We start from the raw sequence: 72,089 nt of genomic DNA on the forward strand, positions 1-72,089 counted from the left end.
TTACCCCACACCCCCTCCCCTCCGTACTTGTGGATGGTACAGAGATCCCCTATTAACCCACACCCCCTCCCCTCCGTACTTGTGGATGGTACAGAAGTGATCTCACTAACTCTGAATCATCCTACTTTGTTGATCACCCTGTCCATCGCTTCAGGCCTGTGCTGAGTTTGAACGCTGTGCAAATTCCCCTGGAACTTTGAATAACGTTCAGGCCATGGCTGCTGACCAAGTCTCCCTGAGGGGGAGAGAGAGAGAGATGTCATGGGGAGAGTTTGAAGATAGACACACGACACAGGGCGGCACGGTGGTGCAGCGGTAGAGTTGCTGCCTCACAGCGCCAGGGACCCGGCTTCCATCCTCAATACAGGTGCTGCCTGTACGGAGTTTGTCCGCTCTCCCCGTGACCAAAGTGTGTTTTCTCCGGGTGCTCCGGTTTCCTCCCACACTCCAAAGACATGTGTGTCTGTAGGTTAATTGGCTTTGGTAAAATTGTAAATTGCCCCTAGTGTGTTTATGATAGTATCAGTGTACGGGGTGATCGCTGGTTGTCGTGGTGGGCCGAAGGGCCTGTTTCGAAGCTGTATCTCTAAACTAAACTAAATCCATTGGTGTATGTACCTGCTACATAGGTGTATGATAGGCTGCTAAAGTAGATGAGAGCCCACGGTGTCAAAGGGCAGATACTAGCATGGATAGCAGGTTGGCTGGATGGCAGAAGACAAAGAGTGGCTATAAAGGGGGCTTTTTCTGCTTGGCTGCCAGTGACTAGTGGAGTTCCGCAAGGGTCGATGCTGGGGCCGCTACTCTTCACGTTGTATATGAATGATTTGGACGAGGGGATTGAAGGCTTTGTGGCCAAGTTTGTGGATGATACGAAACTAGGTGGAGGGGCAGGTTGGGAGATTGTTTGTGTCCTCCTTAGTGAAGACAGAACCAAAGTACCTGTTCAAGGGACCCACAAGGGACCCACAATTTTCTTAACTATATTTTTCCTCTTCATATACCTATAGAAGCTTTATATTCTTGGCTAGCTTACCTTCGTACTTCTTCTATTCTCCAATTTCTCCAAGTACCTCCTGGTACCCCACACTTCAACTACAGGGCGGCACGGTGGTGCAGCGGTAGAGTTGCTGCCTCACAGCGCCAGGGACCAGGGTTCCATCCTGACTACGGGTGCTGTCTGTATGGAGTTTGTACGTTTTCCCCGTGACCTGCGTGGATTGTCTCAGAGATCTTAGGTTTCCTCCAACACTCCAAAGGCATACAGGTTTGTAGGTTAATTGGCTTGGCTCAAATATAAATTGTCCCTAGTGCGTGCAGGATAGTGTTAATGTGCGGGGATCGCTGGTCGGCGTGGACTGGGTGGGGCAAAGGGCTTATTTCCGCGCTGTATCTCTAATTTAAACGAAACTGCTGTTCCCACTCCCATAGAGTTATAGAATCATAATCATAGAGTGATACAGCGTGGAAACAGGCCCTTCAGCCCAACTTGCCCACACCGGCCAACATGTCCCATGTACATTAGTCCCACCTGCCCGCATTTGGTCCATATCCCTCCAAACCTGTCCTATCCATGTACCCGTCCAAATGTTTCTTAAATGTTGCGACAGTTCCTGCCTCAACTACCTCCCTCCCTCCCTCCTCCCTCCCTGCCTCTACAACACTCCCTGTCTACCTGTGACCCCACATTCAGGGAACCATGTCCCTGCGCTCCTAGATCCCTCTGCTCCACTGTCAGGGAGCTGTGGACTTGGACCCCAAGATCCCTCTGTACATCGATGCTGTTCAGGGTCTTGCCGTTCACTGTAGACTTTCCCCTTACATTCCACCTCACAAAGTGCAACACCTCACACTTGCCCGGTTACTCACAAACTCTCCCAGTGGCCACTCCCTCTCTCCCTGTCAGCGAGACTTGCTCAGCAGCCCTGTCCTGAACGTTATTCAAAGTTCCAGGGAAATTTGCCCAGCGCTCAAACTCAGCAAATGCCTGGAGGGATTGACTGGGGGATAAACAAAGTCATCGATGAGTCATGGGAGAGAGAGAGAGAGAGCAGGGGGCGTGGAGAGGGAGGGAGGGGGTGGGGACTGGGACGGACATAAAAGCGACTCCCGTCCCGTCCCCAGACACAGAACTGTCCCCACCCCGCTGGCCACAGACGGAAGGATCCAGAAACTGAGCAGAGACTGGACAAGATGTGGGGAGCGCTGCTACTGGTGGTGGTGGGAGCGACACTGCTGACCCAGGGAACTGTCCATGCAGGACCCGACCCAGGACCCGACCCAGGACCCGACCCAGGACCCGACCTAGGACCCGACCTAGGACCCGACCCAAGAACTGACCCAGGACCCCGACCCTGGAACCAACCCAGGACTGGAACCAAAATAATTTAGTAAGTCTCTCTCTCCCTCATCATCTCTCTCTTGCCCTTTCACCCTCCTTCTCTCCCTCCCGCTCTCCCCCTCTCTCTTGCCTTTTTTCTCTCTCTCAATCTCCCCTCTCTCTCTCTCTCCTCTTTCCTGCCTCCCCCCCTCTCTCTCTCTCCCTCTCTCTCCTCCTCTCTCTCTCTCCTCTCTCCTCTCTCCTCTCTCCTCTCTCCTCTCTCGCTCTTTCCCCCTCTCTCCTCTCTCCTCTCTCGCTCTTTCCCCCTCTCTCCTCTCTCCTCTCTCGCTCTTTCCCCCTCTCTCCCCCCTGGGTAGGAAGGCAGGGTTGCCAACATTGGGTGAGAGTTGAGAGTGAGAAATTGCGAGGGAGCGTAGCGACCGAGGGGGGTATGGTGTGGGGAGGGGGGGAGGGGAGGGCGTGTTCCCCCTCCCATTGTAGACACCGGAGGCGGCACTCACCCGGTCCGCTCCTGGCTCCGGCCCGGGGTTAAAACTCCATGGGGTGTGGACAGAGCGGTCGACAGACATAGAGCCGCCGGAGGTGAGAGTGGGAGGTGTGTGCCGTGCCTCAGGGAGGAAGGGGGAGGGGGGTTGGTGCTGGTAGTTCGACAGCCCTGCTTTAAACCAACCCTAGTGCTTGAAACACATATCCTGGGAAAAAGACTATGCATTCACCTGATATTCCCCTCGTGGTTTTTACTCACCCCTAAAACAATTTTTGCTTTATTTTGAACTTTCAGCACCCGCAGATATTTGAGCGTGAGAAATTTTGTGATCAGCGTGAGAGCGTGAGAATTTTGTGAAATGCGTGAGTCTCACGCTCAATGCGTGAGAGTTGGCAGTCCTGCTAATAATGCAAACATTTTATGCAAGTTCCAATTGTTTGGACAAAAATCACTTATTACTGCTTTCTAACAGTTAAGTTACTTTAAGACCATTTCAGAAATGATGGCACTCAACAAACCATCAACTAACAAATTAAAGCAAACTAAAAATAAATAACATGTTCCCTTTCCTGACTCGACCTCATAAGTACTTTAACGCTGTTAACAGAGCAAAGGGATTCCCCATCTCAAGAATCAAAATGGGGAAAGTGGGGACAATTTTGCTTAAATGGTCATTCTAAGCCCATTCAGACCTTCATAGAGTCAGAGTTATATAACATGTACGTGGCTGGCCCAATTTGTCCATAATGATCAAGTTGGCATTCTGCGTGCCCAGGGACTGGCTGCCGTTCCCAGATCAGCTCGCGTCTCAGGGACTGGCTGCAGTTCTCAGGTCGGCTTGCCTGCCCCGACCCTGCGAAAACGAATTGAAAAAAACGTGGTTTTTCGGGTTACGGGCCGGATTCAGCCCGTGTGCCGTAGGTTGCCGAACCCTGTCCTATATGTTTGGCCTCATTGTGGTCCTCCCCGTGTTTTACAACCGATTCACCTGGTTAGTTTTATCTCATAGAAACATAGAAACATAGAAATTAGGTGCAGGAGTAGGCCATTCGGCCCTTCGAGCCTGCACCGCCATTCAATATGATCATGGCTGATCATCCAACTCAGTATCCCGTACCTGCCTTCTCTCCATACCCTCTGATCCCCTTAGCCACAAGGGCCACATCTAACTCCCTCTTAAATATAGCCAATGAACTGGCCTCGACTACCCTCTGTGGCAGGGAGTTCCAGTGATTCACCACTCTCTGTGTGAAAAAAGTTCTTCTCATCTCGGTTTTAAAGGATTTCCCCCTTATCCTTAAGCTGTGACCCCTTGTCCTGGACTTCCCCAACATCGGGAGCAATCTTCCTGCATCTAGCCTGTCCAACCCCTTAAGAATTTTGTAAGTTTCTATAAGATCCCCTCTCAATCTCCTAAATTCTAGAGAATCTCTGGCTGCTTCATGTTGTCGGCGGCTGCACATCTAACCAAGAAAGAAGAGAAGAGACGAGATGCGACGTCACTCACAGCTGCCAACTGACGCGCTTCCCCAGACTGCACAGATCGTTGTGATATGGCGCAAAAAGACAAACTGTGCAGGGACTGAAGACAGCGTGAGAATTCTGTCCTCAGCGTGAGAATTGGCTGAAATGCGTGACTCTCACGCTCAAAGCGTGAGAGTTGGCAGCCCTGTCTAAGGCCAGGATGTGACAACAGACGCACAGGGAGACACATACACAAAGGAAGACACACACACACACACACACACACACACACACACACACACACAGGGAGACAGACACACACACACACACACACACACACAGGGAGACAGACACACACACACACACACACAGGGAGACAGACACACACACACACAGGGAGACAGACACACACACACACAGGGAGACAGACACACACACACACAGGGAGACAGACACACACACACACACAGGGAGACAGACACACACACACACACACACAGGGAGACAGACACACACACACACACAGGGAGACAGACACACACACACACAGGGAGACAGACACACACACACACACACACACACACACACAGGGAGACACACACATACAGGGAGACAGACAGACAGACACACACACACACACACACACAGGGAGACAGACAGACACACACACACACACACACACACACACACACACACAGGGAGACACACACACATACAGGGAGACAGACAGACAGACACACACACACACACAGGGAGACACATACACATACAGGGAGACAGACAGACACACACACACACACAGGGAGACAGACAGACAGACACACACACACACACAGGGAGACAGACACACACACACACACACACACACACAGGGAGACAGACACACACACACACAGGGAGACAGACACACACACACACACACACACACACACACACACACACACACACAGGGAGACAGACACACACACACACACAGGGAGACAGACACACACACACACACAGGGAGACAGACACACACACACACACAGGGAGACAGACACACACAGGGAGACAGACAGACACATACAGGGAGACAGACACACACACACACAGGGAGACAGACAGACAGACACACACACACACACAGGGAGACAGACACACACACACACACACACACAGGGAGACAGACACACACACACACACACAGGGAGACAGACACACACACACAGGGAGACAGACACACACACATACACACACACACACACACAGGGAGACAGACACACACATACAGGGAGACAGACACACACACAGGGAGACAGACAGACAGACACACACACACACACAGGGAGACAGACACACACACACACACAGGGAGACACACACACACACACAGGGAGACAGACACACACACAGGGAGACAGACAGACACACACACACACACACACACAGAGACAGACACACACACACACACAGGGAGACACACACACACACACAGGGAGACAGACACACACACACAGGGAGACAGACACACACATAACAGTAGACGACACACACATACAGTAGACAGACACACACACATGAACAGACAGACACAAACTACAGGGAGGCACCACACACACACCCAGGGAGACACACACAACACACACACCACAAGGAGACACACACACCACACAAGGAGACACACCAGTGGAAACATACACACACACAACTTTTCTTCCCCCCCTACAAAAAATCCTCACCCCTCCCTCCCCTTTTCCTCCCCCCCTCCCTCCCATCCCTCGTTCCTCCCCCTCCCTCTCTTTCCTCCCCTCCTTCTCTTTCCTCACCCCCCCCCCCTCTTTTTCCCCATCTTCCTCTTTCTTCCCTTTCTCCTTCCCTTCCTTCATCCCCATTACTACATTCCCTCCCCCTGTCTCTCTTTGCCTCCATCCCTCCCTTTTTTTCCCTTTCTCTCTCTCTCTTTCTCCCCTCCCTCTCTTTCCCCGGCCGTCCAATGGGGAGTCTGGCGGGCACGGTGTAGCGTGGGTTGGCGGCGTTGGCGCTGCCGTGTGAGTTGAAGGGCAGGAGGGAGGGAGGTAGCGAGGTTACCGCGGCAGCTGGAAGCGCAGCGCTCGCAGACGGCGCACAAAAGCGCTGACACCCGCTACCCGGGACCGACGCGCTTCCCCAATCCGTGCAGATCGCCGTCATGTGGCGCAAAGAGAAAAGCTGTGCAGCAAAGATCCTATAGCTATAGCTCCGCTATATAGCTCCGCTATAGGATCTTTGCTGTGCAGGGACTGAAGACAGCGTGAGAATTCTGTCTTCAGCGTGAGGGCGTGAGAATTGGCTGAAATGCGTGAGTGTCACGCTCAATGCGTGAGAGTTGGCAGCCCTGCTAGTAGGAAGGAGAGGGGAGACACGGAAACTTTTGTCTTGCGAGGGAGCGAGGGAGCGAGAGAGAGAGGGAGGGAGAGGGAGGGAGGGAGAGATGTAGTTATTTACAATATACATCAATGATTTAGATGAGGAGAGAGATAGAGAGAAGGAAACAGAATGAGAGGAAACAAAAAGAGAGAGAGAGAGCGAAGAGAGAGAGAGAGAGAGAAAGAGAGAGAGGGGGATAAAGGGGAGGGTAGAGGGAGGAAGGAAGGGGAGCACGAGAGAGAGAGTGAGGAGGGGTGGAATGAGTGGGTTGGGGAGGAGGGTGGGCGGGGGAGGGGAAGGGCAGAGTGCCTTTTTCCCCACCCTCAGGCTGGACTGACCATCTTGTCTCTCCCCCACAGGATCCGGTGTATCCAGTCCATTGGGACGTGCCGCATGATGGCTGTCGAACGGCAAGAGTCCAATTGATTTCTTGGCATGTGATGAGCCTGGCTTTAAATGCTGCCTCATCGGTGGCTGATCCACCCTCTCCACCTTCTCTCCGTCTCTCCCTCCCTCCCTCTCTCCCTCCCTCCCTCCCTCTCTCCCTCCCTCCCTCCCTCCCTCCCTCCCCCACCCACCTCCAATATGAGACGGGACGTCCTGAGAACGGATATGAAATAAAAACCTCCCCAGCATTGTGAAAATAACGTCTGGTGTCTGTCTGTGCGGGCGAGGGAGGGAGGGAGGGAGGGAGGGTGCTATGTACTATGCTAATTGGCTTTGGTGAAATTGTAAATTGTTCCTAGTGTGTTTATGATAGTATCAGTGTACGGGTTAATCGCTGGTCATCGCGGTGGGCCGAAGAGCCTGTTTCGAAGCTGTATCTCTAAACTAAACTAAATCCATTGGTGTATGTACCTGCTGCATAGGTGTATGATAGGCTGCTAAGGAAGATGAGAGCCCACGGTGTCAAAGGGCAGATACTAGCATGGATAGCAGGTTGGCTGGATGGCAGAATACAAGGAGTGGCAATAAAGGGGGCTTTTTCTGCTTGGCTGCCAGTGACTAGTGGAGTTCCGCAAGGGTCGGTGCTGGGGCCGCTACTCTTCACGTTGTATATTAATGATTTGGACGAGGGGATTGAAGGCTTTGTGGCCAAGTTTGCAGATGATACGAAGCTAGATGGAGGGGCAGGTAGTGTAGAGAAAGCAGGGACTCCGTAGAAGGACTTGGACAGGTTGGGAGAGTGGGCAGAGAAGTGGCAGATGGAATAAATGGCAGATGAAAATAAAAAACTAAATAAATAGAAATAAAAGAGAAGTAAGATGAGTAAAGATGAGTGGGAAGCCAAAGGATTGGGGAACTTTTAAAAAGCAAAAGATAACTAAAAAGACAATACGGGGAGAAAAGATGAGGTACGATGGTAAGCTAGCCAAGAATATAAAGGAGGATAGTAAAAGCTTCTTTAGGTATGTGAAGAGGAAAACATTAGTTAAGATCAAAGTTGGGCCCTTGAAGACTGAAACAGGTGAATTTATTATGGGGATTACGATAATGGCAGATGAGTTGAACAGGTACTTGGATCCGTCTTCACTAAGGAAGACACAAACAATCTTCCTGCTGTACTAGTGGCCAGAAGATCTGGGGCGACGGAGGAACTGAAGGAAATCCACATTAGGCAGGATATGGTGTTGGGTAGACTGATGGGACTGAAGGCTGATAAATCCCCAGGGCCTGATGGTCTGCATCCCAGGGTACTTAAGGAAGTGGTCTAGAAATCGTGGATGCTTTGGTGATCATTTTCCAATGTTCTATAGATTCAGGATCAATTCCTGTGGATTGCAATGTAGCTTTTGTTGTACCTCTTTTTGAGAAAGGCAGGAGAGAGAAAACAGGGAATTATAGGCTGACATCGGTGGTGGGGAAGATGCTGGAGTCAATTATAAAAGATGAAACAGCAGCACATTTGGATAGTAGTAACAGGATCGGTCCAAGTCAGCATGGAGTTACGAAGGGGAAATCATGCTTGACTAATCTTCTAGAATTTTTTGAGGATGTAACTAGGAAAATGGACAAAGGAGAACCAGTGGATGTAGTGTACCCAGACTTTCAGAAAGACATTTAATAAGGTCCCACATTGAAGATTAGTGGGCAAAATTGGAGCACATGGTATTGGGGGTAGGGTACTGACATGCAAAGAAAAATTGTTCAAGAAGGAACTGCAGATGCTGGAAAAATCGAAAGTAGGCAGAAAATGCAGGAGAAATTCAGCAGGTGAGGCAACATCTATGGATAGAAGGAATAGATGACGTTTCCGAGAGAAGGAATAGGAAACGTCGCCTATTCCTTCTCTCCATAGATACTGCCTCATCCGCTGAGTTCCTTCGGCATTTTTTTGTCTACTTTGGATTGAAAATTGGTTGGCAGACAGGAAATAAAGAGTAGGGATTAACGGGTTCCTTTCAGAATGGCAGGCAGCGACTAGTCAGGTGCCACAAGGCTCGGTGCTGGGACCGCAGCTATTCACAATATATATTAATGATTTAGATGAAGGAATTAAAAGTAACATTAGCAAATTTGCAGATGACACAAAGCTGGGTGGCAGTGTGAACTGTGAATGGGATGCTATGAGGATGCAGGGTGACTTGGACAGGTTGGGCGAGTGGGCAGATGCATGGAAGATGCAGTATAATGTGGACAATTGTGAGGTTATCCACTTTTGTGACAAGAACAAGAAGGCAGATTATTATCTGAATGGTGACTGATTAGGAAAAGGGGAAGTGCAACGAGATCTGGGTGTACTTGTACATTAGTCACTGAAAGTAAGCATGCAGGTTCAGCAGGCAGTGAAGAAAGGTCCTTCAGAGCATCCTCCTGCAGTTGTATAGTGCCCTAGTGAGGCTACACCTGGAGTTTTGTGCGCAGTTTTGGTCTCCAAACTTGAGGAAGGCCTTTCTTGCTATTGAGCGCGTGCAGCGTAGGTTTACAAATTTATTCCCGGGATGGCGGGACTGCCATATGCTGAGAGAATGGAACAGCTGGGCTTGTACACTCTGGAGTTGTACCAGTGAGTCAGGGAAGAGGAAGTCTACAATTTCTACAATTTTACATTTCCTTATCATCTTATGCTTATATGGCATAGAGGAAGGTGGGCACCGTCCTGGGGGCGGAGTTGGAGTTGGATTCACGGGAGGTTGGTCTTGGAGGGGAGGATGCTCCTCATACTGCGGAGCATCCTGGACAATACAGCTCACCCCCTCCATGACACACTGGTCAACCTGAGGAGCACCTTCAGCAACAGACTGGTTCCACCAAGATGCAGCACAGAACGCCACAGGAGATCCTTCTTCCCTGTGGCTATCAAACTGTACAACTCCTCCCCCTTCTGTCGTGGGGTAGACTGAGACTGACTCCCCTCCTCCCCACCTCACCCCCCAATCTTTGCACATCCCCAAAGACAAATGTGGGTCCCTCAAAGACAGAAACCGGTGAATTTATTATGGGGAACAAGGAAATGGCAGAAGAGTTGAACAGGTACTTTGGTTCTGTCTTCACTAATGAAGACACAAACAATCTCCCAGATGTACTAGTGGCCAGAGGGTGATGGAGGAACTGAAGGAAATTCACATTAGTCAGGAAATGGTGTTGGGTGGACTGATGGGACTGAAGGCAGATAAATTCCCAGGGCCTGATGGTCTGCATCCCAGGATACATAAGAAAGTGGCTCTAGAAATTGTGGATGCATTGGTGATAATTTTCCAATGTTCTATAAATTCTGGATAAGTTCCTGTGGATCGGAGGGTGGCTAATGTTATCCCACATTTTATGAAAGGGTGGAGTGAGAAAACAAGGAATTATAGACCAGTTAACCTGACATAGATGGTAGGGAAGTTGCTGGAGTTTATTATTAAAACTACAATAGTGTCGCATTTGGATAGAAGTAACGCTCCAAGTCCGCATGGATTTACAAAGGGGAAATCATGCTTGACTATTCTTCTGGAATTTTTTGAGGATGGATAAGGGAGAGCCTGTGGATGTATTGTATCTGGACTTTCAGAAAGCCTTTGATATGGTCCCACACCGGAGATTAGTTGGCAAAATTAGTGCACATGGTATTGGGGGTAGGGTCTTGACATGGAAAGAAAATTGGTTGGCAGACAGGAAACCAAGTGTAGGAATTAACGGTTCCCTTTCAGAATGACAGGTAGTGACTAGTGGAGTGCCGCAAGGCTCGCTGCTGGAACCGCAGCTATTCACAATATATATTAATGATTTAGATGAAGGAATTAAAAGTAACATTAGCAAATTCCATAAGGGTCGATGCTGGGGCCGCTACTCTTCACGTTGTATATTAATGATTTGGACTAGGGGATTGAAGGCTTTGTGGCCAAGTTTGCGGATGATGCGAAACTAGGTGGAGGGGCAGGTGGCGTAGAGAAAGTAGGGACTCTGCAGAAGGACTTGGACAGGTTGGGAGAGTGGGTAGAGAAATGGCAGATGGAATATAGTGTAGCAAAATATGGAGCCATGCATTTTGGTAATAGGAAGAAAGGCGTAGACTATTTTCTAAATGTGGTGCAATTCCAGAAATCGGAGGTGCAAAGGGACTTGGGAGTGCTGGTGCAGGATTCCCAAAAAGTTAATCTGCAAGTCGAATTGGTAGTAAAGAAAGCAAACTTAATGCTAGCATTTATTTCAAGAGAGCTTGTATACAAAAACATGGATATAATGTTCCAGTATTGCATCCCTGTTCTTGGGTTCAAGTCCTCTCGAAATAAATGCTCTCATTTATGACTTTATGACCTCCTCCAATTTCTCCAAGTACCTCCTGGTACCACACACTTCAACTACAGGGCGGCACGGTGATGCAGCGATAGAGTTGCTGCCTCACAGCGCCAGGGACCCGGGTTCCATCCTGACTACGGGTGATGTCTGTACGGAGTTTGTACCTTCTCCCCGTGAAGGTTTTGTCCGAGATCTTCAATTTCCTCCCACACTCCAAAGGCGTACAGGTTTGTTGGTTAATTGGCTTGTTTCAAGTATAAATTGTCCCTAGTGTGTGTAGGATGGATTTATTGTGCAGGGATCGCTGATCAGCGCAGGCTGGGTGGGCCGAAGGGCCTGTTTCTGCGCTGTATCTCTAATCTAAACTAAACCACTGTTCCCACTCCCATAGAGTTATAGAGTCATAATCATAGAGTGATACAGTGTGGAAACAGGCCCTTCGGCCCAACTTGCCCACACCGGCCAACATGTCCCATCTGCACTAGTCCCACCTGCCTGCCTTTGCTCCATATCCCTCCAAACCTGTCCTATCCATGTACCCTTAAACGTTGCGATAGTCCCTGCCTCAACTACCTACCCCCCTCTCTCCCTCCCTCCTTCCTGCCTCCCTCCCTCTCTCCCTTGCTCTCCATCTCCCCCTTCCTCCCTCTCCTTCCCTCTCACTGTCTCTCCCCCCCTTTCCCTCCCACACAGACAGACACCAGACATTATTTTCACAATGCTAGGGAGGTTTTTATTTCATAGAAACTTAGAACATAGAAAATAGGTGCAGGAGTAGGCCATTCGGCCCTTCGAGCCTGCACCGCCATTCAATATGATCATGGCTGATCATCCAACTCAGTATCCTGTACCTGCCTTCTCTCCATACCCCCTGATCCCCTTAGCCACAAGGGCCACATCTAACTCCCTCTTAAATATAGCCAATGAACTGGTCTCAACTACCTTCTGTGGCAGAGAATTCCAGAGATTCACCACTCTCTGTGTGAAAAAATGTTTTTCTCATCTCGGTCCTAAAAGACTTCCCCCTTATCCTTAAACTGTGACCCCTAGTTCTGGATTTCCCCAACATCGGGAACAATCTTCCTGCATCTAGCCTGTCCAACCCCTTAAGAATTTTGTAAGTTTCTATAAGATCCCCCCTCAATCTTCTAAATTCTAGCGAGTACAAGCCGAGTCTATCCAGTCTTTCTTCATATGAAAGTCCTGACATCCCAGGAATCAGTCTGGTGAACCTTCACTGTACTCCCTCTATGGCAAGAATGTATTTCCTCAGATTTGGAGACCAAAACTGTACACAATACACCAGATGTGGTCTCACCAAGACCCTGTACAACTGCAGTAGAACCTCCCTGCTCCTATACTCAAATCCTTTTGCTATGAATGCTAACATACCATTTGCTTTCTTCACTGCCTGCTGCGCCTGCATGCCTACTTTCAATGACTGGTGTACCATGACACCCAGGTCTCGTAGCATCTCCCATTTTCCTAATCGGCCACCATTCAGATAATAATCTACTTTCCTGTTTTTGCCACCAAAGTGGATAACCTCACATTTAACCACATTATACTGCATCTTCCATGCACTCACCCAGCCTATCCGTCATCTTGCAGCCTCCTAGCATCCTCCTCCCAGCTAACACTGCCCCCCAGCTTCGTGTCATCCGCAAACTTGGAGATGTTGCATTCAATTCCCTAGTCCAAATCATTAATATATATTGTAAATAGCTGGGGTCCCAACACTGAGCCTTGCGGTACCCCACTAGTCACTGCTTGCCAATGTGAAAAGGACCCGTTTACTCCTACTCTTTGCTTCCTGTCTGCCAGCCAGTTCTCTATCCACATCAATACTGAACCCCCAATACTGTGTGCTTTAGGTTTGCATACTAATCTCTTATGTGGGACCTTGTCGAAAGCCTTCGGAAAGTCCACATCCACTGGTTCTCCCTTATCCACTCTACTAGTTACATCCTCGAAAAATTCTATAAGATACCTCAGATATGATTTACCTTTCATAAATCCATGCTGACTTTGTCCAATGATTTCACCACTTTCCAAATGTGCTGCTATCCCATCTTTAATAACTGACTCTAGCAGTTTCCCCACTACCGATGTTAGACTCTGTAGTTTTCTCTCTCCCTCCCTTTTTAAAAAGTGGGGTTACATTAGCTACCCTCCAATCCTAAAAATGTTAATAGTTTAATTTGATAACTTTGTTTGTAAAATGCCAATATATGCATTCTCTGATCATATTACTACTTTGTATATTTGTTTGTTCTGAATAAAAGCATTTTGTATTAAAAAAAAGGGGTCATACATAAAGCCAGGAATCTGATCACCTTCAGCCAGGGCACTGCTCCACAGGGCAAGGGCGAGGGGGCGTGTTGTAACTGCGAGAGTGACTGGTCCTCAACCTGTTACGGTGTGAATCGAGGAGAGGCGCGCGTGTGGAGCAATTCTGACCGAGCTTACCCTCGCTCCGTCAAAATTGCCCATGGGACCCATGGCCCGGGTCACTTCCCGAGAGCCGGCCCCGCGCAACATGAGCCGCCTTTCCGAGATGCCCAGCGTTCCGTTCCGTGACGCGGAGAGGCGCGTACTTTACGGGCTGCTCATGCACACTCTCCATTTCCATGTTTGCAAAATAGTTTTTCTTGCTGTTACAATGTATGTAGAAAATATATTAGAAACATAGAAAATAGGTGCAGGAGTAGGCCATTCGGCCCTTCAAGCCTGCACCTCCATTCAATATGATCATGGCTGATCATCCAACTCAGTATCCTGTACCTGCCTTCTCTCCATACCCCCTGATCCCTTTAGCCACAATGTTTTCCTCATCTCGGTCCTAAAAGATTTCCCCCTTATCCTTAAACTGTGACCCCTTGTTCTGGACTTCCCCAACATCGGGAACAATCTTCCTGCATCTAGCCTGTCCAACCCCTTAAGAATTTTGTACGTTTCTACAGGAGGCTTTAAACATTTGAATCATTCGGTTTACTCAATGAATGTTTACCATATTCTGAAGTTACTTGGCATTTTAGTATTGGTTGTGTGTACATGTGTGTGAGTCTGTGTGAGAGAGTCTGTGTGTGAGAGAGTCTGTGTGTGTATATGTGTGTGTGTGTGAGAGAGTCTCTGTGTGTAGGTGTGTGTGTGTATGTGTGTCTGTGTGTGTGAGTCTGTGTGTGAGTCTGTGTGTGAGAGTGTGTGTGTGTATTTACAATGTTTGCAGAAAACGTATTGGTTGTAAAATGTTTGCAAAATTGTTTTTGACGTAATTTCCAATTAGTGGTGAGCTGCCGCTGAGTGCGTCATTTCCGATTCGTGGCAAGATGGCGCTGAGTGCAAAGGCCCAGAGTGAAGATGCCGTTGAATAATTCAAGAGAGCCTACTGCTCTGTCTATGGTGAGTGTGTTTGTTGGACTTTTTTAAAGCACGTTTTTGCTTCAGCAGCAGCCTCTCCATGCTTCAAACATTTAAATCATTCGGTTTACACAATGTATGTTTACCACGTTCTGAAGTTACTTGGCATTTTAGTATTGGTTGTATGTGTGTGTGAGAGAGAGAGTGTGTGGGTTGAAGGTGGGTAAGGGTAAGGGCTTTGAGGGCCGCTTACATACTGTTGCACAATTATGCCTTGAGTGTCACTGTCTGTTGTGATTGTATGTATGCAAATGGATGTGAAATTCAAATAATAAGATTTCAAATTAATAAAAAAAAAGAAAAATCTTATATGTTTCAATGTGTGTGTGTGTGTGTGTGTATGTGTATGTGTATGTGTATGTGTGTGTGTGTGTGTGTGTATATGTGTGTGAGAGTCATAGAAACATAGAAACATAGAAATTAGGTGCAGGAGTAGGCCATTCGGCCCTTCGAGCCTGCACCGCCATTCAATATGATCATGGCTGATCATCCAACTCAGTATCCCGTACCTGCCTTCTCTCCATACCCTCTGATCCCCTTAGCCACAAGGGCCACATCTAACTCCCTCTTAAATATAGCCAATGAACTGGCCTCGACTACCCTCTGTGGCAGAGAGTTCCAGAGATTCACCACTCTCTGTGTGAAAAAAGTTCTTCTCATCTCGGTTTTAAAGGATTTCCCCCTTATCCTTAAGCTGTGACCCCTTGTCCTGGACTTCCCCAACATCGGGAGCAATCTTCCTGCATCTAGCCTGTTCAACCCCTTAAGAATTTTATAAGTTTCTATAAGATCCCCTCTCAATCTCCTAAATTCTAGAGAGTATAAACCAAGTCTATCCAGTCTTTCTTCATAAGACAGTCCTGACATCCCAGGAATCAGTCTGGTGAACCTTCTCTGCACTCCCTCTAGGGCAATAATGTCCTTCCTCAGATTTGGAGACCAAAACTGTACGCAATACTCCAGGTGTGGTCTCACCAAGACCCTGTACAACTGCAGTAGAACCTCCCTGCTCCTATATTCAAATCCTTTTGCTATGAATGCTAACATACCATTCGCTTTCTTCACTGCCTGCTGCACCTGCATGCCTACTTTCAATGACTGGTGTACCATGACACCCAGGTCTCGCTGCATCTCCCCTTTTCCTAGTCGGCCACCATTTAGATAATAGTCTGCTTTCCTGTTTTTGCCACCAAAATGGATAACCTCACATTTATCCACATTATACTGCATCTGCCAAACATTTGCCCACTCACCCAGCCTATCCAAGTCACCTTGCAGTCTCCTAGCATCCTCCTCACAGCTAACACTGCCCCCCAGCTTAGTGTCATCCGCAAACTTGGAGATATTGCCTTCAATTCCCTGATCCAGATCATTAATATATATTGTAAATAGCTGGGGTCCCAGCACTGAGCCTTGCGGTACCCCAGAGGTGGAATATTGCGTTGGGTAACCAGCCCTCCCGTGTGATGCTGGGACCCAACAGGTCCCACTTAGTCTAGTTTACAATCGAAAATAGAAACATAGAAAATAGGTGCAGGAGTAGGCCATTCGGCCCTTCGAGCCTGCACCGCCATTCAATATGATCATGGCTGATCATCCAACTCAGTATCCTGTACCTGCCTTCTCTCCATATCCCTTTAGCCACAATGGCCACATCTAACTCCGTCTTAAATATAGCTAATGAACTGGCCTCAACTACCTTCTGTGGCAGAGAGTTCCAGAGATTCACCACTCTCTGTGTGAAAAATGTTTTTCTCATCTCAGTCCTAAAGGATTTCCCCTTTATCCTTAAACTGTGACCCCTTGTCCTGGACTTCCCCAACATCGGGAACAATCTTCCTGCATCTAGCCTGTCCAACAACTTAAGAATGTTGTAAGTTTCTTTATTTTTTTTATTTATTTTTTTATTATTAGAAGTACAGTAAATTACAATAATACACATCAGATATATCTTATTACATTTGTTGTACCACTTCGTTTTTCGAGCTTTAAAAAATATAGAAATAAAAGAAGTAAGGAAAGTGAGCAAGAATCGTGAAGGTGCAGGAAAGTGTTGGGGAAAGAAAGCCCCTTAGGGAAGAAGTTAGAGAAGGAAGTAAAGAAAGGAAATAAGACCCTAGAAAGAAAAGAAAAAAAAAGGAAAAACAATCGCTCTATTGTAACACAAAACTCCGCTAAAAAGGATATACCAACCGTTTATTTTTTTTATTTTTTTTAATTTATTTTATACCCCCCGTTACCAGATCCTGGTACCATTTATATTTTAAATTACTATTGCACCTTATGCTTGTAATAGTTCCATAAATGCAGACCACGTCTTTTGGAAGTGGTCTGCTTTGCCTGCTAGGAGGAGTCTCATCTCTTCCAAGTGTAGTGTTTCGAACATGTTTGAAATCCACATTTTTATTGTTGGTATTGGAGCATTTTTCCAAAATTTGAGTATAAGCTTTTTTCCCATTATTAGCCCGTAATTAAGTAAGTTCTTTTGAAACACGTTTAATTCGGGGTTACCTTCCGATATTCCAAAAATGATCCATTCTGCTTTTGGTACAAGTTTTATTTTAAATAATTTTGTGAAGATTTCAAATATTTCGTTCCAAAATGTTTAGATTTTTATACAAAAAACAAAAGAGTGCGCTATGGTAGCTTCTTGTGACTGACATTTATCACAGATGGGTGAGACATTGGGGAAAAGTTCATTTATTTTAGTTTTTGAATAATATAGTCTATGTAATGTTTTATATTGAATTAGAGTATGTCGTACATTGATCGAGCATTTATGCACATATAGTAAGTGTTTATCCCAGCTCTCTTTTGAAATTTTTATAGCTAGTTCTTGTTCCCAGTCTCTTCTAATACCATCGGTTGTAGGTATTTCTATATTTAAAATAATGTTGTATAAGTATGATATTAGATTTGCTGATTCAGCCTTTGTCTTCATGGCTTCATCCAATAAGTCTGGGGACATGTTATGATAGTCTTTTGTGTATTTTTTCAGATAGTCACGGATTTGAAGATATTTAAAATATTGATTATTTTTCAAATTATATTTCAGTTGTAATTGTTGAAATGATAATAATTTTCCTAATTCATACAAGTCTCCGAGCGTTTTGATTCCCATTCTTTCCCATTGTGTAAATGATTTATCTATAATTGAAGGTTTAAACGACGGGTTATTGACTATTGGCATTAAAAGAGATAGATTTCTTAATTTTAGATTCTGTTTTATTTGTTTCCAAGTTCTAATTGTGCTATGTATCATTGGATTTTTATTATAATTTTTGTTATTCAGATTCATTGGTGAGAGGAGAGTCGCTCCTGTATTACACGGAGAGCAGTCCTCTCTCTCCATTACAATCCAGTCCACCTGCTGGGCAGAGTTGTCCAGCAGGTGAATCATATTTTTAATATTTACTGCGCAATTATAGTACATAAAATTAGGGAGCGCTAGACCACCCATCTCTTTTGGTTTACTAAGGTGTGCTCTTTGTATTCTGTGGGATTTATAATCCCATATAAAATTTGTAATGTCTGAGTCTAGTTTTTGAAAAACTTTTTTGGAAGATATATTGGAATTGATTGAAATAAATATAGGATTTGTGGTAAAAAGATCATTTTTATAGCATTTATTCGACCTATTAAAGACATCGGGAGCGTTTCCAGAATTTGATTAGATTATTTAGTTTCTTAAGTAAGGGGCTATAATTGGCGTTAAACATAGCTTGATAGTTTCTAGTGATTTCAATTCTTAAATATTTAAATTTTTCTGTGGCTATTTTAAAGGGGAATTTCAAGAGATGTGTTGAGTCTTTCGGTTTTATCGACATAATTTCACTTTTGTTCCAGTTTATTCTGTATCCTGAGAAAGATCCAAAGTCCTCAATTAGATTTAATATGTTTGGTATACTGATTTGGGGTTTTGTGATATACAGTAATACATCGTCTGCATATAAGGATATTTTGTTATTTGAATATTTTGTATTATAACCGTAAATATCCGGGTGTGTTCTAATTTTTTCAGCTAAAGGTTCAATTACCAGAGCGAATAACAGCGGTGATAATGAACATCCTTGTCTATTGCCCCTTGTTAATTGGAATTTCGTAGATAGTATATTATTAGTTAATATTCTAGCCGTGGGTTTGTTATATAATAATTTTATCCATGCGATGAAGTTCTCTCCCATTTGAAATTTTTGCAATACTTTAATCATATAATCCCATCCTACTTGATCAAACGCTTTTTCTGCGTCCAATGAAATGATAGATAACTCTTGTTCTTGAGGTTTGTGAGAGTGCATTATGTTAAGCAGATGTCTCAGGTTATTAAATGAATGTCTCTTAGGTATAAATCCCGTTTGATCCTCATTTATTAATTTACTAACATATTGACTTAGTCTTCTAGCTAGTGTTTTCGCTAATATTTTTTGATCCGTATTTAACAAAGCAATAGCTCTATATGAGCCTGGTTCTTCTATATCTTTATCTTTTTTAAGTATTAATGTGATCGTTGATTCTGCTAGTGTTTCAGGTAAGATTTGTTCTTTAAAAGCGTATGTATACATTTTCTGTAGATGTGGTGTAACTGTGTCGTAAAAACATTTATAAAATTCATTGCTGAATCCGTCTGGTCCTGGTGTTTTTCCATTCTTAAGTGTGTTTATTGTGTCTTCTATTTCCTTAGATGTAATTTGTGCTCCCAGTTCCTCTTGTTCCTTCACTTCTAGTTTTGGAAGGTTACAATTGTCCAAAAATTCTGAAACTTTATTATTGTCTATTAGTGTTTTTGATGTGTATAAATTCTTGTAAAATTGAGCAAATCTTTTATTGATATCATTAGGTAGTGTTAATAATTCCCCTCAATTTAATCTTTAAAATTGCATGATCTTTTTCCCGTTTTTCGGTTGGCGTGCTAAAAGTTTATGGGGTTTATCCCCAAATTCGAAATGTTCTTGTTTTGTAATTTGGAATAATCTTATAACCTTCTCTGATAATAATTTATTTAGCTTAAATTTCAGTATTAAAATTTTATTATGTTTATCCATAGTTGGATCTTTAGCATTATTTATATCTAGTTGTCTGATTTGTTCTTCTAATTGTCTTTGTTCATTCTTATTCTTTTTGTTTTGAAAAGCTTGATACGAGATAATGACTCCTCTAATAAATGCTTTGAAGGATTCCCATAATAAAGTGGGCGATATATCTGGTGTATCGTTTGTCTCAAAAAATAGGTCCATCTGTTTTTTTAGATATACACTCCCTTGTGGGTCTTTCAAGATTTGCGAGTTAAACCTCCAGAACGATTTGTTCGTAGACATTCCTTCTAATTTTAGAACGAAAGTTAGCGGGCAGTGATCTGAAATCGTATTGGTGTGATATTTAGGGTTCATAGTATAAGGGATTAGTTTTGTATCCACTAGGAAGTAGTCTATACGTGAGTATGTTTTGTGTACCATTGAATAAAACGAGTATTCCCTTCCAGTCGGATTCGCGATCCTCCAGACGTCTGCTATATTTGTATTTTTTATATATGTATTTAAGAGTTCACTAGTTTTAGATTTCATATTACCACTTTGTTTTTGCATCGATTTATCTAAGTACGGATCTAAAACACAGTTGAAGTCTCCTCCAATTATAACATTTTGGTAGTTAAATTCTGCGATTGTATTCAGGATTTTAATAAAAAATTGAGGATTATCAAATTGGGCGCATATATGTTTACCAAAGTGATTGGCGTAGCATGGATCTCTCCTGTAACTATAAGATATCTCCCTTCCTTATCTGATATAATGTTCTTTGATTTGAATGGTATTCCTTTGCGAATAATGATTGCGGTGCCTTTGTTTATCCCCCACTCCATCCCTCCAGACCTGGGCTGAGTTTGAGCGCTGGGCAAATTTCCCTGAAACTTTGAATGACGTTCGGGACAGGGCTGCTGAGCAGGTTTCCCTGAGGGGGAGAGATGGAGTGGTCACTGGGAGAGTTTGTGAGTAACCGGGCAAGTGTGAGGTGTTGCACTTTGTGAGGTGGAATGTAAGGGGAAAGTCTACAGTGCACGGCAACACCCTGAACAGCATCGATGTACAGAGGGATCTTGGGGTCCAAGTCCACAGCTCCCTGACAGTGGAGCAGAGGGATCTAGGAGCGCAGGGACTTGGTTCCCTGAATGTGGGGTCACAGGTAGACAGGGAGTGTTGTAGAGCAGAGGGATTTAGTTTAGTTTAGAGATACAGCGTGGAAACAGGATCTCCGGCCCACGAGTCAACCACATCACCCCAGTCCTCAAACAATTTCACTGGCTTCCCATTTCCCACCGGATCATCTACAAAATCCTGGTCCTCACCTACAAAGCCCTCAACCACTTGGCCCCCCCTTATCTCACTGACCTCCTCTCCCCCTACCAACCCTCACGGTCCCTCAGATCAATTTTAGCCGGTCTCCTCTCCATTCTGAAATCCAACCTCCACAGTTTTGGGGACAGAGCCTTCTCCAGGGCAGCTCCCAGGCTCTGGAACTCCCTCACACAATTGATCCGAACTTCTGAGTCCCTCACCATCTTCCAGTCCCGCCTCAAGACCCATCTCTTCACCTCTGCATACCCTTAGTCCCATGTCCCGCTCCCCGTTGCACCTCTGTCTTACTGCTCTATTTTGTTTTGTTCTTGACTCACCATGTAAAGCGACTTTCGGTGGCGACATGCTTTGTTAGCAGTCGCAAACTTTCTAGCTCCGCTGAAAAAATCGCGATTTTTCGCGTTAAAATCGGGTCAGGAGGTCGGGACCGTTTTTAAAAACTTACCGGAGTCTCATGTCGCGGTGCTGATGACGTCATCAGTAAGCGCCGTGAATTTAACGGAGGGAAAGGCATTTTAAATGAAAAAAACGTCTCCAGGTCAGAGCCCACAGAGGAAAGCTACAAAACACCTGCTGAAGACTCAGGAACACCAAGAAACTGCAAAACTGACCTCTGGAGTGGACTCTGGAATGGCTACACGATCTAAGACTGAGATGACCACAAAAGAGAAAACCGAAATGGAGGAGTTAAAGAACTCGGTAAGAGATTTGAAAAATGAGTTGAAAGCTGGAAACTTAAATTTGATGGAAAACATGCATGCATTTATTAATGCCGGTAATGAAAAAATACTTGAGTGCATTGGGGCTCTGCAAAAAAAAGTTGATGATGTGCAAGAAGAATTAACGGAGAAAATTAATAAGGTGGCAGAAGAGTCCACAAAGATGTTTGAGGCTGTGCATGAAACTGTTTCTGCAAATGTAACTGCAGTGAAAGATATAAAAGCTGTTGTGGAAGAGATGGCTGGAGAGATGCAGACGATGAAGTCAGAAATAGACAGCCTCAAGAGCCAACTTACAAAGGTTTCTGATAAATATGTTGACCTAGAAGCTCGCTCAAGACGTCAAAATATACGAATACGTGGAGTAAAAGAGGGAGCTGAGGGGGACAATGCTCGTGGGTACACTGCCAACCTAATTAAACACGTGCTCAATCTATCTGAGGCACCTGTAATTGAAGAAGCACATCGACTACCCAGAGTTAAACCAAGATCTCAAGGAGAACATGCCTACCCAAGACAGATCATAATCAAACTTCGGGATATCCCAACAATGGAAGCGCTGATGAAAAAGATCAAATACGGAGAGAGCATGATGTACGGAAATGATTCTATTAAACTCCTACGGGACTACCCTCACGAGATTGTTCTGAAGAGAAGAAAGTTCTCACAGACCAGAGAAGCCCTTTACGAGGTCAAGGGTGTCAGATGTGGAGTATATTATCCGGCCAGAATGCGTATTACTTTCAGGGGAATCTCAAAAACATTTATTAACTCGGTGGAATCTCTTAAATACGCTCAAGAAATCGTGGCCAAGGCAGCAACAACTGAAGATTGATCACCAAGACGTCATGAACAAATTAATTTGCTTATCCCCCCAACAAGAATATCACAAGAAAAGTGAAATAAGCGAACAACACCAATCTTTAAAAATTACTACACGCAACAGATTTTCCTAGAGACGTGTCTAGACATTATTATCTCGCCTTGAACATTGCGGAATCTAACTCAAGGACATTCTGTGCTCAAACGAGGAAAGACTGATAACATGGGAGTGAATCTGCTGAGCTGAGAGCGAAAAACATCACATGGCTTATATAGTTTTACAAAATATTGAGAATTAATAATTAATAACTAACAATACTAATATAGAAATAGCAACTGAAACTGATAAAAATTAATAATTAATAATTAATAACTAACAATACTAATATAGAAATAGCAACTGAAACTGATAAAAATGTGTTGCCTGCTTTATAACGCAGACAACCGTAATCACATATGTTCCGCAGCTCGAATGGGGAGGGGAGGAGACTCGGGCACCTGGCATAGTTCCAGGAGCCTGACTTCGGTTAACCCTTTCAACGAACAAATCACTTTTAACAATACTAAAACCATTTACAAATAGTTAAGAGATAAAGAGTGAGGAATATATGTAACTTAATACATGATTAGATTTGATAAGTTGGAATGAAACATATATATATATATACTGCAACTGGGTGAAATAGAACTTATTTGGAAATGGTACCGACCCCCTAGGGTTTGGGTAATAAAGGCAGCGGGGCTAATTTTTTTAACATCTACACCGGAAGCGATATAGATGTCGTACCCCACAGACGAGTGGGTCACTCACTACGGTGTCCGAAACTCAGACACCGTAAATTTATTTGATATACTTTTTTTTTTTATTATCACAATATGTCACATCTATGTGTTTTCTTTTCAAGGACAATCGCAGAGGGGAACTACCAAGGAAGTCTATATTATAAATGCTCCCAAAATAACCAGAGTCCTGAGGTATGAATGCACCATAATAAATAAGGTCATCAAAATAGGTAGAAATGTATGACGACAATCAAAAGAAAATGGGAGGAATCACACTATGCAGTTGGAATATAAGGGGTATTAATGAACCTATTAAAAGGGGCAAGATACTAGCTCAGTTGAAATCATACAACACGGATATTTCGTTTCTACAGGAAACGCATCTTAAACATCAAGATCAGACGAGACTGAGGGCGAACTGGATAGGCCAAACATTTCACTCTTCATTTACTTCCAAATCTAGAGGTACCGCTATCATTATTCGTAAAGGAATTCTATTTAAATCAAAGAATATTATTTCAGATAAGGAAGGGAGATACCTTATAGTAGCAGGAGAGATCAATAATACGCCAATTACGTTGGTAAACATATATGCGCCCAATTTTGATAATCCTCAATTTTTTAATAAAATTCTGAATATAATTGCAGAATGTACTTATCAAAATGTCATAATTGGAGGAGACTTTAACTGTGTTTTAGACCCTTATCTAGATAAATCGATGCAAAAACAAAAAGGTAATAGGAAATCTAAAACCAGTGAACTTTTACATACATACATGGAAAACACAAATATAGTAGATGTGTGGAGGATTGCAAACCCGACGGGAAGGGATTATTCGTTTTATTCAACGGTGCATAAAACATACTCACGGATAGACTATTTTCTTGTGGATACAAAATTAATTCCGCACACTATGAACCCTAAATACCACACTAATGCGATCTCAGACCACTCCCCGTTAACTTTTGTTTTAAAACTAGAAGGAATGTCTATGAATAAATCGTTCTGGAGGTTTAACTCGCAAATTTTAAAAGACCCACAAGGGAGTATATATTTAAAAAAACAGATGGACCTATTTTTTGAGATAAATGATACACCAGATATATCCCCCACGCTATTATGGGAATCCTTCAAAGCATTTATTAGAGGAGTCATTATTTCATTTCAAGCTTATCAAAATAAAAAGAATAAGAATGAACAAAGACATTTAGAAGAACAAATAAAACAATTAGATACAGATAATGCTAAAGATCCAACTATGGATAAACATAATAAAATCCTATTATTGAAATTCAAGCTAAATAAATTACTGTCAGAGAAAGTTATAACATTATTTCAAATTACAAAACAAGAACACTTCGAATTCGGGGATAAACCCCACAAACTTTTAGCACGCCAACTGAAAAAACGGGAAAAAGAGAATGCAATATTAAAGATTAAATCAGATAGAGGGGAATTATTAACATTACCCAAGGATATCAATAAAAGATTTGCTCAATTTTACCAGAATCTATACACATCTAAAACGTTAATAGACAATAATAAAATTTCAGAATTTCTAGATAACTGTAACCTACCACAATTAGAACTGAGGGAACAAGAGGAACTGGGAGCACAAATTACTTCTAAGGAGATAGAAGACACAATAAAAACACTAAAGAATGGAAAAAACACCAGGACCAGATGGATTCAGTAATGAATTTTATAAATCTTTTTATGACATAGTTACTCCACGATTACAGAAAATGTATACATATGCTTTTGAGGAGCAAAGCTTACCTGAAACACTAGCAGAATCAACGATCATATTAATACTTAAAAAAGATAAAAATATAGAAGAACCAGGTTCATATAGAGCTATTGCTTTGTTAAATACGGATCAAAAAATAATAGCGAAAACACTAGCCAGTAGACTAAGCAGGTATGTTAGTAGATTAATAAATGAGGATCAAACAGGATTTATACCTAAGAGACATTCATTCAATAACTTGAGACGTTTGCTTAACATAATGCACTCACATAAATCTCACGACCAAGAGTTAGCTATCATCTCACTGGATGCAGAAAAAGCGTTTGATCAAGTAGAATGGGATTATATGATTAAAGTATTGCAAAAATTCCAATTGGGAGAGAACTTCATTGCATGGATAAAACTATTATATAACAAACCTACGGCTAGAATACTAACTAATAATATATTATCCTCGAAATTTGAACTATCAAGGGGCAATAGACAAGGTTGTTCATTATCTCCGCTGTTATTTGCTTTGGTAATTGAACCCCTTGCTGAAAAAATAAGAACACACCTGGATATTTACGGTTATAATACAAAATATTCAAATAACAAAATATCCCTATATGCCGATGATGTACTACTGTACATCACAAAACCACAAATTAGTATACCGAATATTTAATTGAGGACTTTGGATCCTTTTCAGGATATAGAATAAATTGGAACAAAAGTGAAATTATGTCGATAAAACCAAAAGACTCAACACATCTCAGGAAATTCCCCTTTAAAATAGCTACAGAAAAATTCAAATATTTGGGAATTGAAATTACTAGAAATTACCAGGATATGTTTAAAGCCAATTATAATCCCCTACTTAAGAAATTAAATAATTTGATTAAATTCTGGAAAACACTTCCGATGTCCTTAATAGGCAGAATAAACGCTATAAAAATGATTTTCTTACCACAAATTCTATACCTATTTCAATCAATACCTATATATCTCCCAAAAAAGTTTTTCAAAAAATTGGACTCAGACATTACAAATTTCATATGGGATTATAAACCCCATAGAATACAAAGAATACACCTTAATAAACGAAAAGAGTGGGGGGGTCTAGCGCTCCCTAACTTTATGTATTATAATTGGGCAGTAAATATTAAAAATATGATTCACCTGCTGGACAATTCTGCCCAGCAGGCGGACTGGATTGTAATGGAAAAAGGGGATTGCTCCCCGAGTAATATAGGAGCGATTATCCTCTCACCAATAAATCTGAATAATAAAAATTATAATAAAAACCCAATTATACATAGCACAATTAGAACATGGAAACAAATAAAACAGAATCTAAAATTAAGAAACCTATCTCTCTCAATACCAATAGCCAATAACCCATCGTTTAAACCATCAATCATAGACAAATCATTTATACATTGGGAAAGAATGGGAATCAAAACGCTCGAAGATCTGTATGAAGTGGGAAAATTACTATCATTTCAACAACTACAACTGAAATATAATTTGAAAAATAACCAATATTTTAAATATCTTCAAATTTGTGATTATTTGAAAAAATACACAAAAGACTATCATAATATGCCTTCCGACTTACTGGATGAAGCAATGAAGACAAAGGCGGAATCAGCTAACTTAATATCGTACTTATATAATATCATTTTAAACATAGAAATACCCACAACAGATGGAATTAGAAGAGACTGGGAACAAGAATTAGCTATAAAAATTTCAAAAGAGAGCTGGGATAAACATTTACTACAGGTACATAAATGCTCGATCAATGTACGACATACGCTTATCCAATTCAAAACATTACATAGACTATACTATTCAAAAACTAAATTAAATAAAATCTTTCCCAATGTTTCACCAATCTGTGATAAATGTCTGTGTCAAGAAGCTACCATAGCGCATTCTTTTATTTTTTGTACAAAAATCCAAAAATTCTGGCATGGAATATTTGATATTTTTTCAAAAGTAATTAAAATAAAACTGGTACCAAAACCAGAATGGATCATTTTTGGGATATCGGAAGATATCCCTGAATTAAACGTGTATCAGAAGAATTTACTCAATTACGGGCTAATAATGGGAAAAAAGCTCATACTTAAATTCTGGAAAAATGCGCCCACACCAACAATAAAAATGTGGATATCAAATATGTTTGAAACATTACATCTGGAAGAGATGAGATTCCTCTTAGCAGATAAAGCAAACCAATTCCAAAAGACGTGGTCTACGTTTATGGACCTATTACAAGCATGAGGTGCAATAGTAATTTAAAAATAAATAAATAAATAAATAAATGGTATCAGGACCTGGCATTGGGAGATAAAACAACAAAAACAGACTTGGTTGGTAGTCTTTCTGCGGAGTTTAATGTTATAATAGAGCGATTGTCCTTACTTTCTTTTTCTTTCTTTTCTAGGGTCTACTTTCTTACTTTACTTCCTTCTCTAACTTCTTTTCTAAGGGGCTTTCTTTTCCCAACACTCTTCTGCACTTCACAACTCTTGCGCACCTTCTTTACTTTCCTTACTTCTATCTTTTTCTTAAAGCTTTAAAAAAAAAAAAAAATGAAGCGGTACAAAAAATGTATTAAGATATATGTGCTGTGTGTTATTGTAATTTACCGTACTTCTAATAAAAAAAAAAAAAAAAAAAAAAAAAAAAAAAAAAATGTATTATTAGACATCCCCCGAGGTCAGGATGGAACCCGGGTCCCTGGCGCTGTGAGGCAGCAACTCTACCACTGCACCACCGTGCCGCCCAGTAGTTGAAGTGTGTGGTACCAGGAGGTACTTGGAGAAATTGGAGAAAAGATGAAGTACGAATGTAAGCTAGCCAAGAATATAAAGCTTCTTTAGGTAAATGAAGAGGAAAAATATAGTTAAGACAAATGTGGGTCCCTTGAAGAGAGAAACAGGTGAATTTATTATGGAGAACAAGGAAATGGCAGACGAGTTGAACAGGTACTTTGGTTCTGTCTTCACTCAGGGGGACACAAACAATCTTCCAGATGTACTAGTGGCCAGAGGACCGAGGGTGATGGTGGAACTGATGGAAATTCTTAATAGTCAGAAATGGTGTTGGGGAGACTGATGGGACTGAAGGCTGATAAATCCCCAGGGCCTGATGGTCTCCATCCCAGCGTACTCAAGGAGGTGGCTCTAGAAATTGTGGTAGCATTGGTGAACCAGGGGCCACAGGTTAAGAATAAGGGGAAGGCCATTTCAAACTGAGATGAGGATAAACAAATTCACCCAGAGAGTTGTGATTTTGTGGAATCTAGCTCTCTCTTGAAAGTATCCAGTGAGCCGGCCTCCATCCCCCTCTGAGGCAGAGAATTCCACACTCACAACTCTCTGTGTGAAAAAGTGTTTCCGCATCACCGTTCAAAATGTCTTACCCCTTATTCTTAAACTGTGGCTCATGTTCTAGACGCCCCCAACATCGGGAACATGTTTCCTGCCTCTAGCATGCCCAAACCCTTAATAATCTTGTATGTTTCCATAAGATACCCTCTCATCCTTCTAAATTCAAGAGTATACAAGCACAGCCGCTCCATCTCTCAGCATATGACAGTCCCGCCATCCCGGGAATTAACCTGGTGAACTGATCTATTCCTCTCATGATTTCCTCTAAACCTCCTACGCTCCATGGAATAGAGACCCAGACAACTCAACCTCTCGTCCTGGCAACATCGCCGTAATTCTTTTCAGAACCCTTTCAAGGTTGACATTATCTTTCCTATAACATGGTGCCCAGAACACAATATTTATTTTTTATTTTTAAAAATATTTTATTTTATTAGAAGTAATAATAATAATAATAATAATAATAATGGATGGGATTTATATAGCGCCTTTCTAATACTCAAGGCGCTTTACATCGCATTATTCATTCATTCCTCAGTCACACTCGGTGGTGGTAAGCTACTTCTGTAGCCACAGCTGCCCTGGGGCAGACTGACGGAAGCGTGGCTGCCAATCTGCGCCTACGGCCCCTCCGACCACCACCAATCACTCACACACATTCACACACATTCACACACAGGCAAAGGTGGGTGAAGTGTCTTGCCCAAGGATACAACGACAGTATGCACTCCAAGCGGGATTCGAACCGGCTAGCTTCCGGTCGCCAGCCGAACACTTAGCCCATTGTGCCATCTGTCGTCCCAAGTACAATCATATGGCACCAAAGTGCCTAATATATATTTGCATAATACATTTTATGTACAGCTTCTTTTTTTTTTGTTATATTGAAGAAATATTAGAATAAGAAAAAGAAGTTAGATAGTAAAGGATAGAAAGACGTGAGATATATAGTGTGTGAAGAAAAAGAAAAAAAGACGAATGAAGAAAGTTGAGAAAAAGAAAATAGAGTAAAAAAAAAAGGAAAAAAAAGGAGATCATTGTTTATAATCTTGACCAACCCTCGTCCAGTCCTGAAACAGTTATTTTTTACAATTGTTGAACACAATATTCTAAATGCCGTCTGCATTTATACAACTGCAACATGACCTCCCAACTTCTATACTCAAAACTCTGACTAATGAAGGCCAAAATGCCAAAAGCCTTTTAAACCACCTTATATACATGCAACTCGACCTTCTTGGAACCATGCTCTTGTACTCCTAGATCCCTCTGCTCTACAACACTACAGAGAGGCCTACCATTTACTGTGTAGGTCCTGCCCTTGGTCGACGTTCCAAAATGCAACACCCCACACTTCTCTGTATTAAATTCCATGAACCATTCCTCCGCCCACCTGGCCAATCGATCCAGATCCTGCTGCAGTCGTTCACAACCACTTCACTGTCTTAAAAACCACTAACTTTTGTATCATCAGCAAACTTGCTAATCTTGCCCTGTATTTTCTCATCCAAATCATTGATGTAGATGCCAAACAGTAACGGGCCCAGCACCAAACCCCTGTGGCACACCACTAGTCACTGGAATTCATTCTGAGAAGCAACTTTCCACTATCACCCTGTGCTTCCTTCCATGGAGCCAATTTGCTGTCCATTCAACTATCTCTCCTTGGATCCCATGAGATCTAACCTTCTAGAGCAGCCTACCATGTGGCACCTTGTCGAATGCCTTACTAAAGTCCATGTACACAACATCTACAGCTCTGCCTTCATCAACCTTTTTGGTCATGTCTTCAAAAAAATCAAATCAGATTTGTGAGACACGACCTCCGACGTACAAAACCTTGCTGACTGTCCCTAATCAGCCCTTGCCCATCCAAATACCTGTATATCCTATCCCTCACAATACTCTCCAGTAACTTACCAACTACAGATGTTAAGCTCACCGGCCTATAGTTCCCAGCATTTTCCCTGCAGCCCTTCTTGAAAAGAGGTACAACATTTGCCACCCTCCAATCCTCTGGCACATCTCCTGTATTTAAGGACGACTGATAAATTTCAACCAGGGCTCTCGCAATTTCCTCTCTAGTTTACCGCAATGTCCTCGGATATATCTGATCAGGCCCCGGAGATTTGCCTACCTTCAAACATGACAGTACCTGCAGTATTTCTTCGACGGTAACCCTGACTGCTCTCATGACACTTCCAGTGACTGCTCCACTTTCCTCTGTACTACTGTCTTTCTCACCCCATTTAGCAAATAGTCTACGCCTTTATTCCTACGACCAAAATGCACGACTCCACACTTTGCTACACTATATTCCATCTGCCACTTCTCTGTCCACTCTCCCAACCTGTCCAAGTCCTTCTGCAGAGTCCCTACTTTCTCTACACTACCTGCCCCTCCACCTATTTTCGTATCATCTGCAAACTTGGCCACAAAGCCTTCAATCCCCTCGTCCAAATCATTAATATACAACGTGAAGAGTAGCGACCCCAGCACCGACCCTTGCGGAACTCCACTTGTCACTGGCAGCCAAGCTGAAAAAGCCCCCTTTATTGCCACTCTTTGTCTTCTGCCATCCAGCCAACCTGCTGTCCATGCTAGTATCTGCCCTTTGACACCTGGGCTCTCATCTTCCTTAGTAGTCTATCATACACCTATGTAGCAGGTACATACACCTATGGATTTAGTTTAGTTTAGAGATACAGCTTCGAAACTGGCCTTTCGGCATACGGCGATAACCAGCGATCACCCCGCACACTGATAGTATCATAAACACACTAGGAACAATATACAATTTTACCAAAGCCAATTAACCGACAAACCCGCATGTCTTTGGAGTGTGGGAGGAAACCGGAGCACCCGGAGAAAACACACGTTGGTCACGGGGAGAACGTACAAACTCCGTACAGGCAGCACCCGTATTGAGGATGGAACCCGGGACTCTGGTGCTGTGAGGCAGCAACTCTACCGCTGCACCACCGTGCCACCCTGTGTCATGTGTCTATCTTCAAACTCTCCCCGTGACATCTCTCTCTCTCTCCCCCTCAGGGAGACTTGGTCAGCAGCCATGTCCTGAACGTTATTCAAAGTTCCAGGGAAATTTGCACAGCGTTCAAACTCAGCACAGGCCTGGAGCGATGGACTGGGTGATCAACAAAGTAGGATGATTCAGAGTTAGTGAGATCACTTCTGTACCATCCGCAAGTACGGAGGGGAGGGGGTGTGGGGTAATAGGGGACCTCTGTACCATCCCGTCACACACACCCGATCGGGTTTGGACCGCATTTTGTGACCCGGGTCTGGCTTTTGTACGCTGCTGCAGAGGGCCTTGTTAAGGTGAACGGCTCTTTGTTGGCCCCCATTCACTTTGGGAGGGAGGTACGTCAGGGATGTCCCATGTCCGGCCAGCTGTATTACATCTGTGTAGAGCCACTCCTGTGCCTTCTTCGGAGGCGGTTGGCAGGCCTGGCTTTGCACAATCAGTACGACGTTCCTGCCTTTTCCCCATATCCACTGACCGCTATTATTTAGACCTCCGTCCAACTTTTTCTATACTGCAGTTGTACAAGGTCCTGGTGAGACCACACCTGGAGTATTACGTACAGTTTTGGTCTCCTAATCTGAGCAAGGCCATTATTGCCACAGAGGGAGTACAGAGAAGGTTCACCAGACTGATTCCTGGGATGTCATGACTTTCATATGAAGAAAGACTGGATAGACTCGGCTTGTACTCGCTAGAATTTAGAAGATTGAGGGGGGGATCTTATAGAAACTTGCAAAATTCTTAAGGGGTTGGACAGGCTAGATGCAGGAAGATTGTTCCCGATGTTGGGGAAGTCCAGAACAAGGGGTCACAGTTTAAGAATAAGGGGGAACTCCTTAGGACCGAGATGAGAAAAACATTTTTCACACAGAGAGTGGTGAATCTCTGGAACTCTCTGCCACAGAAGGTAGTTGAGACCAGTTCATTGGCTATATTTAAGAGGGAATTAGATGTGTCCCTTGTGGCTAAAGGGATCAGGGGGTATGGAGAGAAGGCAGGTACAGGATACTGAGTTGGATGATCAGCCATGATCATATTGAATGGCGGTGCAGGCTCGAAGGGCCGAATGGCCTACTCCTGCACCTATTTTCTATGTTTCTATGTTTCTATGAAAGCCTTATGTGAATTGGCCTCCACTGCCTTCTGTGGCAGAAAATTCCACAGATTCACAACTCTGTGTGAAAGTGTTTTTCCTCACCTCCGTTTTAAATGGCCTGCCCCTTATTGTTAAACTGTGGTCCCTGGTTCTGGACTCCCCCAACATCGGGAACATGTTTCCTGCATCAAGCGTGTCCAAACCCTTAATAATCGTGTATGTTTCAAAAAGATTTCCTCTCATCCTTCCAAATAAAAGTGTATACACGCACAGCTGCTCCACTCTATCAACATATGTCAGTCCCGGCTTTTCCATTTTCCCAATTTGACACCATTCAGATTATATCTCCATCTCACTTCCTGTTCTTGCCACCAAAGTGGATAACCTCACATTTATCCACATTATACTGCATCTGCCATGCATCTGCCCACTCACCCAACCTGTCCAAGTCTCTCATCCTCATAGCATCTTCCTCAAAGTTCACACTGCCACCCAGCTTTGTGGCATCTGCAAATTTGCTAATGTTACTTATAATCCCTTCATCTAAATCATTAATGTATGTTGTAAATAACTGCGGTACCAGCACCGAACCTTACGGTACACCACTAGTCACTGCCTGCCATTCTGAAAGGGACCCGTTAATCCCCACTCTTGGATTCCTGTCTGCCAACCAATTTTTTCCATGCTGACTCGGACCGATCCTGTTACTGCTATCCAAATGACTCCAACATCTTCCACTTCACTGATGTCAGGCAAACTGGTCTATAATTCCCTGTTTTCCCTCTCCCGCCTTTCTTAAAAAGTGGGATAACATTAGCTACCCTCCAATCCACAGGAACTGACCCTGATTCTATAGAACATTGGAAAATGATCACCAATGCATCCACGATTTCTGGAGCCACTTCCTTATGTACCTGGGATGCAGACCATCAGGTCCTGGGGATTTATCAGCCTTCAGTCCCATCATTCTACCCAACACCATTTCCTGCCTAATGTGGATTTTCTTCAGTTCCTCCATCATACCAAATCTTCTGGCCATTAGTACATCAGGAAGATTGTTTGTGTCTTCCTTGGTGAAGACAGATCCAAAGTACCTGTTCAACTCATCTGCCATTTCCGTGATCCCCATAATAAATTCACCTGATTCAGTTTTCAAGGGTCCAACTTTGGTCTTAACTAATTTTTTCCACTCACATACCCAAAGAAGCTTTTACTATCCTCCTTTATATTCTCAGCTAGCTTATCTTCGTACCTCATCTTTTCTCCCCATATTGCCTATTTAGTTCTCTTCTTTTGCTCTTCCTCTGGCTTCCTCAAAAATCTTTTGGCTTCCCCCTCATCTTTGCTAAGTCATATTTCTTCTCGTTTATTTCTATTTATTTATTTATTTATCCATTAATTTATCTATTTATTTATTTATCTATTTATCCATTTATTTATTTATCTATTTATTTATTTATTTATTTCCATCTGCCATTTATTCAATTTGCCACTTCTCTGTCCACTCTCCCAATCTGTCCAAGTCCTTCTGCAGAGTCCCTGCTTTCTCTACACTACCTGCCCCTCCACCTAGTTTCGTATAATCCGCAAACTTGTCCACAAAGCCTTCAATCCCCTCGTCCAAATCATTGATATACAACGTGAAGAGTAGCGGCCCCAGCACTGACCATTGCTGAACTCCACTGGTCACTGGCAGCCAAGCAGTAAAAGCCCCCTTTATTGCCACTCTTTGTCTTCTGCCATCCAGCCAACCTGCTATCCATGCTAGTATCTGCCCTTTGATACTGTGGGCTCTCATCTTCCTTTTAAATGGCCTGCCCCTTATTGTTAAACTGTGGCCCTTGGTTCTGGACTCCCCCAACATCGGTAACGTGATTCCTGCATCAAGCGTGTCCAAACCCTTAATAATCTTATATGTTTCAAAAAGATTTCCTCTCATCCATCCAAATTCAAGCACAGCTGCTCCACTCTATCAACATATGTCAGTCCCGCCTTTTCCCTTTTCCCTTTTCCCAATTTGACACTGTAGGGGTTTTGTTTTTCCCTTTACTCCACAAAAGGATTCCCCTAGGTTCTAGACCTCGGAATTATGGTGGGATATGATAAAAGGTTGAATTGACCAGAGTGTGCCGATGAGAGAAAACAGAAACCAAGATGGACTCAAAGCAAGTCTAAAATTTACAGGCTTTATTAAACAATGAGAAATCGAATCTCACCAACACTACACAATGCGTGGCTAAACTTATGCTTTAAACTAAAACTATGGACGAAAACTATCGGGCACGTCGTAAAACTTACTTTAACACAAGTTACTTGCAAGCATACTCCCCCTTGACCTTTCTCCCCTCAACCTCCTATTTCGGGAAATTCACCAGGTCACCAGGATACTCACAGCGAAGTCGATGCAGGCCCACGAGCTGTCCAGCAGAGCGGGAAGAGCAGGAAGAGAGAGAGAGTTCTGGCTTGACTTCGACTTTTATACCTGAGCTTCCTTTGAAACCCCCAGGTGGTCCTCTGGATAAAAGGGGTTCTTTTGATGTTTCCCAGTTTCGATCTGGCATGAACAATAGGCTTCCGATGATAAGGGGTTTGCTGATGTCATGATCCCTCAGCCTGATCGTTATCATCCCCGATGGTGATTGTGCTTGTGCTGGCCTGTTTACCACCGTCTGCTGAGGCTTGGTTCCTCCCTTTGTGTATCCAAGAGAATCTCGTTATCTCCGTCTCAGCCTTTCCTGTTCACACCGTTGTGTGATGTCCAAGTCCACAGGCCAGACGGGTTTGATTCTTGATGTGGATTGGGGGGGGTTTTTCCGTTGCAGCCAGCAAATTTGTCTTTTAAGATATCCATGTGCTTATTCAATTTCTTCCATAATTTTGGAGGATTTGCCCAAATAACTTACATGCCCCTACGACACGTCCAGGCTCGCACGGACCGTGTCGATTGACAAAGTTAGTGGGCAATCCTCCAGCCTCAAGAGCTGTAAACACTCCTGGTGAGAAGGTGAAATTATGTACCCCGAAAGCCCCCTTAATCGCTAAACTAGGCCCTCGAAGCACATTAACTTACACTATACACCTTTTACTTTACATCAATCCCACAAACCATACAGTACCCTCACGACCATTCCCTGAAAATGCAGGGATTACAACTTATGTACAAAAACTATTGCACTAGAGTACAGACATTTTTACAGTGATGGGGTGTTGTTACGGTGACGTCAGGCGGCTCGATTTACCAGCCGTTGTAATTTGGCCATCCTCCTCCGCCTTTTAAATTTGCAATTAATGCATAGCAAATACACCACAATTATCATCTGGCAGATGATCAGAACATGGGACACGATGCGGACCCATGCTGGTACTATGATCCAGGACTCCAGGTCCCACCAACCTGGAGACTTGATCTCTTCGATCTCCCTGGCGATATCCAGAGTCTTTTGTTCCAGGGAGAAGAAGTGTTTGTGCGACAACTCGACCGCCACCAGCAACTCTTTTAATTTTTCATTCACTGGGGGAATATCATACCCAAAATGGGCAACATAGTCAAATAAGTCAGTTACATTTTCTCGTACCGAGAGGTGAACCGAAGAAGGTTCCGGGATGGGTAATATTCGCTGCTGTGCCACATGGACTTCTGCCCTGGGTTTAAAGCAGAAGCTGCTGTGCGGTATCGGGCACCACAGCTGTGATCCGTGCTGATACCGCTGGGCACTTGTGGTGACACAGTACGTCCCACTGCCTATATACGCCACCTGTGGAGGGACATGGTCTGCCGCCATCGCCTCCATGGTGCAGTTTATAGGCTGTGCCCCAACAGTCCTGAACCCACACTGAGGCCTAGCCTCAGCGCCCATGTGCTGGGGACACAGGATTACCTGTGCTCCCCGGCTCCGACAACCCAAAAGGTCAATGCCTGTCACAGCTTGCTCCCTCACTATGACATAGGGCGGGACCTTCCCGTAGCGAATATGCACCCCCCCACGAACAACTCCCACGTTCTCCACTCGGTACAGAGGAGCTGGTCGTGCCGAGGTTCCCATTACCGGGATTCGTACGACCACTCCCATTATGGTGTGATTGGATTTTCCGCAATCCACCGGTACCGGGTAGGCCTCGGAGGCCACACGAAGCTGACAAGGACTCAAAGTGCTGTTATAAGGGTGTAGCGCTGCTAGGTGCTGGTTGCTTATCCAGGAGGGGACCCGACCTTGCCTCAGGTCTTCCAGGTTGCTCCTCCCCTCCCCCAACAACCACGCACCATACAGCCCACACACCTCATTCTGTGCAGCCTGATCGGACGCATTCCGGTCCTCTTTAATCAAAGCGTTTATCGTTTTTGCATGTGTCTCCAATTGTGCTATGATTTCTTTTAGATGTAGAGTCATTGCCACCTCTTCGTGCAGTCCCGATCCTACCACCGCATTTTCCTCCCCCAGAACCTTTCTTAACTGGCCCTTCAACTGATTGATCTGCAAGGCCAGTTCTACGTTGTCCATGCTATTAATAATAGATGTCCCCGTGTTAAATGCTGTAAACCCGTCATTAACCACCCCTCGTCTTTGCCTACCGGACCCCAAAGTGAAATCCCCTCCCCCGCGGTACATCTCTTCTATGTCTATGTCCCCAAAATCCAGGTTGTGGAATTTCTGGAACATGTCTTTTAGCAGGGCCTGATATAATAATTCCGTCTCGCGGGGGCACCATGCGGGTAACCGCACTTCAGTCAAATTTAATACTACTGAGGCCACAGCGTAATGCACTCCCTGGTACAGCACCCTTTTTGTTGGGACAAGTGCTAACCCATTCTCCGGCCCTTTGGTGGTGGATGGACAGTTGTGAGGGTCGATCGGTTGGGCTGTGGGTAGGGGCTTCTTCACCTGAACCAGCAATTCGGTGGCTTTTACTGTCATCCCAGCCCTTGGGGCCACACATGCCTGCCCACTGCGGTCCCAATCTATCCCGTTCCCGGGGTTCCTGCCACCACTTGACGAAAGTGATTGATGCCCCTACCGGACACGCCTTGGCAGACCCCCATAGACATAAATAAAGCCCCTGGTCATAGGCCCACCATTTGTCCCAACATACAGTGATCCCTCCCGGTGACCCCGTGATGGTCCGGTAGGTATCATTGTCCAGTCTTTCCCAGTCCGAGGATCGATCCCTCATGTTCAAGCTCAGCTTCCTGAGCCACCACCATCTCCCCAAAGGAACGTCCCCCTTACAGGTTAAACACACCCGCCTGCCCTCAGTCACCCTAACCCGGTCGGTAGCCATCTGTATCTCGGCACAGGGTATGGATGCTTCCCCGTAGGCGAAGCTCCTGTGGCTGGAGAACCTGGTCGAGTTCGACCCCAGCCACCCAGGCCATCTTCCCTCATGGGAGTATCCGGCCTGGCTATCCGCTACCAGGTTTCCTTGCCCAGTAGACACGAGGGGTGCTCTATCCCCTGAGCACCCATATACGATGGACTCCTCCGTGTCCCCGCGACGCGCCACGCACATTCGGAGGCACATCATTGCCATCATCCATACGGCGGGGTTATCCATCTGGAAAACAAAGCAAAACACCTCCTTGCCTCCACAAAGCTATCCGCCTAAAATGGCATTTGGGGTTTTGTTTTGTCTGTTATGGTCCACTTTTCCACAGCACATCCCTTCGATCCCGTACTGTCTGTCCCTGTACTCCCCTGTAGCTATACAAAACCTTATATCTAATTACCAAACACTACATCTACTTACACACAAACCAATGCTATATACAACGCCACCCGTCTCCGGGTGGCCAACTCATAACTGGTCCCCGTCACGCTGGGGCCACCCCTCTGGTGGGCCCTCCCGTGCAGGCCAGAACTCCTCCTGTCGAGGGGCCTGACTGCCCCTCACCTCCCTTTGCACTACGGGGTTTTGAGTTACCCCTACGTTCCCTGTGGAGACTGGGCTCCCTCCAGCCGCACTCCGTAGTGCCCTGTTTCGGCCACTCTCCTTCCCGGCCCTCCTGTGGCCGGCCCCTAGCCCTAGGTTTAATTAGGGATGGGGACCACCTTACTGGGGGTTTAGGGACCCTGTCACTCCTACGTCTGACCGGGGGTTCCCACACCAGAGGTGATACCTCCATCTCCTCTGCTTCTGCTAGTTCTGCCTCTCTTAGGCAGTCTACGGTACCTGCCTGCGGAGGGCTGGAGTCAGCCTCCTTCTCCGCTGCTTCCAGTCCTCGCCCTGGAACACAGCCGGCTACTTCAGGCTGACTACCTGTGGACTCACCTGGCTCCCCTACGGTTTCCACATCAACCCGGGTCTGTTCCTGATCCTGTTCTCTGACATGTACCCCTTTCTTACTTTTCCCTGCCCTTGTGGGGTCAAACAATTTACACTGGTTGATGTGGAACCATTTGACTCTACGGGGAAGCTGAATGGCATACACCATGGGACTGGCTTTGTCCACTATGTTGTATGGGCCCGCATACAAGGGTTCAAACACCCCTACCCTAGCATATCTCCTGACCATTACCTGGTCTCCCACTGCCCACTCGCAATGCCTGCGAGGCTCCAGCAGTAGCTTGTTTCTTTGGTGCTGGGCCCCCATGTTTCTGGCTGCCTGCCAGTGAACCTGTCCTAAGTTGTTCAAATAGCCTCTTGGCAAACTTGTCCCGGTTCACTTCCCTGAGCTGTCCCTCTGTTAGGGCTGGGACCATAATGTGCATTGGCGTTCTCATGACCCGACCCGTCATAAGCTCATGGGGAGAGTACCCCGTACTCCTGGACTGGCTGGCCCGAATCCCCATAAGGACCAGGGGTAAAACCTCCACCCACCGGTTGGGTGAGTCCCCTGTTTCCTTCCTTATCCTTTCCTTTATTGTCCGGTTCAACCGCTCTACCGGACCTGAGGACTGGGGGTGGTAGGCCACATGCCACTTGGCCTTGATGCCCAGTATTCTAAGGGTGGACTGCATGACCTGTCCCGTGAAATGGCTCCCCTGATCTGACTCCACGAACTGTGGGAGTCCCCACCTGGTGAACACCTCCCTAACCAGGATTTTTGCCGTACCCATAGCGGTGGCTGCTCTGCAAGGGAAGGCCTCTACCCATTTTGAGAACACATCCACAAGGACTAAGCAGTACTTGTAACCCCCTTGAGCGGTTGGAAGGGGTCCGATGTAGTCGATTTGAATCGACTGCCATGGCCCCTCCACCCTCCCGATGTGTCCCATGGAAACCTTCCTTTTCTGGGGGTCTGGGTTGTTTGCTGCGCAAACCAGACAGCTTGCACAAAAGTCGCGAACATCTTCCCTGAGCCCTGGCCACCATCCTGCCATCTCTACTCGCTGCCATGTGGTCTCTGGCCCAGGGTGACCTGCCCCTGGACCCTCATGGGCTAGTTTTAAAAATTCCCTTCTGTACAGGGAAGGCACTACCCACTTATCTCCCTTGAATAACATGCCTTCCTTCACTGACATGTCTTTACCCCCATACGGTCCCTCTGTTTTCTCCTGCCTGCAAATGGCTGCTGAGGCAGCCTTTAAAATAGGGTCTTGTGCCTGGACCGTGGTCAGGTCCGGAGCCAAAACCACTCCCGCACTCTCCTTTTCACGAGGCTGCTCCCTGGCTGCAGCTACCTGTCCTTCCTGATAGGGGTCCCATGCTTTCCCACTCCTGGCTCCTTCCCTGGCCAAGCCATCCGCCCTCTGATTTCCCTTTCCTCGTGGACTATAGGGTGCCCTACTAGATAGAGGGGATGTACGGGGGTTTTCCATGTGGACAATGCTACTGGAAGCACCAATGTCCAGCAGACAACTCCCGACCACATCCTGGACCTCCATCTTGACCCAGGGTCTCCCACATGGGCTACACTCTAACGGGCATAGGAATGTGGGCTGTTTCGCTGGCAGTCATAAAGGTGCCGGGGGTGCGGATACGGGCGCACCCTGGCCAGTTGCCATGGCTACCTGTCCAGACCCTCCCGCCTTTGACTGCAAATAGGTCAATAGATCACTTAAATCTATTGTTACCTCCGGGGCTGGGTCGGCTGTTACCGGGGTCCTACCCCCCACTGCTCTACTTAGGTTTCTGCACTCCCTCTTGTAGTGCCCGGGCTTCCCACACCCGTAGCACACCAGCCTCATCTCGGAAGAGGTCTGGCTGCCTTCCTGTTTCCACTGCCTCCTTTTGGGGGGTGCCGGTACTATTTCGTGCACCTTGCCCTTAAAGGGCTCCTCCTCACTTCTCACCCCATTGCGATACGCAAGGGTGAGCTTCCTGATCACCTCCGCCTCGTTAAGGTTTGGGTCAGCTGGGTCGAACCAGTGCTCGGCCCTTGCCCTAACTCGCGGGAGGCAATTCGCCACCAGAGTCTTCAGCCAGTGAGCTGTTCTCCCATCTAAATTCTGCCTATCTAAAGGCATCCCACACGCTCCCTCATACACTGCCCACAGCCTGTCTGCGAACATGTCCGGGGACTCAGCTACCTGCTGCTTCGTCTCCCCCACCCTGGTGAAAGGACTACCCTGATTCAACCCCATGGCCTCCAGAACCGCTGTCTGTGCCGCTACCCATGTTTCAGGTCTTCCCCCTTCCCTGGAGGTCACCGCCTTGCATAGGTATGAATCTAGGGTCATCAGTAGCAGCTTTACCCGTTCTACCTCATCGCAATCGTTTATGTCGGCTGCCTGCTGCACCTCCATAAAATGCAATGACGGGTCTCCTGCCCTGGTTAACTTGGGAACCTGAGCCACCATCCCCCTCAGCACATGTGCCCCATGGGGAATGATGATATCACTCTCTATGGGCCCCCTATCTGCCTGCCCTACCGGGGGACCATATTTCCTTTGCCGTGCCGGGCACATCTGCCCTACTCTGGGCTGTTGCCCCTTTACCCCTGGCTCTCCCACCATGATCGGTAACCCCACCACCTCGTGGTGTGCTACACATGGCGCGGAAGCCGCTAACTGAGGGTGCTCTCCCGCCCCTCCTTGGGCCTGTCCCTCCCTGGACAACCCGAACCCCACCTGCCGACCCGGACCTATCCCCGGCACCTCAGGAGGCGGTCTATTCCCCTTTGCCCCTGGGGAATCATCTGCTGAGGGAAGCCCTCTGCCCCCGGGGGACCCCCTGGTCCTACCAGGTGAACCCGTCCCCTAGTCTTGGACAGAGTCTCCTCCAGCTGCGCTATCCTCGCCTGGCAAGGCCCGTGATCACTATTGCCCTAGCTCGCTACGGGCCACCCTGTATGCTGCTTGTATATCCTGGAACTTTCCCTCCAGCTCCCTGCACTTCTGTGTACTCTGAGCCAGGAGTTCCTGGGCGTTCCTTTCCCTCTCCTTTGCCTCTACCACCTGGCATTGGAGGAATTCCTGGGCATTTCTGTGGGACTCCCTCGCCTGCAAGATACACTGCCTGGCTTTACTGCATTCCTCAGATAGCCCTTCCCCTTCTCTAGCGCTTTCTTCAGCGCTGGCCCTAGCTTCTCTCTGTTGCTCTTCCAGTCTATCTATCTGTCTCTGCATATTGGCTACCTGCTGTGATAGGCACGCTAGCCAAACTGCCTTTTCCTGCCCTTTATTATACAGTTTGCTTTCCGTCCATTGAGCTGCAGCTTCTGCGGGCTGCTCAGCTCTCAACAGTGCTATCACCCATTGTTTGGTGAGATTGATCTTTTTAAACAGATAAGAGGAGATTCTCTCCTCCATCTTGCTACGTTCTCTCACCCCCTCTGACAAATCACATATCCCAAACCACCGAGGTCCTGCCATGGTCGCCATTCTGTAGGGGTTTTGTTTTTCCCTTTACTCCACAAAAGGATTCCCCTAGGTTCTAGACCTCGGAATTATGGTGGGATATGATAAAAGGTTGAATTGACCAGAGTGTGCCGATGAGAGAAAACAGAAACCAAGATGGACTCAAAGCAAGTCTAAAATTTACAGGCTTTATTAAACAATGAGAAATCGAATCTCACCAACACTACACAATGCGTGGCTAAACTTATGCTTTAAACTAAAACTATGGACGAAAACTATCGGGCACGTCGTAAAACTTACTTTAACACAAGTTACTTGCAAGCATACTCCCCCTTGACCTTTCTCCCCTCAACCTCCTATTTCGGGAAATTCACCAGGTCACCAGGATACTCACAGCGAAGTCGATGCAGGCCCACGAGCTGTCCAGCAGAGCAGGAAGAGCAGGAAGAGCAGGAAGAGAGTTCTGGCTTGACTTCGACTTTTATACCTGAGCTTCCTTTGAAACCCCCAGGTGGTCCTCTGGATAAAAGGGGTTCTTTTGATGTTTCCCAGTTTCGATCTGGCATGAACAATAGGCTTCCGATGATAAGGGGTTTGCTGATGTCATGATCCCTCAGCCTGATCGTTATCATCCCCGATGGTGATTGTGCTTGTGCTGGCCTGTTTACCACCGTCTGCTGAGGCTTGGTTCCTCCCTTTGTGTATCCAAGAGAATCTCGTTATCTCCGTCTCAGCCTTTCCTGTTCACACCGTTGTGTGATGTCCAAGTCCACAGGCCAGACGGGTTTGATTCTTGATGTGGATTGGGGGGGGTTTTTTCCGTTGCAGCCAGCAAATTTGTCTTTTAAGATATCCATGTGCTTATTCAATTTCTTCCATAATTTTGGAGGATTTGCCCAAATAACTTACAACACCATTCAGATTATAATCTCACTTCCTGTTCTTGCCACCAAAGTGGATAACCTCACATTTATCCACATTATACTGCATCTGCCATGCATCTGCCCACTCACCCAACCTGTCCAAGTCACTCATCCTCATAGCATCTTCCTCAAAGTTCTCTTCTTTTGCTCTTCCTCTGGCTTCCTCAAAAATCCTTTGGCTTCCCCCTCATCTTTGCTAAGTCATATTTCTTCTCGTTTATTTCTATCTATCTATCTATCTATCTATCTATCTATCTATCTATCTATCTATCTATCTATCTATCTATCTATCTATCTATCTATCTGTCTGTCTGTCTGTCTGTCTGTCTGTCTGTCTGTCTGTCTGTCTGTCTGTCTGTCTGTCTGTCTGTCTATCTATCATCTATCTATCTATCTATCTATTTCCATCTGCCATTTATTCAATTTGCTTTAAAGCCCCTTTATAGCCACTCTTTGTATTCTGCCATCCAGCCAACCTGCTATCCATGCCCTTTGACACCGTGGGCTCTAATCTTCCTTAGCAGCCTATCATCCACCTATGCAGCAGGTACATACACCAATGGATTTAGTTTAGTTTAGAGATACAGCTTCGAAACAGGCCCTTCGGCCCACCGTGTCGACCAGCGATCAACCCGTACACTGATACTATCATAAACACTCTAGGAACAATATACAATTTTACCAAAGCCAATTAAAATAGTATATGGCACCCCCCACTCCCCCCCCCCCACACACAGACAGACACCAGACGTTATTTTCACAATGCTGGGGAGGTTTTTATTTCACATCCGTTCTCAGGACGTCCCGTCTCATGTTGGAGGTGGGGGAGGGAGGGAGAGACGGAGAGAGGGAGGGAGGGACGGAGGGAGGGAGGAGAGGGTGCATCATTCACTGTGGGGGCAGCATTGAAAGCCAGGCGGACATTTCAAGTGAGAAGGTACACAAAATTGCTGGAGAAACTCAACGGATGCAGCAGCATCTATGGAGCGAAGGAAATAGTGGACGTTTCGGGCCGAAACCCTTCTGCAGTTCACTTTTGTACATTTCAAGTGAGAGATTGGATTCTTGCCGTTTCCACAGCCATCATTGCGACACGTCCCAATCCGCCTGAAACACCAGCCCACTGGGGAGAGACAAGATTGTCAGTCCAGCCTGAGGGTGGGGAAAGAGGCATCTGCCCTCACCCTCCCACCCTCCTCCCCTCCTCTCACTCATTCCACCCTCCTCTCTCTCTCTCTCTCTTGCTCCCCTTCCTCCCTCCACCCTCCCCTTTATCCCCCTCTCTCCCTTTCCCTCTCTCTCTCTCTTTCTCTTTCATTCTCTCTCTCCCTCTGTTTCCTTCTCCCTCTCCTTTTCCCTTCGCTCTCTTTGTTTCCTCTCTCTGTTTCCTTCTCTATCTCTCTCCTCATCTAAATCATTGATGTATATTGTCAATAGCTCCCCCTCTCCCTCCCTCCTGCCTTCCTCCTGCCTCCCTCTGTTTCCGTGTCTCCTCTCTCCTCTTCTTCCTGCCCAAGGGGGAGAGAGGGGGAAAGTACGAGAGAGGGGGAAGAGAGAGGGAGAGAAAGAAGGAGAGTGAGAGGGAGGGCGGAGGGAGGGGGGATAGAGAGAGAGAGGGGAGAGAAAGAAAAAAGGCAGGAGAGAGGGTAGTGCGGGAGAGGGAGAAGGAGGGTGAAAGGGCAAGAGAGAGGGGATGAGGGAGAGGGAGAGAGAGACTTACTAGGTCCTGGGCCGGGTCCTGCATGGGCAGTTCCCTGGGTCAGCAGTGTCGCTCCCACCACCACCAGTAGCAGCGCTCCCCACATCTTGTCCAGTCTCTGCTCAGTTTCTGGATCCTTCCGTCTGTGGCCACCGGGGTGGGGACAGTTCTGTGTCTGGGGACGGGACGGGAGTCGCTTTTATGTCCGTCCCAGTCCCCACCCCCTCCCTCCCTCCCTCTCCACGCCCCCTTCTCTCTCTCCCATGACTCATCGACATTTGTTTATCCCCCACTCCATCCCTCCAGACCTGGGCTGAGTTTGAGCGCTGGGCAAATTTCCCTGGAACTTTGAATAACGTTTGGGACAGGGCTGCTGAGCAAGTTTCCCTGAGGGGGAGAGAGGGAGTGGTCACTGGGAGAGTTTGTGAGTAACCGGGCAAGTGTGAGGTGTTGCACTTTGTGAGGTGAATGTAAGGGGAAAGTCTACAGTGAACGGCAAGACCCTGAACAGCATGGATGAACAGAGGGATCTTGGGGTCCAAGTCCACAGCTCCCTGACAGTGGAGCAAAGGGATCTAGGAGCGCAGGGACATAACCATATAACCATATAACAATTACAGCACGGAAACAGGCCATCTCGACCCTTCTAGTCCGTTCCGAACACATAATCTCCCCTAGTCCCATATACCTGCGCTCAGACCATAACCCTCCATTCCTTTCCCATCCATATAACTATCCAATTTATTTTTAAATGATAAAAACGAACCTGCCTCCACCACCTTCACTGGAAGCTCATTCCACACAGCTACCACTCTCTGAGTAAAGAAGTTCCCCCTCATGTTACCCCTAAACTTCAGTCCCTTAATTCTCAAGTCATGTCCCCTTGTTTGAATCTTCCCTACTCTCAGTGGGAAAAGCTTTTCCACGTCAACTCTGTCTATCCCTCTCATCATTTTAAAAACCTCTATCAAGTCCCCCCTTAACCTTCTGCGCTCCAAAGAATAAAGCCCTAACTTGTTCAACCTTTCTCTGTAACTTAGTTGCTGAAACCCAGGCAACATTCTAGTAAATCTCCTCTGTACTCTCTCTATTTTGTTGACATCCTTCCTATAATTAGGCGACCAAAATTGTACACCATACTCCAGAATTGGCCTCACCAATGCCTTGTACAATTTTAACATTACATCCCAACTTCTATACTCAATGCTCTGATTTATAAAGGCCAGCACACCAAAAGCTTTCTTTACCACCCTATCTACATGAGATTCCACTTTCAGGGAACTGTGCACAGTTATTCCCAGATCCCTCTGTTCACCTACATTCTTCAATTCCCTACCATTTACCATGTACGTCCTATTTTGATTTGTCCTGCCAAGATGTAGCACCTCACACTTATCAGCATTAAACTCCATCTGCCATCTTTCAGCCCACTCTTCCAACTGGCATAAATCTCTCTGTAGACTTTGAAACTCTACTTCATTACCCGCAACCCCACCTATCTTAGTATCATCTGCATACTTACTAATCCAATTTACCACACCATCGTCCAGATCATTGATGTACATGACAAACAACAGTGGACCCAACACAGATCCCTGTGGCACCCCACTCGTCACTGGCCTCCAACCTGACAAACAACCATCCACCATTACTCTCTGGCATCTCCCATTCAGCCACTGTTGAATCCATCTTGCTACTCCACCATTAATACCCAACCATTGAACCTTCTTAACCAACCTTCCATGAGGAACCTTGTCAAAGGCCTTACTGAAGTCCATATACACAACATCCACTGCTTTACCCTCATCAATTTCCCGAGTAACATCTTCAAAAAATTCAAGAAGATTAGTTAAACATGACCTTCCAGGCACAAATCCATGTTGACTGTTCCTAATCAGACCCGTTTATCCAGATGCTTATATATATTATCTCTAAGTATTCTTTCCATTAATTTGCCCACCACTGACGTCAAACTAACAGGTCTATAATTGCTAGGTTTACTCTTAGACCCCTTTTTAAACAATGGAACAACATGCGCAGTACGCCAATCCTCCGGCACTATTCCCGTTTCTAATGACATTTGAAATATTTCTGTCATAGCCCCTGCTATTTCTACACTAACTTCTGTCAATGTCCTAGGGAATATCCTGTCCGGACCTGGAGACATATCCACTTTTATATTTCTCAAAAGTGTCAGTACTTCCTCTTCTTTGATCCTCATAGTTTCCATAGCTACTCTACTTGTTTCCCTTACCTCACATAATTCAATATCCTTCTCCTTGGTGAATACCGAAGAAAAGAAACTGTTCAATATCTCCCCCATCTCTTTTGGCTCTGCAGATAGCTGTCCACTCTGACTCTCTAATGGACCAATTTTATTCCTCGTTATCCTTTTGCTATTAATATAGCTGTAGAAACCCTTTGGATTTACTTTCACCTTGCTTGCCAAAGCAACCTCATATCTTCTTTTAGCTTTTCCAATCTCTTTCTTAAGTTCTTTTTACATTCTTTTTACTCCTCAAGCACCTCATTTACTCCATGCTGCCTATAATTATTGTAGATCTCTCTCTTTTTCCGAACCAAGTTTCCAATTTCCCTTGAAAACCAGGGCTCTTTCCAATTTTTACGATTTCCTTTCAACCGAACAGGGACATAAAGATTCTGTATTCTTAAAATTTCACCTTTAAATGTACTCCATTTCTCTTCCACATCTTTCCCATAAAACAAACTGTCCCAATTTACTCCTTTTAAATCCTTTCGCATCTCCTCAAAGTTAGCCTTTCTCCAATCAAAAATCTCAACCCTAGGTCCAGTTTTGTCCCTCTCCATAATTATATTGAAACTAATGGTATTGTGATCACTGGACCCGAACTGTTCCCCAACGCATACCTCTGCCACCTGACCCATCTCATTTCCTAACAGGAGGTCCAGTACCGCCCCTTCTCTAGTAGGTACTTCTATATATTGTTGCAAAAAACTATCCTGCACACATTTTACAAACTCCAACCCATCCAGCCCATTTACAGAATGTGTTTCCCAGTCTATGTGTGGAAAATTGAAATCTCCCACAATCACTACCTTGTGCTTACTACTAATATCTGCAATCTCCTTACATATTTGCTCTTCCAATTCTCGCTCCCCATTTGGCGGTCTATAATACACCCCTATAAGTGTTGCTACCCCTTTCCCATTTCTCAGTTCCACCCAAATAGCCTCCCTAGACGAGCCCTCTAATCTATCCTGCCAAAGCACTGCTGTAATATCTTCCCTGATAAGCAATGCAACACCTCCACCTCTTGCCCCTCCAATTCTATCACACCTGAAGCAATGATATCCTGGAATATTTAGTTTCCAATCACAGCCCTCCTGCAACCATGTTTCACTGATCGCCACAACATCATACTTCCAGGTGTCAATCCAGGCTCTAAGTTCATCCACTTTTCTTACAATGCTCCTAGCATTAAAATATACACATTTAAGAAACCCACCCTCTCTTATTGTCTGATTATTTTCTTTTTCTTCTCTCTCCCCTACATTTTGGGTCAGAGTGCTACCATTCTCTGCCCCCTGCTTCACACACTGACTGCTAGCTTTCCCAATTTGAGTCCCTACCCCCAACCATACTAGTTTAAAGTCTCCCCAGTAGCCTTTGCAAATCTCCCCGCCAGGATATTGGTCCCCCTTGAGTTCAAGTGCAACCCGTCCTTTCTGTACAGGTCGCACCTTCCCCAAAAGAGGTCCCAATGATCCAGAAACTTGAATCCATACCCACTGCACCAGTCTCTCATCCACGCATTTATCCTCCACCTCGCTCCATTCCTACTCTCACTGTCGCGTGGCACAGGCAGTAATCCTGAGATTGTTACCTTTCCAGTCCTTCTCCTTAACTCTCTACCTAACTCCCTAAATTCTTCTTTCAGGACCTCTTCTCTTTTTGGTTCCCTGAATGTGGGGTCACAGGTAGACAGGGATTGTTGTAGAGGGAGGGAGGGAGGTAGTTGAGGCAGGAACTGTCGCAACGTTTAAGAAACATTTGGACGGGTACATGGATAGGACAGGTTTGGAGGGATATGGACCATATGCGGGCCGGTGGGACTAATGTACATGGGACATGTTGGCCGGGGTGGGCAAGTTGGCCTGAAGGGCCTGTTTCCACACTGTATCACTCTATGATTAGGATTCTATAACTCTATGGGAGTGGGAACAGCAGTTTAGTTTAAATTAGAGATACAGCGCGGAAATAAGCCCTTTGCCCCACCCAGTCCACGCCGACCAGCGATCCCCGGACATTAACACTATCCTACACCCACTAGGGACAATTTATATTTCAGCCAAGCCAATTAACCTACAAACCTGTATGCCTTTGGAGCGTATGTGAAACCAATGATCTTGGAAGAAAACCTACACACACACGGGGAGAACGTACAAACTCCGTACTGACATCACCCGTGGTCAGGATAGAACTCGGGTCCCTGGCGCTGTGAGGCAGCAACTCTACCACTGCACCACCGTGCCGCCCAGTAGTTGAAGTGTGGGGTACCAGGAGGTACTTGGAGAAATTGGAGAATAGATGAAGTACGAAGGTAAGCTAGCCAAGAATATAAAGCTTCTATAGGTATATGAAGAGGGAAAAAATAGTTAAGACAAATGTGGGTCCCTTGAAGACAGAAAGAGGTGCATTTATTATGGAGAACTAGGAAATGGCAGAGTAGTTGAATCAGGGAAAGTATCAAAACAAAAGATGAAACGTACAAATTAGCCAGAAATGCAGCCTACCAGAGAACTGGGAAAAATTCGGTCCAGCATAGGAGGACAAAGGGCTTAATTAGGAAAGGGAAAATAGATTATGAAAGAAAACTGGCAGGGAACATAAAAATTGACTGCAAAAGCTATTATAGATATGTGAAGAGAAAAAGATTAGTTAAAACAAATGTGGGTCCCTTGCAGTCAGAAACAGGTGAATTGATCATGGGGAACAAGGACATGGCAGACCAATTGAATAACTACTTTGGTTCTGTCTTCACTAAGGAAGACATAAATAATCTGCCGGAAATAGCAGGGGACCGGGGGTCAAATGAGATGGAGGAACTGAGTGAAATCCAGGTTAGCCGGGAAGTGGTGTTAGGTAAATTGAATGGATTTAAGGCCGATAAATCCCCAGGGCCAGATAGGCTGTATCCCAGAGTACTTAAGGAAGTAGCCCCAGAAATAGTGGATACATTAGTGATAATTTTTCAAAACTCTTTAGATCCTGGAGTAGTTCCTGAGGATTGGATGGTAGCTAATGTAACCTCACTTTTTAAAAAGGGAGGGAGAGAGAAAACGGGGAATTACAGACCAGTTAGTCTAACGTTGGTAGTGGGGAAACTGCTAGAATCAGTTATTAAAGATGGGATAGCAGCACATTTCGAAAGTGGTGAAATCATTGGACAAAGTCAGCATGGATTTATGAAAGGTAAATCATGTCTGATGAATCTTATATAATTTTTCGAGGATGTAACTAGTAGAGTGGATAAGGGAGAACCAGTGGATGTGTTATATCTGGACTTTCAGAAGGCTTTCAACAAGGTTCCACATAAGAGATTAGTATACAAACGTACAGCACACGGTATTGGGGGTTCAGTATTGATGTGGATAGAGAACTGGCTGGCAGACAGGAAGCAAAGAGTAGGAGTAAACGGGTCCTTTTCACAATGGCAGGCAGTGACTAGTGGGGTACCGCAAGGCTCAGTGCTGGGACCCCAGCTATTTACGATATATATTAATGATCTGGACGAGGGAATTGAATGCAACATCTCCAAGTTTGCGGATGACACTAAGCTGGGGGGCAGTGTTAGCTGTGAGGAGGATGCTAGGAGGCTGCAGGGTGACTTGGATAGGCTGGGTGAGTGGGCAAATGCATGGCAGATGCAGTATAACGTGGATACATGTGAGGTTATCCACTTTGGGGGCAAAAACAGGAAAGTAGACTATTATCTGAATGGTGGCCGATTAGGAAAGGGGGAGATGCAACGAGACCTGGGTGTCATGGTACACCAGTCATTGAAAGTAGGCATGCAGGTGCGGCAGGCAGTGAAGAAGGCGAATGGTATGTTAGCATTCATAGCAAAAGGATTTAAGTATAGTAGCAGGGAGGTTCTACTGCAGTTGTACAGGGTCCTGGTGAGACCACACCTGGATTATTGCGTACAGTTTTGGTCTCCTAATCTGAGGAAAGCCATTCTTGCCATAGACGGAGTGCAGAGAAGGTTCACCAGACTGATTCCTGGGATGTCAGGACTTTCATATGAAGAAAGACTGGATAGACTCGGCTTGTAGTCGCTAGAATTTAGAAGATTGAGGGGGGATCTTATAGAAACTTACAAAATTCTTAAGAGGTTGGACAGGCTAGATGCAGGAAGATTGTTCCCGATGTTGGGGAAGTCCAGAACAAGGGGTCACAGTTTAAGGATAAGGGGGAAATCTTTTAGGACCGAGATGAGGAAAACATTTTTCACACAGAGAGTGGTGAATCTCTGGAATTCTCTGCCACAAGGTAGTTGAGGCCAGTTCATTGGCTATATTTAAGAGGGAGTTAGATGTGGCCCTTGTGGCTAAAGTGATCAGGGGGTGTGGAGAGAAGGCAGGTACAGGATACTGAGTTGGATGATCAGCCATGATGATATTGAATGGCGGTGCAGGCTCGAAGGGCCGAATGGCCTACTCCTGCACCTATTTTCTGTTTCTATGTTTCTATGTACTTTGGTTCTGTCTTCACTAAGGAGGACACAAACAATCTCCCAACCTGCCCTTCCACCTAGTTTCGTATCATCCACAAACTTGGCCACAAAGCCTTCAATCCCCTCGTCCAAATCATTAATATACAACGTGAAGAGTAACGACCCCAGCACCGACCCTTGAGGAACTCCACTAGTCACTGGCAGCCAAGCAGAAAAAGCCCCCTTTATTGCCACTCTTTGTCTTCTGCCATCCAGCTAACCTGCTATCCATGCTAGTATCTGCCCTTTGACACCGTGGGCTCTCATCTACTTTAGCAGCCTATCATACACCTATGTAGCAGGTACATACACCTATGGATTTAGTTTAGTTTAGAGATACAGCTTCGAAACAGGCCCTTCGGCCCACCGCGATGACCAGCGATCACCCCGTACACTGATACGATCATAAACACACTAGGGGCAATTTACAATTTTACCAAAGCCAATTAACCTACAGACACACATGTCTTTGGAGTGTGGGAGGAAACCGGAGCACCCGGAGAAAACACACGTTGGTCACGGGGAGAGCGGACAAACTCCGTACAGGCAGCACCTGTATTGAGGATGGAACCCGGGTCCCTGGCGCTGTGAGGCAGCAACTCTACCGCTGCACCACCGTGCCGCCCTGTGTCGTGTGTCTATCTTCAAACTCTCCCCGTGACATCTCTCTCTCTCTCCCCCTCAGGGAGACTTGGTCAGCAGCCATGTCCTGAACGTTATTCAAAGTTCCAGGGAAATTTGCACAGCGCTCAAACTCAGCACAGGCCTGGAGCGATGGACAGGGTGATCAACAAAGTAGGATGATTCAGAGTTAGTGAGATCACTTCTGTACCATCCGCAAGTACGGAGGGGAGGGGGTGTGGGGTAATAGGGGATCTCTGTACCATCCACAAGTACGGAGGGGAGGGGGTGTGGGGTAATAGGGGACCTCTGTACCGTCCCGTCACACACTCCCGATCGGATTTGGACCGCATTTTGTGACCCGGGTCCAGCTTTTGTACGCTGCTGCAGAGTGCCTTGTTAAGGTGAACGGCTCTTTGTTGGCCCCCATTCACTTTGGGAGGGAGGTACGTCAGGGATGTCCCATGTCCGGCCAGCTGTATTACATCTGTGTAGAGCCATTCCTGTGCCTTCTTCGGAGGCGGTTGGCAGGCCTGGCTTTGCCGGGGACGGGGGTGGAGGTGGTTCTCTCAGCCTACGCCGATGATGATGTTCACCGACCCTGTTGACCTGCGGAGGATGCGTGAGTGCCAGCAGGTTTTCTCAGCTGCATCCTCCGCCAGGATCAACTGGGGGAAGTGTTAGAAACATAGAAACATAGACAATAGGTGCAGGAGGAGGAGATTTGGTCCTTCCAGCCTGCACCGCCATTTAAAACGGAGACAAGGAAACACTTTTTCACACAGAGAGTTGGAGTCTGCGCAATTCTCTGCCTCAGAGGGCGGTGGAGGCCGGTTCTCTGGAAACTTTCAAGAGAGAGCTAGATAAGGGTCTTGAAGATAGCGGAGTCAGAGGAAATGGGGCGAAGGCAGGAATGGGGTACTGATTGTGGATGATCAGCCATGATCACATTGAATGGCACTTTGCAGTGTGGGAGGATACCAGAGCACCCGGAGAAAACCACGCAGGTCACGGGGAGAACGTACAAACTCCGTATACACAGCTCCCGTATTGAGGATGGAACCCGGGTCCCTGGCGCTGTGAGGCAGCAACTCTACCGCTGCACCACCGTGCCGCCCTGTGTCGTGTGTCTATCTTCAAACTCTCCCCGTGACATCTCTCTCTCACTCTCCCTCAGGGAGACTTGCTCAGTAGCAATGTCCTGAACGTTATTCAAAGTTCCAGGGGAATTTGCACAGCGCTCAAACTCAGCACAGGCCTGGAGTGATGGACAGGGTGATCAACAAAGTAGGATGATTCAGAGTTAGTGAGATCACTTCTGTACCATCCGCAAGTACGGAGGGGAGGGGGTGTGGGGTAATAGGGGACCTCTGTACCATCCACAAGTACGGAGGGGAGGGGGTGTGGGGTAATAGGGGACCTCTGTACCATCCACAAGTACGGAGGGGAGGGGGTGTGGGGTAATAGGGGACCTCTGTACCATCCACAAGTACGGAGGGGAGGGGGTGTGGGGTAATAGGGGACCTCTGTACCATCCACAAGTACGGAGGGGAGGGGGTGTGGGGCAATAGGGGATCTCTGTACCATCCCGTCACACACTCATCGGGGACACACACAAACACACTTCATCTTTTCTCCAATTTCTCCAAGTGCCTCCTGGCACCACACACTTCAACTACAGGTCGTCACGGTGGTGCAGCGGTAGAGTTGCTGCCTCACAGCGCCAGGGACCCGGGTTCCATCCTGACCACGGGTGCTGTCAGTACGGAGTTTGTACGTTCTCCCCGTGTGTGTGTAGGTTTTCATCCAAGATCATTGGTTTCCTCATGTGCTGCAAAGACATACAGGTTTGAAGGTTAATTGGCTTGGTTCAAACATAAATTGTCCCCAGTGTGTGTAGGATAGTGTTAATGTGCGGGGATCGCTGGTCAACGCCGACTGTCACATGAAGAAAGATTGGAAAGAGTGGGCTTGTATTCACTGGAGTTTAGAAGGATGAGAGGGTGTCTTTTAGATACGTCTAAAATTATATAAGGACTGGTCAAGCCTGATACAGGAAAAATGTTCCCAATGATGGAGGAATCCAGAACCAGGGGCCACAGTCTAAGAATAAAGGAGAAGCCATTTAAAACTGAGTTGAGGAAAAACTCTTTCACCCAGAGAGTTCTGAATGTGTGGAGTTCTCTGCCACAGAAGGCTGTAGAGGCCAATTCACTGGACGAATTTAAAAGAGAGTTTAGATAGAGCTCTATGGGGGGATCAAGGGATATGGGAAGAAGGCAGACACGGGTTACTGATTGTGGCCCTTGTGGCTAAAGGGATCAGGGGGTATGGAGAGAAGGCAGGTACAGGATACTGAGTTGGATGATCAGCCATGATCACAATGAATGGTGCTGTATTCTCAAAGGGTCAAATGTCCTCCTCCTGCACCTATTTTCTATGTTTCTATGTTTCCAACACATCTCCCAGTTGATCCTGGCGGAGGATGCGGCTGAGAAAGCCTGCTGGCACTCAGGCACCCTCCGCAGGTCAACAGGGTCGGTGAACATCAGAAGGACATCATAGAAACATAGAAAATAGGTGCAGGAGTAGGCCATTCGGCCCTTCGAGCCTGCACCGCCATTCAATATGATCATGGCTGATCATCCAACTCAGTATCCTGTACCTGCCTTCTCTCCATACCCCCTGATCCCTTTAGCCACAAGGGCCACATCTAACTCCCTCTTAAATATAGCCAATGAACTGGCCTCAACTGCCATATAACCATATAACCATATAACAATTACAGCACGGAAACAGGCCATCTCGGCCCTACAAGTCCGTGCCGAACAACTTTTTTCCCTTAGTCCCACCTGCCTGCACTCATGCCATAACCCTATATTCCCTTCTCATCCATATGCCTATCCAATTTATTTTTAAATGATACCAACGAACCTGCCGCTACCACTTCCACTGGAAGCTCATTCCACACCGCTACCACTCTCTGAGTAAAGAAGTTCCTCCTCATGTTACCCCTAAACTTCTGTCCCTTAATTCTGAAGTCATGTCCTCTTGTTTGAATCTTCCCTATTCTCAAAGGAAAAAGCTTGATCACATCAACTCTGTCTATCCCTCTCATCATTTTAAAGACCTCTATCAAGTCCCCCCTTAACCTTCTGCGCTCCAGAGAATAAAGACCTAACTTATTCAACCTATCTCTGTAACTTAGTTGTTGAAACCCAGGCAACATTCTAGTAAATCTCCTCTGTACTCTCTCTATTTTGTTGACATCATTCCTATAATTGGGCGACCAAAATTGTACACCATACTCCAGATTTGGTCTCACCAATGCCTTGTACAATTTTAACATTACGTCCCAGCTTCTATACTCAATGCTCTGATTTATAAAGGCTAGCATACCAAAAGCTTTCTTTACCACCCTGTCTATATGAGATTCCACCTTCAAGGAACTATGCACGGTTATTCCCAGATCCCTCTGTTCAACTGCATTCTTCAATTCCCTACCATTTACCATGTACGTTATTAGAGTAGTCATTATCAGAACTACCTTCTGTGGCAGAGAATTCCAGAGATTCACCACTCTCTGTGTGAAAAATGTTTTCCTCATCTCGGTCCTAAAAGATTTCCCCCTTATCCTTAAACTGTGACCCCTTGTTCTGGACTTCCCCAACATCGCGAACAATCTTCCTGCATCTAGCGTGTCCAACCCCTTAAGAATTTTGTAAGTTTCTATAAGATCCCCCCTCAATCTTCTAAATTCTAGCGAGTATAAGCCGAGTCTATCCAGTCTTTCTTAATATGAAAGTCCTGACATCCCAGGAATCAGTCTGGTGAACCTTCTCTGTACTCCCTCTATGGCAAGAATGGCTTTCCTCAGATTAGGAGACCAAAACTGTACGCAATACTCCAGGTGTGGTCTCACCAAGACCCTGTACAACTGCAGTAGAACCTCCCTGCTCCTATACTCAAATCCTTTTGCTATGAACATCATCAGCGTAGGGTGAGAGAACCACCTCCACCCCCGGCCCCGGCAAAGCCAGGCCTGCCAACCGCCTCCGAAGAAGGCACAGGAATGGCTCGGTCCTCTGGCCACTGGTACATCTGGGAGATTGTTTGTGTCTTCATTAGTGAAGACAGAACCAAAGTACCTGTTCAACTCTTCTGCCATTTCCTTGTTCCCCATAATAAATTCACCTGTTTCTGTCTTCAGGGGACCCACATTTGTCTTAACTATATTTTTCCTCATCATATACCTATAGAAGCTTTATATTCTTGGCTAGCTTACCTTAGTACTTCATCTATTCTCCAATTTCTCCAAGTACCTCCTGGTACCACACACTTCAACTACAGGGCGGCACGGTGGTGCAGCGGTAGAGTTGCTGCCTCACAGCGCCAGGGACCCGGGTTCCATCCTGACCACGGGTGCTGTCAGTACGGAGTTTGTACGTTTGCCTGGGTTTTCTCCGGGATCTTTGGTTTCCTCCCACACTCCAAAGACGTACAGGTTTGTAGGTTAATTGGCTTGGTTCAAATGTAAATTGTCCCTAGTGTGTGTAGGATAGTGTTAATGTGTGGGGATCACTGGTCGATGAGGAATGTTATATGAGGAAAAATTGGAAAGAGTGAGCTTGTATTCACTGGGATTTACAAGGATGAGAGGTATCTTATAGAAACAAATAAAATTATAAAAGGATTGGACAAGCTAGATGCAGGAAAAACCCTTCCAGGCCTGTGCAGAGTTTGAGCGCTGTGCAAATTCCTCACGAACTTTGAATATTGTTCAGTACATGGCTGCTCAGCAAGTCACCCTGAGGGGGAGAGAGATAGAGAGAGATGTCACGGGGAGAGTTTGTAGATAGACACACGACACAGAGTGGCACGGTGGTGCAGCGGTAGAGTTGCTGCCTCACAGCGCCATGGACACGGGTTCAATCCTGACTATGGTTGCTGCCTGTATGGAGTTTGTGCGTTCTCCACGTGACCAGCGTGGGGTTTTTCCGGTTGCTCCGGTTTCCTCCCACACTCCAAAGACATGCGAGTTTGGAGGTTAATTGGCTTTGGTAAAATTGTAAATTGCCCCTAGTGTGTTTATGATAGTATCAGTGTACGGGGTGATCGCTGGTCTTCACGGTGGGCCGAAGGGCCTGTCTCGAAGCTGTATCTCTAAACTAAACTAAATCCATTGGTGTATGTACCTGCTACATAGGTGTATGATAGGCTGCTAAGGAAGATGAGAGCCCACGGTGTCAAAGGGCAGATACTAGCATGGATAGCAGGTTGGCTGGATGGCAGAAGACAAGGAGTGGCAATAAAGGGGGCTTTTTCTGATTGGCTGCCAGTGACTAGTGGAGTTCCGCAAGGGTCGGTGCTGGGGCCGCTACTCTTCACGTTGTACATTAATGATTTGGACGAGGGTATTGAAGGCTTTGTGGCCAAGTTTGTGGATGATACGAAACTAGGTGGAGGGGCAGGTAGTGTAGAGAAAGTAGGGACTCTGCAGAAGGACTTGGACTGTTTGGGAGAGTGGGCAGAGAAGTGGCAGTGTGCAGAGAACACTCTCTCCCGTGTTCCCGTCTCTCCCATTGCTCCCGTGTGGGCGGCCCGGTGCGGTGCTGGAAGGCGCTCCCGTGTGGGCGGCACGGCTCCCGGCTGGGAGGTGCTCCCGTGAGGACGGCCCGGCTCCCGGCTGGAAGGCGCTCCCGTGGGGGCAGCCCGGTGCGGGGCTGAGACGCTCCCGTGAGTGCGGCCCGGTGCGGGGCGGAGACGGTGCTCTGGTGGCTGAGGCGGCGGCGACCTGAATCCGGGGCTCGGCCGCGGGCCAGTGGATGACATCGTCTGGAGCTTGCGGGTCACAGGTTGATGCCTGTTTTGCGGAGCTCCCGTGGCAACAACTGCGTCCGCTGGACTGGAGGGCGGCAGCTTCGACCACCCCCGGGCCGCGGAGCTTGAACCGCGGGACTGACTTACCATCGCCCGGTGGGGTATCGCCTCAGCGCAGAGGGAGAAGAGGAGGGAAGAGACAGCAACCCTAAGACTTTTGCCTCCATCACAGTGAGGAGGTGCTTGGTGAACTCACTGTGGTGGGTGTTAATTTGTGTTTATTGTGTGTTGTTTACTATTACATGTATGGCTGCAGGCAACGACATTTCGTTCAGACCAAAAGGTCTTAATGACAAATAAAGGATTCAATTCGGATTCAATTCAAGTCATGCATTTTGATCGTAGGAATAAAGGCGTAGACTATTTTCTAAATAGGATGAGAAAGACAGTAGGACGGAAGAAAGTGGAGCAGTCACTGGAAGTGTCATGAGAGCAGTCAGGGCTACCTTCGAGGAAGTACTGAAGGGACTGTCGTGTTTGAAGGTAGACAAATCTCCGGGGCCTGATCAGATATATCTGAGGACATTGCGGGAAACTGGAAAGGAAATTGTGGGAGCCCTGGTTGAAATTTATCAGTCGTCTTTAAATACAGGAACGGTGCCAGTGGATTGGAAGGTGGCAAATGTCCTGGATGTGACCCCTTGTCCTGGAAGGGGAGGGGAAAGAGGGAGAAACAGGGACTACCTGAAATTGAAGAAGTCAATGTTCATACCTCTGGGGTGTAAACTACCCAAGCAAAATATGAGGTGCTGCTCCTCCAATTTACGGTGGTCCTCACTTTGGCCACGGAGGAGGCCCAGGACAGAAAGGTTGGATTCGAAATGGTGGGGGGACTTGAAGTGCTGAGCCACCGGGAGATCAGGTTGGTACCTGGTACCACACACTTCAACTACTGGGCGGCACGGTGGTGCAGCGGTAGAGTTGCTGCCTCACAGCGCCAGGGACACGGGTTCCATCCTGATCACGGGTGCTGTCAGTACGGAGTTTGTACGTTCTCACCGTGTGTGTGTGTGTAGGTTTTCTTCCGAGATCATTGGTTTCCTCCCACACTGCAAAGACGTACAGGTTTGAAGGTTTAGACATAGAAAATAGGTGCAGGAGTAGGCCATTCGGCCCTTCGAGCCTGCACCGCCATTCAATATGACCATGGCTGATCATACAACTCAGCACCTGCCTTCTCTCCATACCCCCTGATCCCTTTAGCCACAAGGGCCACATCTAACTCCCTCTTAAATATAGCCAATGAACTGGTCTCAACTACCTTCTGTGTCAGAGAGTTCCAGAGATTCACCACTCTCTGTGTGAAAAATGTTTTTCTCATCTCGGTCCTAAAGGATTTCCCCTTTATCCTTCAACTGTGACCCCTTGTCCTGGACTTCCCCAACATCGGAACAATCTTCCTGCATCTATTTATTGGCTTGGTTCAAATATAAATTGTCCCTAGTGTGTGTAGGATAATGTTAATGTGCGGGGATCGCTGGTCAACGTGGACTGCCGCATGAAGAAAGATTGGAAAGAGTGGGCTTGTATTCACCAGAGTTTCGATAGATGAGAGGGGATCTTTTAGAAATGTCTAAAATTTTAAAAGGGCTGGACAAGTTAGATGCAGGAAAAATGTTCCCAATGATGGGGGAGTCCAGAACCAGGGGCCACAGTCTAAGAATAAAGGAGAGGCCATTTAAAACTGAATTGAGGAAAAACTCTTTCATCCAGAGAGTTGTGAATGTGTAGAATTCTCTACCACAGAAGGCAGTGGAGGCCAATTCACTGGATGGATCAAGGGATTTGAGGAGAAGGCAGGCACGGGTTACTGATTGTGGATGATCAGCCATGATCACAATGAATGGCGGTGCAAGCTCGAAGGGCCAAATCTCCTCCTCCTGCACCTATTGTCTATGTTTCTATGTTTCTAACACTTCCCCCAGTTGATCCTGGCGGAGGATGCAGCTGAGAAAACCTGCTGGCACTCACGCATCCTCCGCAGGTTGACAGGGTCGGTGAACATCAGAAGGACATCATCGGCGTAGGATGAGAGAACCACCTCCACCCCCGTCCCCGGCAAAGCCAGGCCTGCCAACCGCCTCCGGAGAAGGCACAGGAATGGCTCTACACAGATGTAATACAGCTGGCCAGACATGGGACATCCCTGACGCACCTCCCTCCCAAAGTGAATGGGGGCCAACAAAGTGCCGTTCACCTTAACAAGGCACTCTGCAGCAGTGTACAAAAGCCGGACCCAGGCCACAAAATGCGGTCCAAATCCGATCGGGAGTGTGTGTCGGGACGGTACAGAGGTCCCCTATTACCCCACACCCCTCCCCTCCGTACTTGTGGATGGTACAGAGGTCCCCTATTACCCCACACCCCCTCCCCTCCGTACTTGTGGATGGTACAGAGGTCCCCTATTACCACACACCCCCTCCCCTCCGTACTTGCGGATGGTACAGAAGTGATCTCACTAACTCTGAATCATCCTACTTTGTTGATCACCCTGTCCATCGCTTCAGGCCTGTGCTGAGTTTGAGCGCCGTGCAAATTTCCCTGGAACTTTGAATAACGTTCAGGACATGGCTGCTGACCAAGTCTCCCTGAGGGGGAGAGAGAGAGAGATGTCATGGGGAGAGTTTGAAGATAGACACACGACACAGGGTGGCACGGTGGTGCAGCGGTAGAGTTGCTGCCTCACAGCGCCAGGGACCCGGGTTCCATCCTCAATACAGGTGCTGTCTATACGGAGTTTGTCCGCTCTCCCCGTAACCAAAGTGTGTTTTCTCCGGGTGCTCCGGTTTCCTCCCACACTCCAAAGACATGTGTGTCTGTAGGTTAATTGGCTTTGGTAAAATTGTAAATTGCCCCTAGTGTGTTTATGATAGTATCAGTGTATGGGGTGATCGCTGGTCATCGCGGTGGGCCGAAGGGCCTGTCTCAAAGCTGTATCTCTAAATTAAACTAAATCCATAGGTGTATGTACCTGCTACATAGGCTGCTAAGGAAGATGAGAGCCCACGGTGTCAAAGGGCAGATACTAGCATGGATAGCAGGTTGGCTGGATGGCAGAAGACAAGGAGTGGCAATAAAGGGGGCTGTTTCTGCTTGGCTGCCAGTGACTAGTGGAGTTCCGCAAGGGTCGGTGCTGGGGTCGTTACTCTTTACGTTGTATATTAATGATTTGGACGAGGGGATTGAAGGCTTTGTGGCCAAGTTTGTGGATGATACGAAACTAGGTGGAGGGGCAGGTTGGGAGATTGTTTGTGTCCTCCTTAGTGAAGACAGAACCAAAGTACCTGTTCAAGGGACCCACAAGGGACCCACAATTGTCTTAACTAAATTTTCCCTCTTCATATACCTATAGAATCTTTATATTCTTGGCTAGCTTACCTTCGTACTTCATCTATTCTCCAATTTCTCCAAGTACCTCCTGGTACCCCACACTTCAACTACTGGGCGGCACGGTGGTGCAGCGGTAGAGTTGCTGCCTCACAGCGCCAGGGACCCGGGTTCCATCCTGACTACGGGTGCTGTCTGTATGGAGTTTGTACGTTTTCCCCGTGACCTGCGTGGATTGTCTCAGAGATCTTAGGTTTCCTCCAACACTCCAAAGGCATACAGGTTTGTAGGTTAATTGGCTTGGCTCAAATATAAATTGTCCCTAGTGGGTGCAGGATAGTGTTAATGTGCGGGGATTGCTGGTCGGCGTGGACTGGGTGGGGCAAAGGGCTTATTTCCGCGCTGTATCTCTAATTTAAACTAAACTGCTGTTCCCACTCCCATAGAGTTATAGAATCATAATCATAGAGTGATACAGTGTGGAAACAGGCCCTTCAGCCCAACTTGCCCACACGGGCCAACATGTCCCATGTACATTAGTCCCACCTGCCCGCATTTGGTCCATATCCCTCCAAACCTGTCCTATCCATGTACCCGTCCAAATGTTTCTTAAACGTTGCGACAGTTCCTGCCTCAACTACCTCCCTCCCTCCCTCCCTCCTCCCTCCCTGCCTCTACAACAATCCCTGTCTACCTGTGACCCCACATTCAGGGAACCATGTCCCTGCGCTCCTAGATCCCTCTGCTCCACTGTCAGGGAGCTGTGGACTTGGACCCCAAGATCCCTCTGTACATCGATGCTGTTCAGGGTCTTGCCGTTCACTGTAGACTTTCCCCTTACATTCCACATCACAAAGTGCAACACCTCACACTTGCCCGGTTACTCACAAACTCTCCCAGTGACCACTCCCTCTCTCCCCCTCAGGGAAACTTGCTCAGCAGACCTGTCCCGAACGTTATTCAAAGCTCCAGGGAAATTTGCCCAGCGCTCAAACTCAGCCCAGGTCTGAAGGGATGGAGTGGGGGATAAATAAAGTCATCGATGAGTCATGGGAGAGAGAGAGAGAGAAGGGGGCGGAGAGAGGGAGGGAGGGGGGTGGGGACTGGGACGGACATAAATGCGGCTCCCGTCCCGTCCCCAGACACAGAACTGTCCCCACCCCGGTGGCCACAGACGGAAGGATCCAGAAACTGTGCAGAGACTGGACAAGATGTGGGGAGCGCTGCTACTGGTGGTGGTGGGAGCGACACTGCTGACCCAGGGAACTGTCCATGCAGGACCCGGCCCAGGACCCGGCCCAGGACCCGGCCCAGGACCCGACCCAGGACCCGACCCAGGACCCGACCCAGGACCCGACCCAGGAACCCACCCAGGACCCGACCCTGGAACCCACCCACGAATCGAACCAAAATAATTTTGTAAGTCTCTCTCTCCCTCCCCCTCATCATCTCTCTCTTGCCCTTTCACCCTCCTTCTCTCCCTCCCGCTCTCCCCCTCTTGCCCTGTTTCTCTCTCTCCCCTCTCTCAATCTCTCCTCTCTCTCTCTCTGTGGACCACTAGCATGGATAGCAGGTTGGATGGATGGCAGAAGACAAGGAGTGGCAATAAAGGGGACTTTTCAGCTTGGCTGCCAGTGACTAGTGGAGTTCCGCAAGGGTCGATGCTGGGGCCGCTACTCTTCACGTTGTATATGAATGATTTGGACGAGGGGATTGAAGGCTTTGTGGCCAAGTTTGTGGATGATACGAAACTAGGTGGAGGGGCAGGTTGAGAGATTGTTTGTGTCCTCCTTAGTGAAGACAGAACCAACGTACCTGTTCAAGGGACCCACAATTGTCTTAACAATATTTTTCCTCTTCATATACCTATAGAAGCTTTATATTCTTGGCTAACTTACCTTCGTACTTCATCTATTCTCCAATTTCTCCAAGTACCTCCTGGTACCCCACACTTCAACTACTAGGTGGCACGGTGGTGCAGCGGTAGAGTTGCTGCCTCACAGCGCCAGGGACCCGGGTTCCATCCTGACTACAGGTGCTGTCTGTATGGAGTTTGTACGTTTTCCCCGTGACCTGCGTGGATTGTCTCAGAGATCTTAGGTTTCCTCCAACACTCCAAAGGCATACAGGTTTGTAGGTTAATTGGCTTGGCTCAAATATAAATTGTCCCTAGTGCGTGCAGGATAGTGTTAATGTGCGGGGATCGCTGGTCGGCGTGGACTGGGTGGGGCAAAGGGCTTATTTCCGCGCAGTATCTCTAATTTAAACTAAACTGCTGTTCCCACTCCCATAGAGTTATAGAATCATAATCATAGAGTGATACAGTGTGGAAACAGGCCCTTCAGCCCAACTTGCCCACACCGGCCAACATGTCCCATGTACATTAGTCCCACCTGCCCGCATTTGGTTCATATCCCTCCAAACCTGTCCTATCCATGTACCCGTCCAAATGTTTCTTAAATGTTGCGACAGTTCCTGCCTCAACTACCTCCCTCCCTCCTCCCTCCCTGCCTCTACAACACTCCCTGTCTACCTGTGACCCCACATACAGGGAACCATGTCCCTGTGCTCCTAGATCCCTCTGCTCCACTGTCAGGGAGCTGTGGACTTGGACACCATGATCCCTCTGTACATCGATGCTGTTCAGGGTCTTGCCGTTCACTGTAGACTTTCCCCTTACATTCCACCACACAAAGTGCAACACCTCACACTTCCCCGGTTACTCACAAACTCTCCCAGTGACCACTCCCTCTCTCCCCCTCAGGGAGACTTGCTCAGCAGCCCTGTCCCAAACGTTATTCTAAGTTCCAGGGAAATTTGCCCAGCGCTCAAACTCAGCAAATGCCTGGAGGGATTGACGGGGGGATAAACAAAGTTGTCGATGAGTCATGGGAGAGAGAGAAAGAAGGGGGCGTGGAGAGGGAGGGAGGGGGTGGGGACTGGGACGGACATAAAAGCCAATCCCGTCCCCAGACACAGAATTGTCCCCACCCCGGTGGCCACAGACGCAAGGATCCAGAAACTGAGCAGAGACTGGACAAGATGTGGGGAGCGCTGCTACTGGTGGTGGTGGGAGCGACACTGCTGACCCAGGGAACTGTCCATGCAGGACCCGACCCAGGACCCGACCCAGGACCCGACCCAAGACCCGACCCAAGACCCGACCCAGGACCCGACCCAGGACCCGAACCTGGACCCGACCCAGGAACCCACCCAGGACTCCAACCCAGGACTGGAATTTCGTAAGTCTCTCTCTCCCTCCCCCTCATCATCTCTCTCTTGCCCTTTCACCCTCCTTCTCTCCCTCCCGCTCTCCCCCTCTCTCTTGCCTTTTTTCTCTCTCTCCCCTCTCTCAATCTCTCCTCTCTCTCTCTCTGTGGACCACTAGCATGGATAGCAGGTTGGCTGGATGGCAGAAGACAAGGAGTGGCAATAAAGGGGACTTTTCAGCTTGGCTGCCAGTGACGAGTGGAGTTCCGCAAGGGTCGATGCTGGGGCCGCTACTCTTCACGTTGTATATGAATGATTTGGACGAGGGGATTGAAGGCTTTGTGGCCAAGTTTGTGGATGATACGAAACTAGGTGGAGGGGCAGGTTGAGAGATTGTTTGTGTCCTCCTTAGTGAAGACAGAACCAACGTACCTGTTCAAGGGACCCACAATTGTCTTAACAATATTTTTCCTCTTCATATACCTATAGAAGCTTTATATTCTTGGCTAGCTTACCTTCGTACTTCATCTATTCTCCAATTTCTCCAAGTACCTCCTGGTACCCCACACTTCAACTACTAGGTGGCACGGTGGTGCAGCGGTAGAGTTGCTGCCTCACAGCGCCAGTGACCCGGGTTCTATCCTGACTACGGGTGCTGTCTGTATGGAGTTTGTACGTTTTCCCCGTGACCTGCGTGGATTGTCTCAGAGATCTTAGGTTTCCTCCAACACTCCAAAGGCATACAGGTTTGTAGGTTAATTGGCTTGGCTCAAATATAAATTGTCCCTAGTGCGTGCAGGATAGTCTTAATGTGCGGGGATCGCTGGTCGGCGTGGACTGGGTGGGGCAAAGGGCTTATTTCCGCGCTGTATCTGAGTATAGAAGTTGGGATGTAATGTTAAAATTGTACAAGGCATTGGTGAGGCCAATTCTGGAGTATGGTGTACAATTTTGGTCGCCTAATTATAGGAAGGATGTCAACAAAATAGAGAGAGTACAGAGGAGATTTACTAGAATGTTGCCTGGGTTTCAGCAACTAAGTTACAGAGAAAGGTTGAACAAGTTAGGGCTTTATTCTTTGGAGCGCAGAAGGTTAAGGGGGGACTTGATAGAGGTTTTTAAAATGATGAGAGGGATAGACAGAGTTGACGTGGAAAAGCTTTTCCCACTGAGAGTAGGGAAGATTCAATCAAGGGGACATGACTTGAGAATTAAGGGACTGAAGTTTAGGGGTAACATGAGGGGGAACTTCTTTACTCAGAGAGTGGTAGCTGTGTGGAATGAGCTTCCAGTGAAGGTGGTGGAGGCAGGTTCGTTTTTATCATTTAAAAATAAATTGGATAGTTATATGGATGGGAAAGGAATGGAGGGTTATGGTCTGAGCGCAGGTATATGGGACTAGGGGAGATTATGTGTTCGGCACGGACTAGAGGGGTCGAGATGGCCTGTTTCCGTGCTGTATTTGTTATTATATTATTATATATATCTCTAATTTAAACTAAACTGCTGTTCCCACTCCCATAGAGTTATAGAATCATAATCATAGAGTGATACAGTGTGGAAACAGGCCCTTCAGCCCAACTTGCGGCCAACATGTCCCACCTGCCCGCATTTGGTCCATATCCCTCCAAACCTGTCCTATCCATGTACCCGTCCAAATGTTTCTTAAATGTTGCGACAGTTCCTGCCTCAACTACCTCCCTCCCTCCCTCCTCCCTCCCTGCCTCTACAACACTCCCTGTCTACCTGTGACCCCACATTCAGGGAACTATGTCCCTGCGCTCCTAGATCCCTCTGCTCCACTGTCAGGGAGCTGTGGACTTGGACCCCAAGATCCCTCTGTACATCGATGCTGTTCAGGGTCTTGCCGTTCACTGTAGACTTTCCCCTTACATTCCACATCACAAAGTGCAACACCTCACACTTGCCCGGTTACTCACAAACTCTCCCAGTGACCACTCCCTCTCTCCCCCTCAGGGAAACTTGCTCAGCAGACCTGTCCCGAACGTTATTCAAAGCTCCAGGGAAATTTGCCCAGCGCTCAAACTCAGCCCAGGTCTGAAGGGATGGAGTGGGGGATAAACAAAGTCATCGATGAGTCATGGGAGAGAGAGTGAGAAGGGGGCGTGGAGAGGGAGGGAGGGGCTGGGGACTGGGACGGACATAAATGCGGCTCCCGTCCCGTCCCCAGACACAGAACTGTCCCCACCCCGGTGGCCACAGACGGAAGGATCCAGAAACTGAGCAGAGACTGGACAAGATGTGGGGAGCGCTGCTACTGGTGGTGGTGGGAGCGACACTGCTGACCCAGGGAACTGTCCATGCAGGACCCGACCCAGGACCCGACCCAGGTCTCGAACCCAGGACTGGAACCAAAATAATTTTGTAAGTCTCTCTCTCCCTCCCCCTCATCATCTCTCTCTTGCCCTTTCACCCTCCTTCTCTCCCTCCCGCTCTCCCCCTCTCTCTTGCCTTTTTTCTCTCTCTCAATCTCCCCTCTCTCTCTCTCCTCTTTCCTGCCTCCATCCCCTCCCCTCTCTCTCTCTCTCTCCTCCTCTCTCTCCCCTCCTCCCTCTCTCTCTCTTGCTCTTTCCCCCTCTCTCCCCCCTGGGTAGGAAGGCAGGGCTGCCAACATTGGGTGAGAGTTGAGAGTGAGAAATTGCGAGGGAGCGTAGCGACCGAGGGGGGGGGGGGGGGGGTGTGGGGGGGGGGGGGGGGGGGAGGGGGTGTTCCCCCTCCCATTGTAGGCACCGGAGGCGGCACTCACCCGGTCCGCTCCTGGCTCCGGCCCGGGGTTAAAACTCCATGGGGTGTGGACAGAGCGGTCGACAGACATAGAGCCGCCGGAGGTGAGAGTGGGAGGTGTGTGCCGTGCCTCAGGGAGGAAGGGGGAGGGGGGTTGGTGCTGGTAGTTTGACAGCCCCGCTTTAAACCAACCCTAGTGCTTGAAACACATATCATAGAAACATAGAAATTAGGTGCAGGAGTAGGCCATTCGGCCCTTCGAGCCTGCACCGCCTTTCAATATGATCATGACTGATCATCCAACTCAGTATCCCGTACCTGCCTTCTCTCCATACCCTCTGACCCCCTTAGCCACAAGGGCCGCATCTAACTCCCTCTTAAATATAGCCAATGAACTGGCCTCGACTACCCTCTGTGGCAGGAAGTTCCAGAGATTCACCACTTTCTGTGTGAAAAAAGTTATTCTCATCTCGGTTTTAAAGGATTTCCCCCTTATCCTTAAGCTGTGACCCCTTGTCCTGGACTTCCCCAACATCGGGAGCAATCTTCCTGCATCTAGCCTGTCCAACCCCTTAAGAATTTTGTAAGTTTCTATAAGATCCCAGGAATCAGTCTGGTGAACCTTCTCTGCACTCCCTCTAGGGCAATAATGTCCTTCCTCAGATTTGGAGACCAAAACTGTACGCAATACTCCAGGTGTGGTCTCACCAAGACCCTGTACAACTGCAGTAGAACCTCCCTGCTCCTATACTCAAATCCTTTTGCTATGAAAGCTAACATACCATTCGCTTTCTTCACTGCCTGCTGCACCTGCATGCCTACTTTCAATGACTGGTGTACCATGACACCCAGGTCTCGCTGCATTTCCTCTTTTCCTAGTCGGCCACCATTTAGATAATAGTCTGCTTTCCTGTTTTTGCCACCAAAATGGATAACCTCACATTTATCCACATTATACTGCATCTGCCAAACATTTGCCCACTCACCCAGCCTATCCAAGTCACCTTGCAGTCTCCTAGCATCCTCCTCACAGCTAACACTGCCCCCCAGCTTAGTGTCATCCGCAAACTTGGAGATATTGCCTTCAATTCCCTCATCCAGATCATTAATATATATTGTAAATAGATGGGGTCCCAGCACTGAGCCTTGCGGTACCCCACTAGTCCTGGGAAAAAGACTATGCATTCACCTGATATTCCCCTCGTGGTTTTTACTCACCTCTAAAACAATTTTTGCTTTATTTTGAACTTTCAGCACCCGCAGATATTTGAGCGTGAGAAATTTTGTGATCAGCGTGAGAGCGTGAGAATTTTGTGAAATGCGTGAGTCTCACGCTCAATGCGTGGGAGTTGGCAGTCCTGCTAATAATGCAAACATTTTATGCAAATTCCAATAGTTTGAACAAAAATCACTTATTACTGCTTTCTAACAGTTAAGTTACTTTAAGACCATTTCAGAAATGATGGCACTCAACAAACAATCAACTAACAAATTAAAGCAAACTAAAAATAAATAACGTTCCCTTTCCTGACTCGACCTCATAAGTACTTTAACGCTGTTAACAGAGCAAAGGGATTCCCTATCTCAAGAATCAAAATGGGGAAATTGGGGACAATTTTGCTTAAATGGTCATTCTAAGCCCATTCAGATCTTCATAGAGTCAGAGTTATACAACATGTACGTGGCTGGCCCAATTTGTCCATAATGATCAAGTTGGCATTCTGTGTGCCCAGGGACTGGCTGCCGTTCCCAGATCAGCTCGCGTCCCAGGGACTGGCTGCAGTTCTCAGGTCGGCTCGCCTGCCCCGACCCTGCGAAAACGAATTGAAAAAAAACGTGGTTTTTCGGGTTACGGGCCGGATTCAGCCCATGTGCCGTAGGTTGCCGAACCCTGTCCTATATGTTTGGCCTCATTGTGGTCCTCCCCATGTTTTACAACCGATTCACCTGGTTAGTTTTATCTCCGGCTGCTTCATGTTGTCGGCGGCTGCACATCCAACCAAGAAAGAAGAGAAGAGACGAGATGCGACGTCACTCACAGCCGCCAACTGATGCGCTTCCCCAGACTGCACAGATCGTTGTGATATGGCGCAAAAAGACAAAATGTGCAGGGACTGAAGACCGCGTGAGAATTATGTCATCAGCGTGAGAATTGGCTGAAATGCGTGACTCTCACGCTCAAAGCGTGAGAGTTGGCAGCCCTGTCTAAGGCCAGGATGTGAAAACAGACGCACAGGGAGACACCTACACAAAGGAAGACACACACACACACACACACAGGGAGACAGACACACACACACACACACACACGGAGACACACAGAGACGCACACACACATAGGGAGACGCACACACAAGGAGACACATACAGGGAAACAGACACACACACAACTTTCCTAACCCCCCACCATCCTCCCCCTCCCTCCCTCTTCCCTCCCCCCATCCCTCCCTCTCTTTCCTCCCCTCCTTCTCTTTCCTCCCCTCCTTCTCTTTCCTCAAGCTTCCTCTTTCTCCCCTTTCTCCTTCCCTTCCTTCATCCCCATTACTAATTCCTTCCCCCTGTCTCTCTTTGCCTCCATCCCCTCCCTTTTTTTTTCTCTCTCTCTCTCTCTCTTTCTCCCCTCCCTCTCTTTCCCCGGCCGCCCAATGGGGAGTCTGGCGGGCACGGTGTAGCGTGGGTTGGCGGCGTTGGCGCTGCCGTGTGAGTTGAAGGGCAGGAGGGAGGGAGCGAGGTTACCGCGGCAGCTGGAAGCGCAGCGCTCGCAGACGGCGCACAAAAGCGCTGACACCCGCTACCCGGGACCGACGCGCTTCCCCAATCCGTGCAGATCGCTGTCATGTGGCGCAAAGAGAAAAGCTGTGCAGCAAAGATCCTATAGCTCCGCTATATAGCTCCACTATAGGATCTTTGCTGTGCAGGGACTGAAGACAGCGTGAGAATTCTGTCTTCAGCGTGAGGGCGTGAGAATTGGCTGAAATGCGTGAGTGTCACGCTCAAAGCGTGAGAGTTGGCAGCCCTGCTAGTAGGAAGGAGAGGGGAGACACGGAAACTTTTGTCTTCTGAGGGAGCGAGGGAGGGAGAGAGAGAGGGAGGGAGAGATGTAGTTATTTACAATATACATCAATGATTTAGATGAGGAGAGAGATAGAGAGAAGGAAACAGAATGAGAGGAAACAAAGAGAGAAAGAGAGAGCGAAGAGAGAGAGAGAGATAGAGAAAGAGAGAGAGGGGGATAAAGGGGAGGGTAGAGGGAGGAAGGAAGGGGAGCAAGAGAGAGAGAGAGAGGAGGGGTGGAATGAGCGGGTTGGGGAGGAGGGTGGGAGGGGGAGGGGAGCGGAAGGGCAGAGTGCCTTTTTCCCCACCCTCAGGCTGGACTGACCATCTTGTCTCTCCCCACAGGGATCCGGTGTATCCAGTCCATTGGGACGTGCCGCAATGATGGCTGTCGAAACGGCAAGAGTCCAATTGATTTCTTGGCATGTGATGAGCCTGGCTTTAAATGCTGCCTCATCGGTGGCTGATCCACCCTCTCCACCTTCTCTCCGTCTCTCCCTCCCTCCCTCTCTCGCTCCCTCCCTCCCTCCCTCCCTCCCCCACCCACCTCCAATATGAGACGGTACGTCCTGAGAACGGATATGAAATAAAAACCTCCCCAGCATTGTGAAAATAACGTCTGGTGTCTGTCTGTGCGGGCGAGGGAGGGAGGGAGGGAGGGAGGGAGGGAGGGTGCTATGTACTATGTTAATTGGCTTTGGTGAAATTGTAAATTGTTCCTAGTGTGTTTAAGATAGTATCAGTGTACGGGTTGATCGCTGGTCGTCACGGTGGGCCGAAGGGCCTGTTTCGAAGCTGTATCTCTAAACTAAACTAAATCCATTGGTGTATGTACCTGCTGCATAGGTGTATGATAGGCTGCTAAGGAAGATGAGAACCCACGGTGTCAAAGGGCAGATACTAGCATGGATAGCAGGTTGGCTGGATGGCAGAAGACAAGGAGTGGCAATAAAGGGGGCTTTTTCTGCTTGGCTGCCAGTGACAAGTGGAGTTCCGCAAGGGTAGGTGCTGGGGCCGCTACTCTTCACGTTGTATATTAATGATTTGGACGAGGGGATTGAAGGCTTTGTGGACAAGTTTGCAGATGATACGAAGCTAGATGGAGGGGCAGATAGTGTGGAGAAAGCAGGGACTCCGTAGAAGGACTTGGACAGGTTGGGAGAGTGGGCAGAGAAGTGGCAGATGGAATAAATGGCAGATGGAAATAAAAAACTAAATAAATAGAAATAAAAGAGAAGTAAGATGAGTAAAGATGAGTGGGAAGCCAAAGGATTGGGGAACTTTTAAAAAGCAAAAGATAACTAAAAAGACAATACGGGGAGAAAAGATGAGGTACGATGGTAAGCTAGCCAAGAATATAAAGGAG

Source organism: Amblyraja radiata, chromosome 1, assembly GCF_010909765.2.
Source record: "Amblyraja radiata isolate CabotCenter1 chromosome 1, sAmbRad1.1.pri, whole genome shotgun sequence".
NCBI lineage: Eukaryota > Metazoa > Chordata > Chondrichthyes > Rajiformes > Rajidae > Amblyraja > Amblyraja radiata.